The following is a 72,089-nucleotide window of genomic DNA, read 5'->3' as shown; positions in this document are numbered from 1 at the left end:
AGCATCTGTTGTCATCTAAGTTTTTGATGTTAGCCATTCTGACTGGTGTGAGATGAAATCTCAGGGTTGTTTTGATTTGCATTTCCCTGATGGCTAATGATGTCAAACACTTCTTTGGATGCTTCTTAGCCATTCCATATTCCTCGATTGAGAACTTTTTGTTTAGCTCTGTACCCCATTTTTAATAGGGTTGTTTGATTCTCTGGTGTATAGCTTCTTGAGTTCTTTGTATACCTTGGATTTTAACCCTCTATCAGATGTGGGGTTGGTAAAGATATTTTGCCAATTTTGGCTACCATTTTGTTTTCTTGACAGTGTCCTTAGCCTTACAGAAACTTTGCAATCTCATTAAGTCCCATTTGTTGATCTTTGACCTTAGAGCTCGAGCCATTGGTGTTCTGTTCAGGAAATTTTTCCCTGTGCCTATGTGTTCTAAGGTTTTCCCTACTTTATCATCTAATAGTTTCAGTGTATCTGGTTTAATGTGGAGATCTTTGATTCACTTACACTTGAGCTTTGTACAAGGTGATAAGAAAGGGTCTATTTTCATTCTTCTGCATGCTGAGTGCCAGTTGAACCAACACCATTTATTGAAGAGGCTGTCCTTTTTCCATTGAATGTTTACAGCTCCTCTGTCAAAAATCAGGTGACCATATATGTGAGGGATCATTTCTGGATCTTCTATTCTATTCCATTGATCCTTGTGCCTATTTCTGTACCAGTACCATGCAGTTTTCAGCACAATTGCCCTGTAATATAGCTTGAGGTCAGGGATAATGATTCCAGCAGTTGTTTTCTTGTTGTTGAGGATGGATTTTGCTATTCTAGGTTTTTTGTTATTCCAGATGAAATTGCACATTGCTCTTTCCAACTGTATGAAGAATTGGGTTGGAATTTTGATGGGATTGCATTGAATCTGTGTGGGATCATCTTTTTCTTCGAGCTCTTCATAGGGGCTGTGAATAAAGTAAAGAATAGAGCTCCCCATCCACTCTAAGCTCATCTCCAGGCTGGAAAATGAGATGTGTATAACTGCAGAATGTCAGTGTTGTAGAAAGTGAAACAAAATATATTGTGTGTGAGGTGCACAGGACCAGTCGGAATCATAAGAGAAGACTCTGACTAGGTTTCTTCTGAGGGTAATCCTCAATAGAGAAGTCCACATAGACATCTAATGAACCAGTGCAAAGGTCCTCAGACATGAAGATGAAGATGTAGCTAGAGCTCAGAAAACAGGAGTCAATGTGAGAATAAAAGGCTAGAACTATGACAAGGAAACTTCCAGCCTTCCCAAGTTCTGGGGAAGCATCTGAATGCCCCAGCAGAAATAATATAATGTGACTTAAATTCCTAAAGGATCTCTATAGCTGCAGGAGATACTGGGTGGAGCCAGTAGTCACTTTATCTACCTCATTGTTTCCTTGATTTAGAACCCACGTGATGAAGATTCCCAGGGAATTGTGTATGCCCAATTGAAACCTTCCAGCCTTCGAAAGGTAGAGATTAATCTTTTCCCACTATCAGAAACCTTTTCCCTCAGGTTTGTCCCAGCCCCATAAGTTACCAACACTAAATACGTACCTTCTTCCAACTCTGTCCCACTCCAGGATACTGCATCCAAAGAGACCCAGGTTGTAATCTATGCCCAGTTGTGCACCAGGACTCAGGAATAGGACAACAGTTGAGACCAGCAAGTAGCCAACGCAGGAAAAAGACCCAGACCCCACATTTCATGAATGAAAACTAGTGATTTTCTAAGAGTTGTTTCCTGTAACTTTGTTTGATTAATGCTAGACACCCATGAATACTTCATGGATCATCAGAAGCTTCTCAGAATTTTGGGAATATACTTTATTCTTTGTTTGGAGATAACAAATGTTATTTTATCTTATAAATAAAGCCAAAAATTCTTTTCAATAAAGATGTATGAAATGAGAAATGAATTGGGATGTTATGAATTGAATGACAGTGTAACCAGGGCACTGATCAATGAAACTGAAATTTTCAGAACCATGAATAAATGCTAAGTAAAAAAAAATGTCTTCAAAATCGATGACCTCATCTATTATAATGAGAATATAGAATGTTAAAAAAAAAAAAAAAACAATTATCTCAGATGAAGACATAGGACAGGAGAGGGTGATGTAAGAGAAGCCACTGGCACATCTGCCACTAGGAAGAGCGGAGACCCAGACACAAAGGACTGGCAAGAACTGGCTGAGAACGGATTCCGACAAGACAAGGGGCAGAAAGATCTCAGCGGAGCACACGGACAGTGTGCGCCTGCCCAGCTTGATCCAGGGATCCAGAAACCTGGTGGCATTAGGCCCTCTGTTCCCAGTCGGCGGCTTTAGGGTTCTACAACAGGCACTTGGACCATCCGACACCAGAAACTGCGGAGATCCAGGGACACAGGCCAGGTACAAGGGAAAGGCGAGAACCAATCACTGACAACAAGATGGCAAGAGGAAAACAAAAGAACGTACCCCAGGGAAACCAAGACAATCTGGCAACTCTAGAACCCAGCTCTCCCATCAAACAAATAATGGAATGAATGCCAAACACTCCAGAAAAAGAAGACTCAGACTCGAAATCCTACCTCAAGATGATGATAGAGATCCTTAAACAAGAAAGGGGGGGGACATAAAGAATTAGGAGCTTTTAAAGAAGAAACAAGTAAAACACTCAAAAAACTCAAAGAACTAGAAGAAAACAGATCCAAAGAGATGAAGAAATCAAAGAAGGAATTTAAAACAGAAATGGACACAATAAAGAAAAAACTAAAAGAGACAACCCTAGAGGAAGAAATCCTAAAAAAGAAATCAGGAGTCACAGATGTAAGCATTTCCAACAGACTACAAGAGATGGAAGAGAGAATCTTGGGGGCCAACGACAACATTGAAATCATAGACAAAACAGTCAGAGAAGATGCAAAAACCAAAAAGCTCCTCACCCAAAATGTGCAGGATATCCAGGACACAATGAGAAGACCAAACCTAAGGATAATAGAAATAGAAGAGGGCAAAGAAAATCAATTAAGAGGTACAGTAAATATCTTCAACAAAATCCTGAAAGAAAACTTCCCAACCCTTGAAAATGAGAAGACCAAGAGCATAAAAGAAGCCTACATAACTCAAAATAGAGTGGACCAGAAAAGAAATTCTTCCCGACACATAATAGTCAAAACACCAGGTGCCCAAAGTGAAGAAAGAATACTAAAAGCAGTAAGGGGAAAAGGTCATGTAACATATAAAGGCAGACCAATCAGAATCACACCCGATTTCTCAACAGACTATGGAAGCTAGAAGAGCCTGGTCAGACATCATGCAAACCCTAAGAGAGCACAAGTGACAGCCCCAGCTGCTATACCCAGCAAAATTATCAATCACCATAGATGACCAGATGAAGTTATTCCAAGACAAAACTAAATTCACACAATATATGACCACAAACCCAGCACTACAATGAATTATAGGTGGAAAACCCAATACAATAAGGGTAACCACCTCATAGTAAAAACAAGAAAACTTCTAAGCAAGAAAACCAAAAGAAGAAAGACACACAGGCACAATTCAATTTACCAAAGCAACAATAGCAGGAAATAGCAACCACTATTCCTTGATATCTATGAACATAAATCGACTCAACTCCCCAATAAAAAGATATAGGCTATCAGACTGGATACATAAACAAAACTCAGCATTTTGCTGCATACAGGAAACTAATCTCAGAGACAAAGACAGACACTATCTCAGAATAAAAGGATGGGAAAAAACCTTCCAAGCAAATGGCTCAAAGAACCAAGCTGGAGTGGCCATTCTAATATTGAATAAAGAAGATTTCCAAACAAAAGTTATCAAAAAAAATAAGGAAGGACACTTTTTACACATTACAGGGTAAATCTGCCGGGAGGAACTTTCAATCCTTAACATATATGCTCCAAATTAAAAAAAAAAAAAAAAAAAAAACCCATGTTCATTAACGAAACCCTACTACTAATACATTTTACCTCACACAATAATAGTGGGAGACTTTAATACCCCACTCTCACCAATGGACAGATCATGGAAACAAAAACTGAACAAGGACACTGTCAAACTAGCAGAGACTATGAACCAACTGGAATTAATAGATATCTATAGAACATATCATCTTAAAACAAAAGAATACCCCTCTGCTCAGTACCTCACGCCAACTTCTCCAATATTGATCACATAATTGGACACATAAAAAACCTCAATCCATACAAGAAGATTGATATACTCCCATGCATCCTTTCAGATCACCATGGTCTAAGGCTGGTCTTTAATAACAACAAAGACAACAAAAAGCCCATATACACATGGAAACTAAACAATACTCTATTAAACAATAGCAGGGTCAAAAAAGAAATAAAAAAAGAAATTAAGAATTTTCTAGAATTCTATGAAAATGAAAACACGGCATACCCAAACCTATGATGTGCAATGAAAGCAGTACTGAGAGGAAAACTCATAGCTCTGAGTGCTTCCAAAAAGAAACTGGAGAGAGCATGCACTAGCAACCTGACAGCACAGTTGAAAGCTCTAGAACAAAAAGAAGCAGATATACTCAAGAGGAGTAGACGGAAAGAAATAATCAAATTTAGAGCAGAAATAGACCAAATAGAAACAAAAAGAACCATGCAAAGAATCAACAAAACCAAGAGTGGGTTCTTTGAGAAAATTAACAAGATTGATAAACCGTTAGCCAGGCTAACTAGAGGGCAAAGAGAGTGTATACAAATAAACAAAATCAGAACGGAAAGTGGAGAAATAATGACTGAAACTGAGGAAATTCAAGAAATCATCAGATACTACTACAAAAGCCTATACTCAACAAAGCTAGAAAATCTGGAGGAAATGGATGAATTCCTAGATAGATGCAAGATACCAAAGTTAAACCAGGACCAGGCAAACCATCTAAATAATTCCATAACACCTAAAGAAATAGAAGCAGTCATCGAAAGGCTTCCAACCAAAAATGCCCAGGTCCAGATGGGTTCGGTGCAGAGTTTTATCAGACATTTATTGATGACATAATACCAATACTTTCCAAACTATTCCACAAAATAGAGTCAGATGGAACACTACCTAACTCATTTTTTGAAGCTACAGTAACCCTCGTTCCTAAACGACAAGGATAGAGGACTTCAGACCAATCTCACTTATGAACATTGATGCAAAAATACTAAACAAAATCCTTGCAAACTGAATCTAAGAACACATCAAAATGATCATTCACCATGATCAAGTAGGCTTCATCCCTGGCATGCAGGGATGGTTTAATATACTGAAATCCATCAATGTAATCCACCGTATAAACAAACTCAAAGAAAGAATCCATATGGTTATCTCACTAGATGCTGAAAAGCATTTGACAAAATCCAACACCACTTCATGTTAAAAGACTTGGAAAGAACAGGAATCCAAGGTCCATAGCTAAACATAATAAAAGCAATATACAGCAAACCAACAGCCAACATCAAACTTAACAGTGGGAAACTTGAAGCAATCTCACTAAAATCAAGGACTAGACAAGGCTGCCCACTCTCCCCCTACCTATTAAACATAGTACTGAAAGTCCTGGTTGGAGCAATTAGACAGCAAAAGAAAATCAAAGGGATAAAAATTGGAAAAAAAAGAAGTAAAAAAATCACTATTTGCAGATGACATGATAGTGTACTTAAGTGACCCCACAAATTTCACCAGAGAACTCCTACAGCTGATAAACAAGTTCAACAAAGTGCCTTGATATAAAGTTAACTCAAACAAATAAGCAGCCTTCCTATATTCAAAGGACAAACATGTGGAGAAAGAAATTAGGGAAAAGATACCCTTCACAATAGTCACAAAAACTATGAAATACCTTGGTGTGACTCTAACTAAGCAAGTGAAGGACCTGTATGACAAGAACTTCAAACCTCTAAAGAATGAAATCGAGGAAGATCTCAGAAAATGGAAAGATCTCCCATGCTCATGGATTGGAAGGTTCAACATTTTAAAAATGGCCATATTACCAAAAGCAACTGATTCAATGCAATCCCGATCAAAATTTCAACCCAGTTCTTCATTGAGTTGGAAAGAGCAATGTGCAATTTCATTTGGGATAACAAAAGACCTAGAATAGCGAAATCCATCCTCAACAACAAGAAAACATCTGTGGGAATCATTATCCCTGACCTGAAGCTATATTACAAGGCAATTTGCTGAAAACTGCATGGTACTGGTACAGAAATAGGCATGTGGATCAATGGAATAGAATAGATGATCCAGAAATGAGCCCTCACATATATGGTCAGCTGATTTTTGACAATGGAGCTATAAACATTCAATGGAAAAAGGACAGCCTATTCAACAAATGGTGTTGGTCCAACTGGCACTCAGCATGCAGAAGAATGAAAATAGACCCTTTCTTATCTCCTTGTACAAAGCTCAAGTGTAAGTGAATCAAAGATCTCCACATTAAACTAGATACACTGAAACTATTAGATGATAAAGTAGGGAAAACCTTAGAACTCATAGGTACAGGAGAAATTATCCTGAACAGAACACCAATGGCTCGAGCTCTAAGGTCAAAGATCGACATATGGGACTTAATGAGATTGCAAAGTTTCTGTAAGGCTAAAGTCACTGTCAAGAAAGCAAAATGGCAGCCAAAAGAGTGGGAAAAGATCTTTACCAACCCCACATCAGATAGAGGTCTAATTTCCAAGGTATACAAAGAACTCAAAAAGGTAGACACCAGAGAATTAAACAACCCTATTAAAAATGGGGTACAGACTTAAACAAAAAGCTCTCAATCGAGTAATATCGAATGGCTGAGAAACATCTAAGGAAATGTTCAACACCCTTAGCTATCAGGGAAATGCAAATGAAAACAACCTTGAGATTCCATCTCACACCAATCAGATTGGCCAAGATCCAAAACTCAGATGACAACAGATGCTGGTGGGGATGTGGAGAAATAGGAACACTTCTCCACTGTAGGTGGGGTTGTAAACTGATACAACCACTCTGGAAATCAGTCTGGCAGTTCCTCAGAACAATGGACATAGTACTACCTGAAGATCCAGCTATTCCACTTCTGGGCATTTACCTCAGAGATGCTCCAACATACAACAAAGATACATGCACCACAATGTTCATTGCAGCTCTATTTATAATACCCAGAAGCTGGAAAGAACCCAGATGTCCTTCAGTAGATGAATGGATACAAAAATTATGGTATGTTTACACAATGGAGTACTACTCAGATATCAGAAACAATGACTTAATGAAATTTTTAAGAAAATGGCTGTATCTAGAGAATATCATCCTGAGTAAGATAACCCAGTCACAAAAGAACAGACATAATATTCAGTCACTGATAGTGGGATACTAACCCCAGAAAGCTCTGAACATCCCAGAAACAACTCACAGACTTTGTGAAGTTCAACAAAAAAATAAGAATATATTTTAATTAAAATAGAACTGTATCACATCTCCCTTTTCTGCCTACCACCCCTCCCAATTTCTCTCCTATTCCCTCAAATTAATAGCCTTTTTCCTATATTATTGTTACACATACATATGTGTATGTATATGTATCCACAAATACTTAATTACAACCTTAAAAATGTATTCATATACTTTTATTCAAAAATGCTGAAAATTTGTACATTTATCTTTGTTTTTTGAAATTAAGTTAAGAGAGAGAGAGAGAGAGAGAGAGAGAGAGAGAGAGAGAGAAGACACTGGCCCTGGATGATGGCAAGTCATTGCAGACAAACAGAAGAACTGGGATCAATGCCCTACCTAACATATTAAAAAGATTCTGTCTCAAAGTAATAATGACCCACAACTACCACATATGGTCAGGACTAGGTAGACTTGTAAGTATTTTTTAACAACATGATGTTGGTAGAGAGAGCCGTTGTAGTGTATTTAGGCAGAGCTGCAGGGGGAGTGAATGGTTAAATATAATCATATTTTATTGTATAGATGTATGAACTTCTCAAGAATAAAGGTAAAAACATAAATGGGAATCTCAGGTGACTAACTGGAAGCTTGTGATGGAGGAGGATATAAGGAGTCTGTAGAGGTGATCTTCGCTGAGATTCTTAGCAAAGATACATATAGAGACTTAAGCAGCCACCTCCTATAGCCAGGCAGGATCTCTAGATTATCAATCCATCCACAAAACCTTCAACCCAAAATTTACCTTGCCTACAAAATGTGTAGGGATAAAAATGGAGCCTAGCCAACCAATGATTTCCCCAACTTGAGTCCTATCCCATGGGAAAGAACCACCTCCTGACTCTATTAATGATACTCTGCTATTCTTACAGACAGGAACTTGGCATAACTGCGTCCTGAGAGAATTTATTCAGCAGCAGATGGAGGCAGATGTACAGACATACAGCCAAACAAAAGGCAGAGCTAAGGTAGTCTTATGAAAGAGTGTGCGTTAGAAGTAAGCAAGCTGAAGGGGTCAAGTACACTACATGACCTATAGAATCAATTGGTCTGGGACCATGGTGGTTCACAGAACCTGGAGCACCAACTTGGGAACATGCAGTAACTGGACTTACACCCCCTATATATTGGCAGCAAATTTGCAGCTTGGTCTTCGTGTGGTTCCCTTAACAAGCTGAGCAGGTGCTGGCTCAATCACTGCCATTGGATCCCCTTCCCAACCTGGATTGCTTGGTTGGGCCTCAGTGGAAGAGGATATACCTAGTCCTGCTAGGACTAGATGTCCCAGGGTAGGGTGGTACCCAAGGGGGCCTCAAATTCTCTGAGGAAAAGGAAAGGGAGCAATAATGGGGTGGGATTTGTAAGGGTGGGGCAGGTAGAAGAGGGGGGAGGAAGGCTCAGATCAGGATGTAAAGTGAATAAAAAGTAATAAATTATTGGATAAACAGAAGTAGATAAATAAAATAAAAATGTAGATACAGCTTAGTGGCAAAGTTCTTATCTATTACTTGCAAAGCCCTGGACTTCATTCCTAGCAGTGGGATATAGATAACAACAGGGATAGAGAAGGAGGGAGGAAGATGAAAAAGAAGAAGGAAAGAGAGAGGATCAGGGAAAGTGACAGGGACAAGAGGGAGACAGGGAAAGCTAACAAGCTGGTGGTGCTGCTCATATACTCTTGGATGTATGGCCTTCAACTAGAGTATGATCAACTTACCAGGAGTCACATCCTTAAAAAAAACTGACTTTCCCGCTCCCTGCAGTTATTACTTGCCAACAGGATGGAGGCTTCATGCCCATCTCCTGTCTCTGTGCTAGGATTTGGTCTGGCTTGAGATTTTGCATGTTGTCCTAACTACTGCAGTTTCAAAATTGAAGCATCTTGCTATGTTTATAAAACAATATTTTCTTATAATCACCTGCTATCTTTTACATCTTTCTGTCTCCTCTTTTGCAATGATTGCTGAGCTGTGGGTGGAAGGGTGTGACGTTCCCTCCACTAGGACTTGTCAATTTTGAACAGGCTTAGATGTGGGGTCTTGTGAGCCTCTTCCCTCTCCACACTGGCAGGAGCCATGATAATCTTCTTTCTCTTGCTCCTCTTAGTGTGTGAACTTGTCCATTGTGGTCTATCATCTGCTTCCCCAGCTCTGTTTTGAAATACTCAACATCTGTCATCGTTTCTTCATCTCTACGTTCAGTTCTTCCACTCAGCTTTCTGACTTTTGTAGTTTTTTCATCTCACATGCATATTTATTACATATATATTATATAACATATTATATGATATATTAAGAATATATTGTTATATAAAGAATGAACTCACTAATATATATATATATATATATATATATATATATATATATATACACACACAATGACAACAATAATAATCAATGTAAGAAAGGTTTTGATAAAACACAATGGGTTGGAGAGACGAAAGAAAAAAAGGAAACAAGTATAATAAGTACACTTCATATAACTTCCAAAAAAGTTGGAGTTTGAAAATGATTATCAGGTTACAAAATTTAGATATGGAGTCTCCTAAACACTTATCATTTTCCTTGGCCATTACACTGGGACATCTACATGTTAAACATACATAGACATGGGTCAGGCCAGACTCATCATGGATAAGGTTGGTATCGGTTTGGGCAGGTCAGAGATAGAGCACCCTTCCTGATCTGTCATTAAAATAGATCTCCCCAGAGTTATTTCTATTATCTGATAGAACAAGATCAAAAACTTAAAAGACGGCACATGTTGGCAATGATGTCGAGAACGAGGATCACTTCTCCATTGCTAGTGTTGGCAATGATGTCGAGAACGAGGACCACTTCTCCATTGCTAGTGTTGGCAATGATGTCGAGAACGAGGACCACTTCTCCATTGCTAGTGTTGGCAATGATGTCGAGAACGAGGACCACTTCTCCATTGCTAGTGTTGGCAATGATGTCGAGAACGAGGACCACTTCTCTATTGCTAGTGTTGGCAATGATGTTGAGAACGAGGATCACTTCTCTATTGCTAGTGGACTTGCAAATTGTACCAGTATTCTAGAAATCAATCTGGTGGTTTTACAGAAAATTGAAAATAGTTCTATATAAAGACCCAGCTATACCGCTCCTGGCCATATACCCAAAAGATGCTCTACCATATCATAAGGATATATGTTCCACTATGTTCATAGCAGCCTTTTTCATAGTAGCAAAAAAAAACTGGAAGTTAGATGTCCCTAAACTGAAGAAAGAATACGTAAAATATGATCGATTTTATGCAATAAAATAGTAATCAGCTATTGAAAAGGGGACATTATGAATGTTGCAGGTAAATGTATGCAACTAGAAAATGCAATCCTTACTGAGGTACTCTAAACCCAAAAGTATATACATAGTATGTAATTATTAATAAATGGATATTAACCAAAAATCCAGAAAACCCATGATATAACCCTTAGAACCTAAGAAGCAGGAAGGCCCAAGTGAGGAGGCTTCAATAACACATAGAAAGGGAAGCAAATTAATCATGAGAGGCCCAGGGAGGGAAAGACCTGGGTGAGATAAGAGAGAGGGAGGGGAAAAGAGATAGGAGAGAGGCCCAGAGGGCCAGGAGAATGAATGAAAATACACTTCTGCCAGGGGTGTGGGTGGGTGCAGCCTCTAGGAAATCTCAGAGACCTGGAATGAGGGAGCTTTCTAGGACTCAGTGTGGGTGATCTTAACCAAAACGTTCAACAGTGGGGATAGGGAACGTTAGGAGAACACCTCCAGTAGTCAGGACCCCCAGTAGAGGGATAGGAACATCATGCTACCTACAAAACTTTCAACCTCAAATTGCTCCTGTTGAAAGAAAGTACAGGAACAAAAATTGAGCAAAGACTGAAGGAATGATCGACCAGTGACCTGCCCAACTTGGGATCCATCCCATGAGCAGGCACCAATCCCTGACACTATTATGGATGTTATGTTGTGCTTGCAGATTGGAGCCTATCATAGCTGAACTATTAGAGGTTTTACATGCAGCTGATTGAGACAGACTCACAGCCAACATTAGACAGACGTCTGAGACCCATATGTATGAGTCAGGAGAAGGATTGAAGGAATCAAATCAGATGGCCACCCCATAGGGAGACCCACAGTATCAACTAACCTTGACCCCTGGGAGCTCCCAGAGACTGAGCCACCAACCAGAAAGCACACACAGGCTGGCCTGAAGTCCCTGACACATATGTAGCAGAGGGCTGCCTTGTCTGACTACAGTGGGGAAGGATGCGCCTAACTCTGTAGAGAGTTGATGTCCCAAAGTGGGCAGATACACAGGGGACAACCCTCTGAGAAATAAAGGGGAGGGGGGAAGAATTCTGTAAGGGGGAACTGGGAGGGACGCAGCATTTGAAATGTAAATAAATAAATGGTGTCCAGATTAAAATAGAGAATTATCTGCAGACAAATATTAAAAATCTGAGCAGCACTTAAAAAACATTCAACATCCTTAGCCACCAGAGAAAGGTAAGTCAAAATGATTCAGAGATTTCATCTTATACCTGTCAAAGAGATTAAGATTAAAAATACAGAGAACGACTCATAGTGATGAGGATGTGGAGCAAGGAAAACACTCTCACTGCTGGTGGGAAACTTGCACAGCTGCTCTGGAAGTCAGTTTGGCAGTGTTTCATGTTATTACGAATCAATCTTCATCAAGACCCAGCTATACCACTCCTGGACCTATATCCCAAGGATGTTCCACGGTACCGCAAGGATACTTGCTCAACCATGTTCATAGCAGCTTTGTTCATTCATAACAGCCAGGAGCTAGAAACAATCTAGATGTTCTTCAACTAAAGAATACAACAAGAAATTTTTTTACAATGGAGTATTACTCAGCTGTTAAAAACAATGACATCATGAAATTTAAAGGTAAATGGATGGAATTAGAAAAGATCACTGTATGTGAGATAACCCAGACCCAGGAAGAAAAAAACAGTATGTACTCACTTACAAGTGGACCTTAGCCTTGAGGTAATGGGTAATTCTGCTACAATCCATAGGCCCAGAATGCTAAACAAGAAAGGCTCAAGGAAGGATGTATGATGCTCACTGTGAAGGATAAATAGAATAGAAATTGAGGGCAAACAGGGGACTGGTTCCGGTCAGGGTTATGGTTGGTAGCAGAAGGAATCTGGTCAGGGAGCATCAGAGGAGACAGTAATGAAAGACAACTGGAATCAGGGGGCATCTCTGGAACAACCTAGAAAGCCGGTGCAATGGAAACTCCCAGGAATCTATGAGGGTGACCCCAATTAAGACTCCTAGTAATGACAGACCAGTAGTCTGAAGTGGTTATCTTCTAAAACCAGGCAAGTCTTAGTGAAGAGGTTGGGACACTAAGCCAGCCACAAAACCTTCAATGTATAATTTGTTCTGCATACAAGATATGGCACAGTAAAGGTGGCAAATAAATTGTGGGAGTAATGAACCACTGACTGGTCCAACTTGAGGCCTATGCCATGCTCAAGGGAGCCTGCCCTTGGCACTGTTAATAATATTCTGCTGTGCTTGCAGACAGTAGCCTAGTATAACATCCTCAGACAGGTTTCATCCAGTAACTGATGGAAACAGATGCAGAGACACACAGCCAAACACTAATCAGAGCTTGGAGAATGTTACAGAAGATCAGGAGGAGGTATTGTAGGAGCCAGGGGTCAAAGACACCATAAGACAACCAATAGAATCGGCTAACCTTTGTTCATAGGCTACCACAGAGACTGAGCCAACATCCCGTGATTGTTTCCTCCCACTGGGTTGACTGTCTAGCCTTAATAGGAGAGGTGCATGACCTTCCTGCAACTTTAAATAGCATGGCCGGTCAATAAACATGGGAAGCCTTCCCCTTTTCTAAAAAGAAATGCGGGGAAAATGGATTGGGAGGGGAGAACAAAGTAGAAACTGCAGTCAGGATGTAAAACTTAAAAATCAACTAATTTAACAAAATACTGGTGTTACTGGAATAGTGAGACTTGCTTCTCTATATTTTAGGCAACTGTAAATGTTTTTCTAACATTTGTTTTTCTGTTAGTGTGACTTTATTAATTTTAAATGTCAGATTACTACAACCTAGAATAACTTCAAAACAGAGTCTGAAACAGGGTCATGGAGATGAGAGAGTCGGCCTCTGGACATATCTGGGCGTAACAATTAGATTAATTGTGATGAGAAGACATATCCAGTATTGAGGGAAAGGTACAATTCCCTAAGCAAGTTATCCTGAACTGTTCAATAATGAATAATGCTATCTAAGCATAACCATGCATCCTTTGATACCTCCTTTTAAACTTTGGTACAATGTGACCAAATGTCTCTCTCTGGTGACTGTCTCTGGGATTCACACACAACAATGGAGTCAAATAAAAATTTTCTCCATTAAAAATGAAAATAAAAATATTTAAAGGCAAGTGTGGAAGTTAGTACACACCTATATTTCTAGCACTTGGCCCGCAGAAAAAGAAGAAACTCGGCTTGACTGTATTCTGTTCCTTGTAAGTAAGTTCTGGAATAAACAGGACTGAATACAAATGTTGTAAGGGAAAAAAAGGTCTCAGTTGGGAAGCCGCCTCAGCCTAGGGGCAAAAAAAAGGGAGGAAGGAGCTCGCAGACGAGAGGAAAGGCAGCCTTGAGCAAGGAGTGGTGTGGGCACGCGAGCTGCAGCGCCCATCCCCCAACCTGAACGCGGTGCCTTGAGTGTCCAATGAGGCTGCAGCGGTGGAGCAGTGAAACAGCCGCTGCCCTAGCTGCCCTGAAAACCCCACTCCACCCCACCCCACCCCCAGACGCACAGTTTACGTCTCCAGACGGAAATGCCACGGTTCCCCTCCACCTGGACGGCCACCAAGTCGGGCATGTCTGCGGGAACTTGGAGACAGACCTGGAGGTGTTCCTCAGTGCTGTCTAGAATCCCAAGATAGCCAACGTGCAGCAGACCATGCCCATGCTGCCGACTCCTTCAAGCCGCCTGAGCCCAAGTCCCACTAGTGACAGGCCAGTACCGATGCGGGTACTGCCAGAGTTCTGACTCCACAGCGTATTCGAGCACACTCCTCTATAGCCTCCCTGCGGCTGGGGGTGGGGGGCGTCTCTCCTGGGACACTGTAGGCCAGTGACATTGTCTCTGGTCCAGCCTTGCAGCTCAACATCTCCGACAATCTTCCTTTGAGACCACTGCCAGCAGGTTGGGAGATGGTCAGAGATACTTCTTAAATCACAAAGAACAGACTGAAAGACCCTCGTTACGAGGACCTTTATCTGAGGAGACCCCAGGACCCAAGAATCAGCCGAGACCACTGGATGCAAGTCACAAGAGGGTTTTATTGGTCACAGACGTCCGTGGGCGACAGCCTATTCAGAGGACTGGCGCGCCGGACCAAGGGACAGTTTCTTTTTTATAGGGTTTGGGGGACAGAAGCAAGGTACAGAAGCAGAAGCATAGTAACCGGGTTCTAATTGGCTAGTTTAAATGTGGCCAGGGGGTGAGCCCGAAAATATGGCTCCAAGGACACAGCTCCTGGTACTAGCCGGGGTTACGGCTTCCGAGAATAATTGCTTTGGGCTTTTCTAAGTGTGGGAACTATGGCAGAAATATGGCTTTAAGGAGGCAACTCCTAGTACTAGTTGGGCTGCAGCTTCCGAGGATAATTGCTTTGGGCTCATCTAAGTGTGGGGACGGTGGCAGAAATATGGCTCCAAGGACACAACTCCTGGTTCCAGTCGGGGGCTGCAGCTTATCTGAAAGCTGGGCTTGTCTGAGTGTCTCCCTTTCTTTGTCTATTGCAAGCTGGCCGCCCACCGGTATCTTGCTTGGCCACCTGGGACCCTGACCTATCCTGCCCCATGTGTGCACAGCCTTACAGACATGGCATTTACTGTTGCTAAGAGGGGTTTTTCAATAGCTTTGTACTAACTCTTCTGACATACTATATACTCAGCATGTTCAGAATTTGCTGACCTCTAGAATAACTTTACAATCAATCATATTATGCTTTGAAATTCCAAAGTAAGCAACTACTCCAAACTGAATGCACAGAATCAGAGAGAGAGGTGGCAGCCAGGTCTAAGACTATGTGCTAGAGGCTGTAATGTGTTGAAAACAATTACCATGACCACAAAGTATATTGGAACATGTGCATAAAGGTTGCTTGTGTGACTGTGGCTTTGGATGCTGTTTTGAGTAAGTAGGGCCAGGAGTGCAATTTCACCCTTACGGACTCTTGTAAATTAAGATAACAGTTCCTCATCCATTTTTGTTATTGTATATGCTGTGCTCTATGGCATATAGAGAGAATAAATATATACATGTGTGTGTGTGTGTGTGTGTGTGTGTGTGTGTGTGTGTGTGTGTGTACACGAGAGAGAGGGAGAGAGAGAGAGACAGAGAGAGAGAGAGAGAGAGAGAGATCCTTAATTTTTATCATCTAAAAGAATGCAAAGCTGATTCTGGCTCATATGCCTGCATTCATGTCTGTGCACAAGTGTGTTGAATCTTGGAATTACAGAGAGGTATGAGCTGCTATGTAGATGCAAGAAGTTGAAACCTAGTCCTCTGAGGGGGGGGTTCGTTTTTTACCCCCAAAAAACTATTGGAAATTCTCTCAATTTACATTTCAGATGTTATCCTCTTCTCCCAATCCCATCCCTCCCTCCCCCTCTCATTGCCTCCATGAAGGTGCTCCCTCTCCCAACAACCCTCTCCCACCTCAACACCTTGGCAGTCACATACACTGGAAGAACAAGCCTTTACTGTACCAAAGGTCTCTCCTCCCACTTATGTCAGAAAATGCTATCCTCTGCTGTATAAGTACCATGGGTCTCTCTATGTGAACTAATTGGTTGGTGATTTAGTCCCTGGGAGCTCTGGTTGGATTGGTTAGTTGATAATTTTGTTCTTCCCATGGGGTTGCAGATCCTTTCAGCTTCTGCAGACTTTTCTCTAGCTCCTTATTTGGGGTCCTCATGTTCATTCAGTCTGATGGCTGCAAGAATCCTCCTTAGTATCAGTATGGTTCTGGTGGAGCTTCTGAGGAGGCATCCATATCAGGTTCTTGCCAATAAGCACTACTTGGCATCAGAAGTAATGCTGAAAGACCCCCCAGACTGGGGAAGCCCCTCACTCAAGTACCAGGATCCATGAACCCAAGAACTCACTGAGAGCCTATCTTGCTGCAATCAAGCAAGAGGTTTATTGAGGGGAAGGGGGTAGACCAGAGCTCTGGAGATGACACCTATCTCATGCAGGAGATAGAGGAGTCGACACTAAACTCAACTGGGGAGACATATTTATAGGGAAAATTACATAGGCAGTTAGCAACGGGCACATAGCAATTTTTTTTTTCAAATTGGCACACTCTGTCCATTTTGGACATGATTCAACTCTAGGCCACTCTATTTTAGGGCACACTGACTTTCATACTTTGTTTCTTTCAGGACTGCAAGGTCAGCCCAGACCTTATCAAGTCTAGTCGGCCTGGGTTTGAGCCATTTCTTTAAACAAGTTATTTTGTTCTTAGCCTTGAAGTGAAAGGGAATTAAATTCAAGGCCTGATAATCCTGCTGCTGGTTAGTATATTTCAGTCTTTAATAATTAAGACCTTCCACTATCTGGCAGTCTCTGCAATGCTGAATCCACTCTTTAGGAGAAATAATGATTCCTATTGTCTGAATATGATTTGTCTAGGCTATCTCTTATACAAGGAGATAGAATGCGGGAGTGAACAGACAGAGAGGAGTATCTTGTCAGTTGTTAGCTAGGAAATTTAGGGCTTAACTGCTTAACTGCCTCCTCCAGACACCTGGGCACCATCGATTGTGGAGCTCTGGAATTTACAGTCATTAGTGAAGCTGTAACTTATCTTGTATAAACACCGCAATGCCTGGGACTGTGGAACCCCTGAGTGTAATTAATTCTTGTGTAAATGCCAGGTCCTTGAGAAGAGCCTATCCTCTCACAAAGAGGGAATGGAGTGAAGATGTCATTGTGTGGGGCTCAGGCTCCTGACTTCCTGGCTACAGTGAGTGTTGGGCAAGCTTTTCTTCCCAGCCCCCAACTCCCTCCTTATAAAAACCTCCAGCTTTCGAGCCTCTTTGTCGATACATCTATCTCCTGTGTGAGATACATATAGGCCCGGAGCTCTGTCATTAAACTACCTCATGCTCTTGCAACAAGAAGGTCTCTCATGTTTCATTGGGTAACCCCGTGTCCTGAGACTTGAGTGGGGGTCCCCAAAAGGGGGTCCTACAGAAGCATACTTGTCCTCAAGGCAGGGTCAGTGGGGCCAACTTGAAATTTTAACTCTTTCATTCCCCACTTCTTTTAGTGGCTAGTTCTAATCTCAGGACTCAATACCCTGCTCCTCAGCCCTCTTAAAGTTCTTTAATGTATGAAATTGCTGGCAAAGCATTAAAATCTGCACTGCACTAACTCTCTAATGAAAGCTACTAACTTATTTAGGATGCAGGGTCCAAATATCAAAAGTAACAAGAAAATAACTATTGACCCCAAAAGCATAGAAATCAAGTTGATGAGCCAAGGAGAGTGAGAGAACCAGCTTTCAAACCACCCTTGGTTGGCTTCCCTGTCCCTTTGTCTGGTGGACAATCATTTACACATCTTAGACATGGTGTCCTTGATGACACCGGAATGATCAACATAAAAACAACATTTTTCTTTTAGGGCAGCACTCAACCCTCCCTCTTTGAGGAATAGTAAATCCAGTCCCCTGTGGTTTTGCAGGATCACCTCAGATCAGAAAGTGAGTGATTCCTCTAGCTTGCTTACTGACGGCTCTAGGGCCACTAAGTCTTCAGTCATCGCATTCCTCAGGTCCGCAAAGTAATGGTGGGTGGTAACAAGTGCTGCGGCACCATCCCAATTTCTGTCAGCCCAATACCCAATGGTACTGCAGAGTCAGAGCAATTGGATCCCTCCTGATCAGGGGACATAATAATTTGAGGTTTTGATCAGAGTCTCAAGATGCTTAGCCCCTAAATGAGTCAGATGGTGTAGGTGGTCCACATATTCACACCCATCTTTCTGGGGTAGGGTTAGTTTTCCATCTGAGGTGTATCTTCTCTTGTCCTTTGATGGGGCAGGGGATTCTAGTTTGTCCATGTGTTGGTGGTCCTCTTTAGTGTATTCAATATCTGGTTTCATGGCTACTAGGTGGTCCGGGGAGTCCCCTGACATAATTATAACCCCTTGGGCCACTTCCTTGGCTACAGAGTCTGCCATCCTATTGCCTTCACAATTCTATCTTGTCCCCTCTGATGACCTGGGCACTGGACAATGGACACCTTTGTGGGCAGATGGATAGCTTCCAGCAAACTAAGTATTTTTTTTAATGTCTTTTCCTGCAGGGGTCAGTAGCCCATTCTTCTTGTATATGGCCCCATGAACATGTGCAGTGGCAAATGCATACCTGCTGTCAGTATAGATATTTATAGCCTTGCACTCAGCTGTCCGTAGGGCTTGGATAAGGGCTATCAGCTCAGCTTATTGCCGAAGTCCCTTCTGGCAGATGGCTGGCCCATATGATGTTACTTCCATCTACTACTGCTGACCCTGCTACCCGCTCACTTTCGACCACAAAGCTGCTACCATCCACGTACCAGGTTGGGCCTCCTGGCTAGGGTTTATCTTTTAGGTCTCTCCTTGTACCAGTTTTTTCTGCTAGAATTTCTTTGCATCGATGTGCTGGGGCTGAATCTTCAGTCTCCAGTAGCAGAGTGGCAGGGTTTAGGATGGCTGGAGGGGCAAAGGCTATCCTGTCAGTTAACAGCAGGCTCTGGTAATGCATCATCTCGGCGTTCGTCATCCATCAATCAGGGGGCTGCCGCACAACAGTCTCAAGAGAGTGTGGAGCCACTACAGTCACCTGTTGCCCCAAAGTTAACTTATCAGCATCTTTGACAAGCAGGGCTACAGCCGAGATGACCCTAAGGCAATAAAGCCAACCATTTTCAACAGGGTCTAATTTTTTTTTTTTTTTTTTGACAAGTAGGATACCGATCTTTTCCACAGTCCCAAAGTCTGAGTAAGGACCGCTCTAGCCACCCCAGCTCTCTCATCCACATATAAAGTGAAAGATCCACTAAGACTAAGGCAGGGGCTGATAACAGGGCTTTCTTAATTTCATCAAAAGCCTTCTGATGTTCAGGGGCCCAGGAAAATATTTCCCCTTCCTTAGTTAGAAGGTACAAGGGAGTTGTAAGACTGGCAAACCTGGGGATCTATAGTCTACAAAACCCAGCAGTACCCAAGAACTCCCTCACTTGTTGAGGGGTGGTAGGCACAGGGTTCTGAGTGACTATCTTCTTCCTAGCCTCTGTCAGCCACCAGTCTAAGTCTAGAGTCACCTCTTTCCTTTGCTTGTCTTAGGTCTTCTGTTGCCCAGGCTCCCTGTATGTCTATGTCCTGTCTTATCTCTTTCTCCTACAACTGCAGCCAAAATCCTAGTCAAATTTCTCTCTTGTCTACTATCCCTCCAGCTCTCTCTCAATTCTGCCTCCTTTTTTTTTTTTTTTTTTTTTTTTTTTTGGTCTCTCGTTCTCTCTCTCTCTCTCTCTCTCTCTCTCTCTCTCTCTCTCTCTCTCTCTCTCTCTCTCTCTCTCTCTCTCTCTTGTGGTACACTTTCTCTGCCTCTTTAACTAAATCATGTAAAGTATAGTCTTATAGCCCTTCCAGGTGCTGCAGCTTCTTTCTAATATCAGGAGCTGACTGTCCTGTTTTGGTTTTTGTTTTTGTTTTTGTTTTGTTTTGTTTTGTTTTTTTGCCTTAGCCAAATTGGTTGAGCATCTCACAGCCCCTTTGAGACCTGCCACCAGAGCCCGGCGGTAGACTGTCAATTGCTCCCTACCTGCCATCATGTTGAAATCCTAGTCAAGCCGGTTCAGAGAAAAGCCTGTGTCTATCTCATTGGCAAGCTGTGTAGGTTGACCATCAGCCCCTGGCACATGCTTGCGTGCTTCTAGGAGGATTCGCTCCTTCTCCTTTGTGGTGAACAGAATCTGTAAAAGCTGCTGGAAGGCTAGACCCAAAACACTGATAAAGTGTGTGGGAGCTCTCCTTGAGCAGAAATATTGACCCGGGACATGCCTATAGCCACAAAGTTGTCTATTTGGAATCTCAGCTTATATTTAATTAGCAGATTAAAGGACAGGGGTGGGCAACATCACCACTAGCAGCAGCAGCAGTGGCGGTGTTGGGGCCCTCAGGCCACAGGTCCCAGAGACCCTGCCCTGGCCCGTGCTCATGGCCACCACCAAGCAGGAGCAGCCACCGCTCGCCGTGCACCCAGGCCCTGAGCGCCTCACAGCCCCAAACCGAGAACTGCCAGCCGGCTCATCACGCTGCTGCTTCAGACCTGCTGCCCAGGAACGGGAGGGAGGCCAAGAGGAGAGCTGCTGGTGGAGACGCACGCAGATGCGCGTGGCCACTTGGCTTCCTGAGACCGCTGCCCCACCCCGGGCTCTACCTTCTGCACAGCGCAGAGCTATAGCCAGATGCAGGCAGGCAGCTGCTCCTCTACCCCAAGGGTGCTGAGCACCTTCAAGCCCACGCTGAACAGAGCTTGATGCACCCACAGCTCCACTCTAGCCTGCCTTCTCTGCAGGCGCCTTGAACTCATTTAGCACTACTCGGGCCACCATGGCCAGCGTAGCCTCTTGGGGCCACCTCAGCTTGCTGCTGCACCGAGCTGCTTGGGCTGTGCTGGCCTCCTTCTTTCCCACGAACTCCTTCGGGGTTCAATCCCAGTCCTTGCTGGAAGACAATAGCTTTAACATCAGAAATTATAATCAGGTTGAAAGTGCCTTTGGGAGGCCAGCTGATGCAGAAAGTCTGCCACTCAGAGGCACAGAAAATCTGCCACTTCCCTTCTTAACTTCAACTGACATAGTGTGTGTTCTGTCCCTAATTTCAGTCCAGTGATATAGGGTCATGGTAGGGAGGGAAGTCATTACCATCTGTCCTACCCTGTCCTACCATCAAAGTCACAAGTCACACAAAACAGAAACCTAAGACACACAGACAAAGACTAACAGATGCCTGTCTCCACCTAGACAGACTCCAGAAATACAGATGGCCGGGAGAGCTTCCACATTTTCACTGGTACCCAGACGGGAATCTCCCAGGTGTCCCTGGGGTTCCTCCAGACTTCCCAGGATGTCTCCCAGGACTGCAGCCTGTGTTTCTCTGGCCATACAGCTCAGAAGAGCAGATGTGAAACCAAAAGCACTTCTCAGATACAGATCAGAACAGAGACACAGACAGTGGACGTACACTCAGACACACTCAGACACAAATTGAGGAATTCCCCCTTTACCTCCAAGAGGGTCTCAAAGTCTTGGATAGTCGAGAAATCCCGGACAAGCCCCCAACTGAAAAACAACCCCGGACTGGGGAAGCCCCTCACTCAAGTACCAAGATACATGAGGAACCCAAAAACTCACGGAGAGCCTATCTTGCTGCAATCAGGCAAGAGGTTTATTGAGGGGAAGGGGGTAGACCAGAGCTCTGGGGACGACACGTATCTCATGCAGGAGATAGGGGAGTCGACCCTGAACTCAATTGGGAAGACATATTTATAGAAAAAATTACATAGGCAGTTAGCAACGGACGCATAGCAATTTCATTGGTTTTTTTCAAATTGGCACACTCTGTCCATTTTGGACACGATTCAACTCTAGACCACTCTATTTTGGGGCACACTGACCTTCATACTTTGTTTCTCTCAGGACTGCAAGGCCAGCCCAGACCTTATTGAGTCTAGTTGGTCTGGGTTTGGACCATTTCTTTAAACAAGTTATTTTGTTCTTAGCCTTGCAGCATACTTGCCTTCAAAGCAGGGTCAGTGAGGCCATCTTGAAATTTTAACTCTTTCAGTGCTTCAGTTTATTGGACGAATATGGGATGTTTTCCCAGGTGAGGCAGTCTCTGGATGATCTTTTCTCCAATCCCTATTCCTCTATTTGTCCCTTTATTTCCTCCCATGAATGTTTTGTTCTCCCTTCTAAGAAAGACTGAGGTATCCACTTTCTGGCCTTCCTTCTCTTTGAGCTCCATAAGTTTGGAGGAAGGAATCTTGGGTATTCTGAGCTTTTTAGGGTAGTATCCACTTTTAGGTGAGTACATACAGTGAGTGTTCTTTTGTAACTAGGTTACTTCACTCAGGATGATAACTTCAAGTTCCATGATTTTGACTATGAGTTTGATGAAATCATTGTTTTTGATAGCTGAATAGTTCTTCATTGTGTAAATGTACATTTTCTGTATCCATTCCTCTGTTGAAGGACATCTGGGTTCTTTCCAACTTCTGGCTATTATAAATAAGGCTGCTATGAAGATAGTTATGTATGTGTCCTTGTTAGATGTTAGAGCTACTTTTGTGTATATTCCCAGGAGTGGTATAGCTGTGTCCAATTTTCTAAGAAACCACCAGACTGATTTCTAGAGTGGGTGTACCAGTTTACAACCACACCAACAGTGAAGGATTGTTCCTTTTTGTCCACATCCTCACCAGCATTATCTGTCACCTGTTTTTTTATCTTAACCATTCTGACTGGTGTGAGGTGGAATCTTAGGGTTGTTTTGATTTACATTTCCCTGGTGACTAGGGATGTTGAGCATTTCTTTAGGTGCTTATCAACCATTCAAAATTCCATAGTTGAGAAGTCTCTGTGTAGCTATTTACCCCATTTTTAATAAGATTATTTGATTCTCTAGAGTCTAACATTTTTAGTTCTTTGTATATATCTATCAGATATAGGATAGAAAAAGATCGTTTTCCAATCTGTTTGTTGCTGATTTGTTTTTTAGACAGTCCTTTGCCTTACAGAAGGTTTGCAATTTCTTAAATGTCCCATTGTCAATTCTTGATCTTGTAGCATAAGCCATTGGTGTTCTGTTCAGGAGATATTTCCCTGTACCTATGTGTTCTAAGCTCTTCCCTATTTTCTGTTCTATTAGTTTAAGTGTACCTATTTTATGTAGTAGTGTTTGATCCACTTGGACTTGAGCTTTGTACAAGGAGATAATAAAGGGTCTATTTTCATTCTTCTGCATGCTGACTGCCAGTTGAAGCAACACCATTTGTTAAAGAAGCTGTCATTTTTCCATTGAATGTTGTTAGCTCCTTTGTCAAAGATCAAGTGACCATAGTTGTATGGGTTTATTTCTATATCTTTCATTCTATTCCATTGATCTGCCTACCTGTCTCTGTACCAATACCATGCAGTTTTTATCACAGTTGATCTCTAATGCAGCTTGAAGTTAAGGATAGTAATTTCCCCAGAAGTATTTTTTTTATTGTGGAGAATGTGTTTTGCTATCCTGAGTTTTTAATTATTCCAAATGAATTTGCAAATTGCTCTTTCTAACTCTATGAAGAACTGAGTCATGATTTTTATAGAGATTGCATTGAATCTGTAGATTGCTTTTGGCAAGATGGCCATTTTTACTATGTCGATCCTTCCAATCCATGAGCCGGGGAGATCTTTCCATCTTCTGAGATCTTCTTCAATTTCCTTCTTCAGAGACTTGAAGCTCTTCTCATATAGATTCTTCACTTGCATGGTTAGGGTCACACCAAGGTATTTTAAATTCTTTGTGACTATTGTGAAGGATGTCAATTCTCTATTTCTTTCTCAGCCTGCTTGTTTTTTGAGTAGAGGAAGGCTACTGATATGTTTGAGTTAATTTTATATTGAGTTGCTTTGCTGAAGGTATTTATCAGCTGGAAAGTTCTCTGGTGAAATTTTTGGTGTCACTTGAGTATACTATCATATCATCTGCAAATAGTGATATATTAATTTTTTTCCTTTCCAATTTGTATTCCTTTGACTTCTTGCTAGTACTGCCAGTACTGTGTTGCATAAGTAATGAGAGTGTGGGCAGCCTTGTCTAGTTCCTGATTTTAGTGGGCATGCTTCAAGTTTCTCAGCATTTACTTTGATGTTGGCTACTGGTTTCTGTACAATGCTTTTACTATGTTTAAGTATGAGCTTTGAATTCCTGACATTTCAAAGTCTTTTAACATGAAGGGGTGTTGAATTCTGTCAAATACTTTCACAGCATCTAGAGTGATTATTGTGTGTGTTTTTTTTTTTTTTCTTTGAGGCTGTTTAAATAGTGGATGACATTGGTGGATTTATATATATTGAACAATCCTTGCATCCCCGGGATAAAGCCAACTTGATCATGGTGAGTGATCTTTTAGATGTGTTCTTGGATTTTGATTGCAAGAATTTTAGTGAGTAATATTGCATCAATGCTCATGGGAAGAATTGGTCTAAAGTTCTCTTTCTTTGTAGAATCTTTGTGTGGTTTAGGAATGAGGGTAATTGGGGCTACAAAGAATGAGTTAGGTAGCATTCCCTCAATTCTATTTTGTAGAATAGTTTGGAGAGTGTTGTTATTAGGTCTTCTATGAGAGTTTTGCAGGATATAGTAACCTTAGCTGGCATTTGTGTTTTCTTAGGGTATATATGACATCAGTCCAGGATCTTCTAGCTTTCATAGTCTCTGCTGAAATATCTGGTGTCATTTTTATTGATCTGCCTTTATGTGTTAGATGTGCTTTTTCCCGTACTGCATTCAGTATTCTTTGTTTGTTTGTCTGTTTTGAACATTTGTTTTTTGACTTATATGTGTCAGGAAGCATTTTTTTTAGGTTAGGGAACTTTTCTTCTATAATTTTGTTGAAGATATTTACTGGGTCTTTTAGTTGGGAATCTTCACTCTCTTTTATACCTATTATCCTTAGGTTTGGGCTTTCATGGTGTCTTGGATATCCTGGATGTTTTGTATTAGGAGTTTTGGTTTTTTTTTTTGGTTTTTTTTTTTGCATTTTCTCTGACTGTTGTGTCAATGATTTCTATGGTATCTTCTGCTCCTGAGATTCTCTTTTCCATCTCTTGTATTCTGCTATTGATGCTTGCATCTGTGACTCCGAATGTCTTTTCTAGGTTTTCCAACTTCAGGGCTGTCTCCTTTTGTGATTTCTTCATTGTTTCTATTTCTGTTTTCAGTTCTTTCACCTGTTTGTTTGTGCTTTCTTTTAGTTCTTATGTGATTTTTTTGTTTTTGTTTGTTTGTTTGTTTGTTTTGTTTTCTCTTTAAAGGCTCCAACTTGTTTGCCTGTGTTCTCCTGGCTTTCCTGTACTTCTTTAAGTGTGTTATTTATGTGTTTCTCAAGGGTCTCCATCATCATCATGAAGTATAATTTTAAGTCTAAATCTTGCTTTTCTTGTGAGTTGGGATATCTACTATTTGTAGTGGTGGGAGAACTGAGTTCTGATGTTGCCAGGTTGTCTTGGTTTCTGTTTCTTAGATTCTTGCACTTGCCTCTTGCCATCTTGTTTTCAGTGATGCTAGGTGGTCTTGTTGTCTCTGACTGGAACTTGTCTTTCCTGTGGGTCTGTGGGCCCGTGTTCTCCAGAGGAAGCTTGTTCGGCTCTCTGGGTAGGCTGTGAGTTCTGATGGCAGCTCCCAGTCCTGATGCAATGGGCCAGCTCTGACCTTGAAATGCAAGTGTCTTTTTCCAAGCAGCACTGACACCTGCACCCTGAGTGTTCAGTTGGCCTTTCCCGGGATAGATGGTGGGGAGGGAATGTGGACTTGCCCCTGTGCTCAGGAAGTAAAGACACTCCCTGTGCTCTTTCAGGTGTCCAGCAAACTGCTGTTAGGCCACCAGTCCTGATGAAACTGGGCTGGGACTGGCCTTGGGAAGTAAGTGTTTGTTTCCAGGCGCCCCCCCCCCACCTGCACCCTGTGAGTTTCAGGCAGCCTCTCTCTGGGTAGACAGTGGGGTGGAAATGTGGATTCATCCATGTGCTCATGTTTGAGAGCCCTCCTGAGGCTCTTCAGAGTGCACAGCAACCTGTTATCAGGCCACCAGTCCTGACCTGTGTTCAGCTCTCTATGGGCAGGCTGTGAGGTCCGATGACAATGGGCCAGCTCTATCTCTGGGTGCAGCTGGAGGCCCATGGACTCCATAGGGAGAGCACTCCCATGTCTCCCCTGGGTGCTCATTTCCCTGGGTACAGGCTGAGAGTCCTGATCTACTTGTGGCTCTGGGCTGAGATGGAGGCTGGACCAGTGTGGTCCCAGCAGTCAGTGTTCCTAATCAGAGCCATCTCCCCAGCCCCCACGTGCTTTTTAGTTTATTTTTCTCTTTAGTTTTTCCAACTTAATTATATATACCATTTTTTCTGCAGAATGCATTCTTTATTGTTTGTCTACAACCTCATTTAAACCTTCTGATTTCTATATTTTTCCAGTACAGGAACAAAACCCTTATGTTTCCAAACTCTTTCTGATTGTTGTTTTCAGACAGGATCTAACTGGTCTTGACATCAATATATCAACAAAGCTGGCCTTGAACTCACAAATATCAACCTGCCTCTGCCTCAAAAGTGCTAGGATTAAAGGCATGAGCCACCACGCTTAGCCCTTTCTGATTCTTTTTTTGTTTGTTTGTTGTTGTTTGGATGTTTTCTTTACTTACATTTCAAATGTTATCCCCTTTCCCAGTTACCCCTCTGGAAGTCCTCTATCCCATCCCCCTTCCCCTGCCTCTATGAGAGTGTCCCCCACCCACCCACTCACTCCCATCTCCCTGCCCTGGCATTCCCCTACACTGGTATATTGAGCATTCACAGGGCCAAGGACCTCTCCTCTTGTGGATGCCTGATAAGTCTACCCTACACATTGCTGGAATCATGGCCCCTCCATGTGTATTCTTTGGGAGGTGGTTTAGTCTCTGGGAGCTCTGAGAAGGTCTGGTTGATTGATATGCTGTTATTCTTCGCAACCCCGCTTACTTCCTTCAGTAATTTTTTTAACTCCTCCATTGGGGACCCCTTTCTCAGTCCAGTGGTTGATTGGGATCATCCAATGCTATATTTCTCAGGCTCTGGCAGAGCCTCTCAGAAGTCAGGTATACCAGGGACCTGTCAGTTTGCACTTCTTGGCATCCATATTATTGTCTGGGTTTGGTGACAGTATATAGAATGGATCCCCACAGTCTCTGAATGTACCTTCCTTTAGTCTCTGCTCTAAATTTTGTCTCTGTGTTTCCTCTTGTGGATATTTTATTGCCCCTTTTAAGAAGGACTGAAGCATCCCCTCTTTAGACTTCCAACTTCTTGAGCTTCAAGTGGTTTGTGAATTGTATCTTGGGCATTTTGAGCTTTTGGGCTAGTATCCACTTATCAGTGAGTTCATGCCATGCGTATTCTTTTGTGATTGAGTTACCCCACTCAGGATGATAGTTTCTGCTTCATCCATTTTCCTAAGAATTTTATAAAGTCATTGTTTTTAATAGCTGAGTTGTACTCCATTGTGTAAATGTACCACATTTTCTGTATCCATTCTTCTGTTGAAGAATATCTGGGTTCTTTCCAGCTTCTGGCTATTTAAAATAAGGCTGCTATGAACATAATGAAGCATGTGTGCTTGTTATATGTTGGAGCATCTTTTAAGTATATGGTAGAGCTGGGTCCTCAGGTAGTACTATGTCCAATTTTCTGAGTAACCACCAGACTAGTTTTCAGAGTGGTTGTACCAGCTTGCAATCTTACCAACAATGAATGAGTGTTCCTCTTTATCCATATTCTTGCCAGCATCTGCTGTCAATGGCAAAAGAAATAAACCAGTCTCACTGATACCAGTAACATGTATATTCTATACTATATATAATCTGGAGTTTGAGGAAGACATAAGTAAGGTAAGGGTTAGTAGCGATGTAGAATGACAAAATGGAAGGGGTAATTAAAAGTAATGATGAGAGGGGAAAGACCACAAAACTGTAAATGCATGTATGGAAAGTCACACCAAAAGCCTCGTTTACACTATTAATACATGCTAATAAAATTTGGGAAAATATTTTTAAAAATTTTTGAGATTTATAACATAAAAGAAATCTTGGCAGTGGGAAAGATGACTTAGCCATTAAATGCTAAGCTCACAACCAAAAATATAAGAAATCATGAGTTTAAGAAAATAGGATGTGAATTTCTGCCTTGACATAAACACATAACTGTTTGCCAAATAAACCATTTCTTCCCAAGGTGACTTTTCTCTGTAATTTATCACATCAATAGAAATGAAATTAGAACAATGGTTTAGAGACAAAGCCTGAGAATCCACCAGATGGCAAAAATTTTTGAAAAAAAGAAACTAAAGGTCTAGAAATTCTATAAATCCAAATTACAGCAGAAAACTCCCCAAATCTAAACATAGACTTTGAAACAAAAGTTACCTTGAAATCCAAATGGACATAATCAGAGTAGAACACATAATATAGTCAAGATATAAAAAACACAAAACAATGAATATTAAAATCCATATAATGTATGTACCACTCTTGGACATATACCCAAAAGACACTCCAACATATAACAAGGAAATATGCTCTACCATGTTCATCGTACCCGTATTTTTAATAGCCAGAAGCTGGAAAGAACTCAGATGTTCTTCAGCAGAGGAATGGATACAGAAAGTGTGGTACATCTACACAGTGGAGTACTAGTCAGCTATTAAAAACAATGACTTTATGAAATTCCTAGACAAATGGGCAATACTAGAAACTATCATCCTGAGTGAGGTAACCCACTCACAAAGGAACACACATGGTATGCAATCACTGATAAGTGGATACTAGCCCAAAAAGTTCTGAATACCCAAGAAACAACTCACAGACCTTATGACGCTCAAAAAGAAGGAAGGCCAGAAAGTGGATGCCTCAGGCCTTCTTAGAAGGTAGAACAAAGCATTCACAGGAAAAAATATAGGGACAAAAAGATGGTCATGGATTGAAAAAGAGATCACTCAGAGACTGCCTCACCTGGTGATTCACCCCATATGCAGCCACCAAACTCAAGAACTATTGCTGATGCTAAGAAGTGCTCACCAGCAGGATCCAGATATGGATACCCCAATGGAGGCTCTGCCCAAGTCATACAGATACAGTTGGGAGTGCTTGCAGCAAACCATCATACTGAACATGGGGACCCCAATAAAGGAGCTAGAGAAAGGACTGAAGGAGCTGAAAAGTTTTGTAACCCCATGGGAAGGACAATATTATCAACCAACCAAACCTCCACAGCTCCCAGGGACTGAATCATGAACCAGTGGATATGCAGAGACCCCTGGCTCCGGTGCATATGCAGCAGAGGATGGCACTGTCCGTGGGAGGAGAGGCCTTTGGTCCAGTAAAGGCACATTTTCCCAGTGTATGGGGAATGCCAACTCACTGAGGAGTAGAGGGTGGTTGAAAGAGGGAGCATCTTCATGAAAGCGAGTGGAGGGGAGGGGAAATCTAAATTCAGAGAATATTGAATTAAAACAAGGCAAAAGAGCCCCAAAAGAATCCATAACGAAAAAACACCAACTCACTTATAAAAGCAGAAATATCAGAACAATGTCAGTTTTCTCAGCAACTCTAAAAGGCAGAAAAATGTGGGATGATGTATTTCAAGATTTGAAACCGATTAACTCAGCTATATTAGCTATATTATTATTATTATTAACTATATCCAGTAAAATTCTGCCATGAAACTGGTAAGACAGTAAGGGTTCCATATAAATACAAAGGATTGTCATGACCACCACACAAGCCTCTTAGAAGATGACAAAATTAATATCACACACAGAGAAGGAAGAAAGAAGCTATCAGTCACAGAGGTACAGGAAATAATACATTTCATGAGAGGAAGAGATAAACAAGACAGGAAGGGGGAAATGGTGCCCAACACAGGAAAACAGCAAACCCCAACATTAATGAAGCAGAAAGGGAGGAGCAAACAATCTGACCAACAAGTCAGTAAAATGCTCACCTTACAGGTAGGAGAACCTCAGTTCAGTCCTCAAATCCACAAGGAAAGAAAGCCAGGTATGAGCCAGGAAGGGAGCACAGTGGTTAAGAACACCCCTATCAGGATGCTCACAACCACCTATAATTCTAGCTCTAAGAAACCCTATGCCTTCTTCTGGCCTCTTTGGGCATTTGTGTGCACATACCCACACACAGAAACACATAATAAAAAACTTAAATGTTTAAAACATAAGATCCAAATGTGGTAGCATATGCCTATGATAATTGTGCTGGGAGACAGAGATAGGTGGTTATCGAGGGCTCATAGGTCAGCCAACCTTGCATACTTGGCAAGCTCCTGGATATTGAGGTGTATTTTATCAAAAAAATAAGTGGACATATATGCAAATACACATAAATGTAATAAGGGTTGGGTAGATAGTTCAGTGATTTAAATGCTTACTATGTGAGTGTGAAGACAAGAGTTTAGATCCCTGAAAATAACATAAAATGTCAGATGGACATGGACTGCCACTTGTAATTCCAGTCTGGGAATGCAAAGATAAGGAATCCCCACAACAAGTTGGCTAGGAAGATTCATCCTATTGGTGAGCTTTGGGCTTGATTGAGAGACCCTGCTTCCCTTATTTATAAAAGCCAGAAGTGGGAAAGAACACAGAGGAATGGATACAGAAATTGTGGTAAATTTACAATGGCTTCATGAAGTTCCTAGACAAATGGGTGGAACTTGAAGCTATCATCCTGAGTGAGGTAACCCAGTCACAAAAGAGCACTCACAGTATGTACTCACTGACAAACAGATACTAGCCCAAAAAGCTCAGAATACCCAAGAAATACTTTACAGATCTTATGAAGCTCAAAAAGAAGGAAGGCCAGAAAGTGGATGCCTCAGTTATTTTTAGAAGGGAGAATAAAACACTCATGGGAGGAAATAAAGGGACAAATAGAGGAGCAGGTATTGGAGAAAAGATCATCCAGAGACTGCCTCACCTGGAGATACATCCCATATGCAGCCACCCAACCCAAGCACTACTAATGATGCCAAGAAGTGCTTACTGGCAGGAACCTGATAGGGATGCCTCCTCAGAGTCTCTGCCAGAGCCATACTGATACAGAGGAGAATGCTTGTAACTAACCATCAGACTGAACACGGGGACCCCTATGAAGAAACTAGAGAAAGGACTGAAGGAGCTGAAAGGGTCTGCAACACCATAGGAAGAACAAAATGATCAACTAACCAAACCCACCACAGTTCCCAGAGACTAAAACACCAACCAACGAGTTTTCATGGAGAGACCCATGGCCCCAGGTGCATATGCAGCAGAGGATAGCATTCTCTGGTGTCAATGGGAGGAGAGGTCTTTGGTCCAGTGAAGGCTTGTTACCCCAGTGTAGGGGAATGCCAATGTGCTGAGATGGAAGAGGGTGGTTGGGAGTGGGAGCACCTTCATGGAGGCAATGGGAGGGGGAGGGGGATGGAATTGGGGGAAGGGGATAACATTTGAAATGTAAATACAGAGAAGATCCAATAAAAAAGGAGACCCTGCTTCAGTGAATAAGATGAAAGAGCAACCAAGGGTGATCCAAGGCATTTACCTCAGGCTTCTACATCCACTCATGTACATAGATGTGTCTAGATACATATGCAAATATACATATATGCATGCCACACATACACATGAAGATAAAAATAGAGTAATAGCATTTTACTGAGACAAAATAGAAAAATTATTAATATTGTATTAATGTTGTTTTCCAGTTAAACTAGTTATCAAATCCAAACATATGTATGTTGCACATGGGAATGTAAAGATTAAAATCTCCATTTTGGGAAATCCTCAGATATTTTGTTCTCTGAATCTCCCCCATGTCTTCCCTGTATTTGTAGGTTAACACAGAAATGGGTTGCAGACTGAACAGTTGATAGTCAGAGTAACCTTTTAGATCCAAAAAGGGGTTAAATGTGTTATGTGAACCAAACCTTTGCCTGAAGTCCAAGGTCAATGGTAAAGGGAGAACTGTGAATCTTTCTGTTTAAAAAAAAAAAAAATGTGTGAAAGTCCCATGCTGATGGGTGTCACGCCTCAGCCACCACATCCTGAGCATCTCCTCACCCACTGGACTCCGTGCACACACACTGCTCAGCACCGGACTGGCCACTGTTATGCTGCCAATACGCACTGTCCTACTCTGCCTTGGTGAGTCTTTCATTAAAGGGGAGAGAAATCAAGAGCCGGTGTGGAGGGAGACCATATGTCATTGTCACTGTTTTCTAGGGTTATGTCTGAGCCAGAGGATCAACACTGAAAAGCGTAAGTCCTTCCCCCAGAGTCTCAGGGTCATTCTTATGGGTTCATTTTAGAGGTCCATCTGAGAGCCTCCAGAGACAGAAGCAAGCACTCTGCCACAGTAGGATGGCCTTAAGTGGGTGGCTGAGAAAAAAATGGTATAAATAGGTAAATGTTTCACCTGGGATGTCTTCCTCTGGTTTCTTTTCAGAGACTCTCCCAAAACCCATCATCTGGGCCAAACCCAGTATCATGGTCACAAGAGGAAACTCGGTGAACATCTGGTGTCAGGGGGCTCAGAGTGCTTCTGAGTATCAGCTGTACTTTGAAGGAAGTTTTTTTGCCATGGCAAGACCAGAGCCATCTAGATCAAGGTATAAAGTCAAGTTCTTCATTTCACAAATGACTTCACATACTGCAGGGAGCTACACCTGCTTCTATCAGAGTGGAGAGCTCTGGTCAGAATCAAGCAATCACCTGAAACTGATAGTAACTGGTAAGTGTTTTGGTTTTTAGACATAATATCACCTTGACATGACCACTGGGAGTGCCTTGTATATGAATACTGAAACCTATCTAAGCCCCACTCTGACACACCCTGGGTTCTTAGTAGGAGCAGTAGACTGCAAATTTCCAGGCAATTCTAGTGTTTTGAGTGCTAGGGACCAAACTCAGAGACATAAGTGGAGATGCAGAAGTTGTGATCTATGTGTCTTAATCTCAATAGATTGTGGACCCATGTGAGACAAGCAAAAGTATAGGAAACAGAAGGAGCCCATATTCCAAAGAGTGATATCTGATCATAAGGATAGGGAAACAGATTAAGAAGTTGGGGTGTGATAATGCTTTATATATACCAGTCCTGCTTTTCTCACAGGTTTGTATGACACACCCAACCTCTGGGTTCATCCAGGGCATGAAGTAACCTTGGGGGAGAATGTTACCTTCTCTTGCCAGCTAAAGACTGCAACAAGCAAATTTTTTCTGCTCAAGGAGAGAGGATCCAACCATGTCCAGCATAAATATGGGAACAACCAAGCAGAGTTCCCCATGGGCCCGGCAACAAGGGCTCACAGAGGAACATACAGATGCTTTGGCTCTTACAACAACTATGTATGGTCTTTTCCCAGTAAGCCAGTGACACTACTCATCACAGGTAAAGACAATCTTACCCGTATCTTAATCACAATCCTAAGGAATGCCCCTAATAGTAATAAAAAGGGTAGCAAAATTCTCTACTTCTTAGAGATCCAAATGGGCATTTGGAACACCAAAGGGGCAGAGGGACAAAGAAAGATGAAGGAATAGAGGATAGAAGAGGAATCCAAAACTTCTCACTTTTTAATAGTATTCTCCATTTCTAGGAGGCGTTGAAAGTACCAGCCTTGCGAGTACAGATCCTACTTCTCTTGGTGAGTCATTTCTAATTTCACCAAAATGGAGCTGTGGAATTGGCTGTTGGTTTAGTGCTTTCCACACAAGTTTGAAAACCCAGGTTCGATCCACAGTATTCATATACAGCCCAGACATGGTACCTTATTCCTGTAATCTTAGTTCTATGGGGGAAGGGAGGGAGGGAGGGAGGAAGGGAGGAAAGGAGAGAGGGAGGGAGGGAGGGAGGGAGAAGAGAAAGGGGGGATTCCTGGGGCTCAACAGCAAGCTAGTCTAGTTGAATTTCTAGGTTTATTGAAAGATCCTGTCTCACAAACTAAGGTAGAAATGATTTTATCTCTGACCTACATACATACACACACACACACACACACACACACACACACACAGCATGGAAAAGATCAAAGCTTTCTCACAACTCTAAAAATGTGATATTTACTCAGAACATTCATTAGTGCACAGCACCTACTGCATTCATTCAGCCAAACACCCTGGCATTAGTGAAGCTTATACCCCAACAATAAGAAACAAACCAAGAGTCAAGTCAGGACCAATAAATGGGTTCTCTACCACACACAGAGAAAGCAGTGATGGAAGAAAGTATTTTAAATTGATCACGAGGAAAGATCCAATGTGAAAAATGGTTTCCCAGAGTAGTAAGTCTCTAAGATAAAGGCAACTGGAAAAATTACCCGGAAGTACAGAGGGAGAGAGATTCATGGCCATGTGGAGATAGCCTCAGGCAGGAAGATGATTTGGGTGAAATAGAACAGTGGGGAGGCCAATGGGTTTGAAAATACTTGTGTAGGCTAATTTCATTTCATTTTTTAACTCTGTTAAATATTTGAGAATTGCCTACAACCTTCCAGTCTTATTCAAATCATCGTAAATTCACCCCCTCCTGACTCAACTTTTATGTCTTTTCTTAAATTCATCAAATAAATGTGTGTTCTGCATAGCTCTTGAGTATGTAGCCTTCCAGCATGGTCAACCTACCAAGGGGCAGCCCCCTAGCAGAAAACAAATGCCAAAGATTCACACAGGGCTGGAACTTTGAGCCTATATCCTCTCTCCATGTTGAATATGGATGTGTCTTGAGCTTGTACAGGTCTTATGAATGCTAACATAACAGCTGTGGATTTGCATGAGCAGCTGTTCTGTTGTGGTCACAAGACATTGGCTCCTTGTTGTCATGCACCACCTCTGGCTCTTACAAACTTTCAACCTCTTCTCATATAATAATCCCTGGTTCTTAGGAGGAAGGGTGTGATAAAGCCTCTTTAGGACAGGGAATAACACAGACTCTTATTCTCTGACCTCTGTATTAGTTACCTTCTTTTCTAGTGATAATTTCTGTTGCTCCAATAAAACACCCTGGCCAAAAGCAACTCTGAAAATGAAAAGACTTAGTTAGCTTCTGCTTCTAAGTCTCATGCCATCGTGGTGAAGAAATCAAGAGAAGAGCTCAAGTGGCTACTTATACCACAGCCACAGTCAAACACAGAGAGAAACAAATACATTTATGATGCCTGCTTCAACTCTGATCAGGTTTTCTCCTGCCCTACATTATTCATACACTCCTGCCCAGGAAATGGTGACATCCACAAAGGGCTGGGTCTTCATCCACCAATTATCAATGCAATCCTGCACAGATGTAGTCATAGGCCAACCTGAACTAAATAATTTCTCACTTGACCTCTCTTTTCAGGAAATTCTAGATTGTGGCAAATTGACATTTAAAACTACTGTCCATCACAGCGGTGATGATGGGATTGGGGGAAGTTTACATCAGTAAAGAAAATATGTGAATTTGTCTTCATTGATGAGAAAGAAATTGCATTGGATATTGAAAAATGAGGCTTTCCTAGAGGAGCTGTCTGGCAATGCAGACACCTGTATTAATTATCACTGTAGATAAATTCACACTTGAGTTCATCTATTTCTTTACCATTCTACTGTATAAAAGCCCTAAAACCTGGAATTTACCAGATAAAACCCCTAAAGCCTGATATTCTGGGTGGGGTCCAACCTGGGAATGCCATAGCATGCAATATAAAAGAAGAGAGGTTTCTATGGAAGAATTGACCACCATCCTCTGTTGATCACTTTTTTTCATTCCATAGCCTCAGATTATTGGGAATTTGACCTTTCAACCAAAGAATCAGGATTACAGAAAGGTAAGTAAAAGTCTAAAACCATATTCTCTGAGAAAGGTAAAGGGAAAAGCAAGACGGTCAAAGAAAAGGGAGGATGGGGTGGGTGTAACCTCTATCAGCAACTCAACCTGTCTTCTGAATCCAGACTCTAACTTCTGGGATCACATAACCCAGAATCTCATTCGGATTGGTCTGGCATGCATAATTCTGGTGGCCCTAGTATGGCTTCTGACCGAAGACTGGCTCAGCAAAAGGAACGATCATGAGGAGGCCAACAGATTAGCAAGCTGGGAATTCAGGAGAAGACGATAATGCAGCATTACCATGAAGAGGATTAAAGAGGAAACTGAAGGCAACTCCTGGGCCCATGTGAGCTGTATGTTGCCCACTGGATGAAGAAAGAGGTCTTTACAAGAGTGAAGGGGTATGAGTGTTGCTAAAGGATGTGGTGAGACACCTCTAAGTCTCTACTGCAGACAAGTTCTCACTGTCTCTGTTAAGCTTTATGTACTTTAACACATATTTACTGCAAGTTATACTTTCAACTACTCTGTTTTTTCCTAGAAATAAATACATCCCAATGTGATGGCCATGAGAATATTTTCTTTCTACTTTGGGTCATATCATTGGGTTTTTTTTTCTAATTTTATTTGTTTATTTTATGTACATGGGTGTTTTTCAGGCATGTATGTCTGTGTACCAAATGTGTAGCTGGTGTCAGATCCCCAAGGACTCGGGTTAAGATGACTGTGAACCAGCCAACCATTGGACTGAGCACAGGGATCCCAATGGAGGAGTTAGAGAAAGGACTGAAAGAGCAGAGGGTGTTTGCAACCCCATAGGAAAAACAACAATATCAACCAACCAGAACCTCCAGAGCTCCCAGGGACTAAACCACCAACCAAACAGTACACATGGAGGGACCCGTGGCTCCAGTCACACATGTAACAGAGGATGGCATTGTCTGGCATCAATAAAAGGAGAGGCCCTTGGTCCTGAGAAGGCTCGATTATCCCAGTGTAGGGAAATTCCAGGGTGGTGAAGTGGGAGGGGGTAGGTGGGAGGGGAGCATCCTCATAGAAGCAGGGGGAGGGGGGTAGGATAGGGATTTCCAGAGGGGAAATCAGGAAAGGGGATAACATTTGAAATATAAATACATAAAATATCCAATAAAAAAGAGGAAAAAAGAGGACTGTGCTACCATGGATGTTGGGAATTGAACTTAAGTTGTCTGGAGGAGCAACAAGTGCTCTTAACTACTAATCATATCTCCAGCTCCATCCTCAATGTTTTATAGTGTGTGTGTGTGTGTGTGTGTGTGTGTGTGTGTGTGTGTGTGTATGCACACATATGTACATATATGCAACATCACTCAAATGAAGGTCAGAGTACACCTTTGTGAAGTTAATTTTCTATTTCCACTTTCTAACAATTGTTTTTTAAGAACATAATTATATCTCCTCCCTTCATTTTCCTCCCTTCAATTATTCCCCATCCCTCTCCTTTCTCCCTTTCAACAACAATGCTGATAAGTACACATACACTGTCCTGGCTAGTATTACATAAAGTTAACACATGTTGCTGGTTATGGTCATATCTAACACTTTGTCCACTCCGTGAATCACTTCTCTAGTTTCTCATTGCTTATCTTCAAATGGTTATGATAATGTTATGTTTTCTGTCAGGTGCCATCTAGAAAAGGCTAAGGCTATCAGGTAGACTTCCTGGAGGGGGCCTACCTTATTTCACGGCCTCAGATAAGTGAGCTCAGAGAGGCAAGATCCCAAACAAACATCACCTCAGGATTGCTTCTTGCAGCCAATATGCTTTCTTTTCCCTATCGCTATCACATAGCCTAACAATTCCTGAACATAAGCCTACACTATTGGCCAGATTTCCTGAAGAATAACATAAAAATGCACTTTCATAAATCGGTGCTATTTCAGATGAATTAATGATTTTGTAGAGTTCCTCATTTGATTCAATTAATCTTAGGAAGAACATTTTGAGAGACAGTTTTAGTTGTTTGCTAGAAGATATAATAAAGTTAAAATGAAGATTAGAATGTGCCCATTCCTCATAATAGTAAGTAAAGGCTGAACTATAAGAAATAAGTGAGCATTCGCTGCGCGCTCTCCGGCTAGGGAGGATGTTGGGGTCATCGCTCCCCGATGCCCTGGCCCTCTCGCTCTTGCTGGTCTCTGGCTTGCTCCTCCCAAGGCCAGGTGCTGCTCAGAGCTGCTCAGAACGAACCAAGAACTGTCAGTGAAGAGGTCATTATTCGAGAGAGCCTCCTTCCTGTCACCCTGAAGTGTAAGCTCACCTCCAGCTCTCACACCCTTATATACAGCTAATGGACAAGGAATGGGGTAGAACTCACTGTCGCCGGAAGTAATGGCAGCAACGTGGGATACAGGGTCAATAAGCCAAGAGCTGAGGGTTCAGGCGAGTAGCACTGTGTTTATCTTTCCATCAGCGCTCCTAAAGCGAAAGCCACCACTGAAGTGAAAGCTGCTTCTGACATCACTGGACATAAACGGAGTGAAAACAAGAATGAGGGGCAGGATGCTATGTTGCACTGCAAGTCAGTTGGCTACCCCCACCCAGACTGGATATGGTGCAAGAAGAATGGTGTGTTAGAGATTTCCAGCAGCTCTGGGTCACTTCTTCATCATCAACAAGGAGAATGACACTAAATTGGATATTGTGAATCTTCAAATCACAGAAGATCCTGGACAGTATGAATGTAATGCCACCAACTCCATTGGCTCTGCCTCCGTTTCCACTGTCCCCAGGGTATGGAGCTACCTTGTCCCACTTTGGCCTCTCTTAGGAATTCTGGTTGAAATCCTCAACATTGTTGTGTATGAGAAGAAGAAGGGGCCAGATGAGGTTCCTGATGAAAAGGAAACAGCCAGGCCCATAAAAACCAACTCTACCAACAATCGCAAAAATAAAATCTTGCGCCAGAGAAACACAAATTAAGTACTGCTTTTAATCTCTTTGGGTTCCTGAAAAAAGATGAGAAAATGACCTGCTGAGTTTTCTGCTTGGAACTCTTTGGTCTCTCCCTCTCAAGTGAGCAACACAATGGTCACCTAAAGCATGCCTTCTTTAGCCTCTCCTATAAATGACCTAACCAGGTACATTTTAAACAATGCTTCAGTGTAGAAGGTGTAAACTATTTGGGGCTTGGTGTGTTGTGAATGTTGCTTTTCTCTCCCTTTATTATAATATTTAAATAGAAGTGGAAAGGTCCTCTGAGGATCCAATCATGCATGCGCCATTTTTTACTTATGCAGCTGTTAAAATGGCAAAGCTCTAAATGCACTGCTGCCATCTAGTGATCATTTTGTAAAGTACAGCAAAACCTACAGATATATACTATATATCTTGGGGGGGGGAGAAATTCAAAATAAAGTCATGATTGTTTCGTTTTAAGCTGCTAACACTCATTCCTCATTATTTGTTGTCAGATGAGGAAGCTGCAGTTCTGCTACAAAAAGATAAGAGTATAAGCTCAAGTCTGTCATTCTAAGGGCTTACCCTATAACTTTAAGAACCTGGAGCAGTCCACTGAACGGCTGAGATTAATTGCAGTATACATGTACGATTGCTCTTTGTATTTTTTTTCTCAGTTTATTCAATTAGCAGAAGCTTAGCAAAGGTAGCAAGACAAAAAGGTTAAACACACATATTCAAGTCAAGTACTGCTAAACTCAGTAGAGCTTAGAAATTTATAAATATTATTTATTAAGCATTTCTCATTCAAACATATGTTGATACTTGTCTAAAATTTTGAGAAGCCTGATATTGAGCAGAGTTTAAAAAGACATAAGTAATTACACAGACCTCTCTAAGACTGTTTATGTTAGCCCCAGACTAGCTTTATAAACTAAAGATTTTATTTATTTTTTTAATTTTATTTTTAAAAAAACAAAGATAAAAGAACAAATTTTAAGCATTTTTGCATAAATGTATACAAATACATTTTTGTCAGTGCTTGGCTTTTTTTTTTAAGGTATGACACTCTGCATTAAGGTCTTACTGGTTACAATGAGCAAAAAGTACATGTAAAACAGGATGTAACCTGGAATTAGTCAACGTGTTCTTGGTGTGTAACGATTGAGTATAATGTTTTTTTTCTTGAACTTCACACAGTCTGTGGGTTGTTTCTGGGGTAGGCCAAGCTTTCTGGGGTTAGTATCCCATTATCAGTGACTGCATATTATGTCTGTTCTTTTGTGACTGGCTTATCTCACTCAGGATGATATTCTCTAGATGCAACCATTTTCTTAAGAATTTGGTTAAGTCATTGTTTCTGATGGCTGAGTAGTACTCCATTGTGTAAATGTACCACGATTTTTGTATCCATTCATCTACTGAAGGACATCTGGGTTCTTTCCAGATTCTGGCTATTATAAACAGAGCTGCTATGAACATTGTGGTGCATGTATCTTTGTTATATATTGGATTGTCTCTGGGGTATATGCCCAGAAGTGGAATAGCTGGATCTTCAGGTAGTACTATGTCCAATTTTCTGAGGAACTGCCAGACTGATTTCCAGAGTGGTTGTATCAGTTTACAACCCCACCAGCAGTGGAGAAGTGTTCCTATTCCTCCACAGCTTCGCCAGCATCTGCTGTCATCTGAGTTTTGGATCTTGGCCAATCTGACTGGTGTGAGGTGGAATCTCAGGGTTGTTTTGATTTGCATTTCCCTGATGGCCAAGGATGTCGAGCACTTCCTTAGATGTTTCTCAGCCATTCCATATTCCTCTATTGAGAACGTTTTGTTTAGCTCTATACCCCATTTTTTAATAGGGCTGTTTGATTCTCTGGTGTCTAGCTTTTTGAGTTCTTTGTATACCTTGGATATTAGGCCTCTATCTGATGTGGAGTTGGTAAAGATCTTTTCCCATTGTGTTGGCTGAAGTTTTGTTTTCTTGACAATGTTTTTAGCCTTACAGAAACTTTGCAATCTCATTAAGTCTCATTTGTTAATCTTTGACCTTAGAGCTTGAGCCATTGGTGTTTTGTTCAGAATATTTTCTCCTGTGTCTATGTGTTCTAAGGTTTTCCCTACTTTCTCATCTAATAGCTTCAGTGTATATGGTTTAATGTGGAGATCTTTGATTCACTTACACTTGAGCTTTGTACAAGGAGATAAGAAAGGATCTATTTTCATTCTTCTGCATGCTGAGTGCCAGTTGGACCAGCACCATTTGTTGAATATGTTGTCCTTTTTCCATTGAATGTTTACAGCTCCTTTGTCAAAAATCAAGTGACCATATACATGAGGGCTTATTTCTGGATCTTCTATTCTATTCCATTGATCCACATGCCTATTTCTGTACCAGTACCATGCAGTTTTCAGCACAATTGTCTTGTGATATAGCTTGAGGTCAGGTATAGTTATTCCCGCATATGCTTTCTTGTTGTTGAGGATGGATTTTGCTATTCTAAGTCTTTTGTTATTCCAAATGAAATTGCACATTGATCTTTCCAACTCAGTGAAGAACTGGGTTGGAATTTTGATGGGCATTGCATTGAATCTGTAGATTGCTTTTGGTAAAATTGCCATTTTTAGAATGTTGATCCTTCCAATCCATGAGCATGGGAGATCTTTCCATTTTCTGAGATCTTCCTCAATTTCCTTCTTTAGAGGTTTGAAGTTCTTGTCATACAGGTCCTTCACTTGCTTAGTTAAAGTCACACCAAGGTATTTCATAGTTTTTGTGACTATTGTGAAGGGTATCTTTTCCCTAATTTCTTTCTCCACATGTTTTTCCTTTAAATATAGGAAGGCTACTGATTTGTTAGAATTAATTTTGTATCCAGCCACTTTGCTGAACTTGTTTATCAGCTATAGGAGTACTCTGGTGGAATTTTTGGGGTCACTTAAGTACACTATCATGTCATCTGCAAAGAGTGATGTTTTTACTTCTTCCTTTCCTATTTGTATACTTTTGATTTCCTTTTGCTGTCTAATTGCTCCAGCAAGGACTTCCAGTACTATGTTGAATAGGTAGGGGGAGGGTGGGCAGCCTTGTCGAGTCCCTGATTTTAGTGGGATTGCTTCAAGTTACTCACTGTTAAGTTTGATGTTGGCTGTTGGTTTGCTGTATATTCCGTTTATTATGTTTAGGTATGGACCTTGGATTCCTGTTCTTTCCAAGACTTTTAGCATGAAGAAGTGTTGAATTTTGTCAAATGCTTTCTCAGCATCTAGTAAGATGACCATGTGATTTTGTTCTTTGAGTTTGTTTATATGGTGGATTACATTGATGGATTTCCTTATATTAAACCATCCCTGCATCCCAGGGATGAAGCCTACTTGGTCATGGTGAATGATCATTTTGATGTGTTCTTGGATTCGGTTTGCAAGGATTTTTTTGAGTATTTTTGCATCAATGTTTATAAGTGAGATTGGTCTGAAGTACTCTTTCCTTGTAGGGTCTTTGTGTAGTTTAGAAACAAGGCTTATTGTAGCCTCAAAAAAATGAGTTAGGTAGTATTCCATCTGATTCTATCTTGTGAAATAGTTTGGAGAGTATTGGTATTATTTCAGCAATAAATGTCTGATAAAATTCTGCACTGAGCCCATCTGGACCTGGGCTTTTTTTTTTTTTTTTTTTTTTTTTTTTGGTTGGGAGGCTTTTGATGACTGCCTCTATTTCCTTAGGTGTTATGGGATTATTTAGATGGTTTATCTGGTCTTGGTTTAACTTTAGGATCTTATGTATGTCTAGGAATTCATCCATTTCCTCCAAATTTTGCAGCTTTGTGGAGTATAGGCTTTTGTATTAGGATCTGATGATTTCTTGAATTTCCTCAGTTTCAGTTGTTATTTCTCCACTTTCCTTTCTGATTTTGTTAATTTGGATACTCTCTCTTTGCCCTCTAGTTAGTCTGGCTAAGGGTTTATCAATCCTATTAATTTTCTCAAAGAATCAGCTCTTGGTTTTGTTGATTTTTTCAATGGTTCTTTTTCGTTTCTATTTGGTCTATTTCTGCCCTAAGTTTGATTATTTCTTGCCGTCTACTCCTCTTGGGTGTTTCTGCTTTCTTCTGTTCCAGAGCTTTCAATTGTGCTGTCAGGTTGCTAGTGTAGGCTCTCTCTAGTTTCTTAATGGAAGCAAAAAGAGCTGAGTTTTCCTCTCAGTACTGCTTTCATTTCATCACATAGGTTTGGGTATGTCCTGTTTTCATTTTCATTGAATTCTAGAAAATCCTTGATTTCTTTATTTATTTCTTCTTTGACCCTGCTATTGATTAACAGAGCGTTGTTTAGTTTTTATGTGCATGTGGGCTTTGTTGTTGTCTTTGTTGTTAAAGATCAGCCTTAGACCATGGTGATCTGAGAGGATGCATGGGAGTATTTCAATCTTCTTATAACCCTTGAGGCTCATTCTGTGTCCAATTATGTGGTCAATTTTTGAGAAGGTGCCGTGAGGTGCTGAGAACAAGGTGTATTTTTTTATTTTAGGATGATATGTTCTGTAGATATCTATTAATTCCACTTGGTGCATAGTCTCTGCTAGTTTCACTGTGGCCTTGTTCAGTTTCTGTTTCCATGATCTGTCCATTGGTGAGAGTGGGGTATTAAAGTCTCCCACTATTATGGTGTGGGGTGAGATGTATTTTTTGAGCTTTAGTAGGGTTTCTTTTATGAATGTGGGTGCTTTTGTATTTGGAGCATATATGTTAAAGATTGAGAGTTCCTCCTGACAGATTTCCCCTGTAATGAGTAAAAAGTGTCCTTCCTTATTTTTCTTTTTTTTTTTTTTTTTTTTTTTTTTTTTTTTTTTTTTTTTTGATAACTTTTGTTTGGAAATTTACTTTACTCAATATTAGAATAGCCACTTCAGCTTGCTTCTTGGGGCTGTTTGCTTGGAAGTTTTTTTCCTGCCCTTTTACTCTGAGATAGTGTGTCTTTGTCTCTGAGATGAGTTTCCTGTATGCAGCAAAATGCTGGATTTTGTTTATGTATCCAATCTGATAGCCTATGTCTCTTTATTGGAGAATTGAGTCCATTTATATTAACAGATATTGAGGAATAGTGGTTGCTGTTTCCTGCTATCTTTGCTTTTAGAGGTAGAATTATGTCTGTGTGTCTTTCTTCTTTTAGTTTTCTTGCTTAGTTATTTTCTTGTTTTTTTCTAGGATGTAGTTTCTCTCCTTGTTTTGGGTTTTCCATCTATTATTCTTTGTAGGGCTGGATTTGTGGTCAGATATTGTGTAAATTTAGATTTGTCTTGAATATCTTCATCTCTCCATCGATGGTGATTGATAGTTTTGCTGGGTATAGCAGCTTGGGCTGGTACTTGTGCTCTCTTAAAGAGTGCATGATGTCTGTCCAGGCTCTTCTAGCTTTCATAGTCTCTGTTGAGAAATCGGGTGTGATTCTGATTGGTCCGCCTTTATATGTTACCTGACCTTTTTCCCTTACTACTTTTAGTATTCTTTCTTTGCTTTGGGCACTTGGTGTTTTGACTATTATGTGTCGGGAGGTATTTCTTTTCTGGTCCAACCTATTTGGAGTTCTGAAGGCTTCTTTTATGCTCGTGGTCATCTCATTCTTAAGGGTAGGGAAGTTTTCTTCTATGATTTTGTTGAAGATATTTACTGTGCCTCTTAGTTGATATTCTTCTCCCTCTTCTATTCCTATTATCCTCAAGTTTGGTCCTCTCATTGTGTCCTGGATCTCCTGAACATTTTGGGTTAGGAGCTTTTTGGTTTTTGCATCTTCTCTGACTGTTTCGTCTATGTTTACAATGTTGTCTTTGGTCCCCGAGATTGTCTCTTCCATCTCTTGTAGTCTATTGGAAATGCTTGCATCTGTGACTCCTGATTTCTTTTTTAGGTGTTCTACCTCTAGGGTTATCTCTTTTAGTGTTTTGTTTTTTTTTGTTTTTTTGTGTGTGTGTGTGTGTGTGTGTGTGTGTGTGTGTGTGTGTGTGTCAATTTCTGTTTTGAATTCCTTCTTTCATTCCTTCATCTCTTTGGTTCTGTTTTCCTCTAGTTCTTTGAGTTCTTTGAGTGTTTTTCTTGTTTCCTCTTTAAAAGCTTCTGATTCCTTTTGCTTTTCCTCCCGTTCTTGTTTAAAGATCTCTATCATCATCTTGAGGTATGATTTTAGGTCTGCGTCTTTTTTTTCTGCAGTGTTTGGCATTCCGCTGTTTGCTGTGATGGGAGAGCTGGGTACTGGTGTTGCCAGGTTGTCTTGGTTTCCTTGGAATATGCTCTTTTGCTTTCCTCTTGCCATCTTGTTGTCAGTGATATGTTCTTGCCTTTCCCTTGTACCTGGTCTGTGTCCCTAGATCTTTACTGGTCCAGGTGGCGGATGGTCTGAGCCCTGTTCTACGCCCCAAAACTGCCAGGAACAGAGGTCCCAATGCTGGGTTCTTGCTCCCTGGATCAGGCAGGGCAGGGGCATGATTTCCGTGCCCACATGGCAGAGATTTCTCTGCTCCCTGGCTACTCCGATCAACTTCTCACCAGGCCTGTACCTTTGGGGCCCCTATCCACTTTTAAATTCTCAACTCCCATATATTCAGCTTGAAGAAGCTTAACATGAGTCATCACCTGTTTTTCTGGACTTTGGGGGGGGGTAAAAGTGGGTATTGTAAGGTTATTTTTATAAAGAATTTAGAAATGGTCATAATGATACAGGGAAGAATTAGCCAGATTTGATTATACAGTCATAATCCTATTTTGGTAACTAAGCTAAAGTCATATCTTCATTGGTAAGAATCCTTCTAATGGATACAAAGTTAAAGTTATAATCTTTATAGTACTAAAGCTGATTTGACACAGATTTAAAGTTTAAACATTGGTTAAACAATCTAGTTGAGGGCTAGATAACAAGCTCATGGTTGAGTCATTAAATGGTACCTTTTTTAAAAGATGATTTCAATTTAAGATGGCCAAGAGTAGTCAAGGCTAAACAATTCAGAGATGCTGTATGTAGATAGATAATCTTCAAAGGCATCAGAAGTCAACACAATATGATATTTATAGACATTTTTAAAATTAAAAATCATTTAACTAGAGACCTGTCTGCTCCTGACTACGACCCTTCTTAGATTCTAAGAAGAAATTGAGCATCAGTGGAGTTGCTCCAGTTGTGGGGAGACAACCACTTGGCAAGAATTGCCTCATCCATCTACAGGCAATACTGTCCAGAAAGGGACACTTTTGCAGAACAGTCTTTGTTCTGTTTGCCAAGCCAAAATTATCAGCCCTTCAGATTTCTGCATTAAAAGGTCTGTCAGATATGATCCTGGACCAGAAGGCTGAAGACTGATGCTCCAAAGTTTTGAGAGAGGTTGGACTGTCCTAGTGATCAGCAGCAGTCTCTATATATTGTCTAGTTTTGGAAGCTGTGTTTTTTGCTTCTCATTATCAGGTAATATTAGTCACTCTGAGGTTGCTGAAGTTGTTGAAGACTGGTAGCCTCTTAGCCAGACCAGGTGTTTGGCATTAAGAAAGTTAATATAGATCTCAAAGGGTGATTTTCAAATAACATACAATCTAAAACCGAGCTATAAGTCGGATATAGAATTATAGTCTTTCAAAATAGATAAAAGGGTGCTATACTTAATAGACAAAATTGATAGGCTAGATGTTAAGGCTGTCTTATGCTTTATAAATCGTAAAACAGTAACAGTTATATTCATCTTATTGCTGAAAAAAAAACTTTTTAACTGGACAAAAAGGAGGAAATGTAGATTGTCCTGAAGCTGTTGTATTTTAATGTTAATTGCACTCCCCAAGAAAGGCTGTTTAGTCACGTAACTTCTACCGAACCTTCTCATTTTAATTAGTAAAATAAATGAAAGCCAGTGACTAGGTGGGGTGAGGGAAGTAGAGAGGGCTGAGAGCTCTGAGGAGGTCAGAGGACAGAGGGTGAAGGTCATCGTGGCAATATGGAGTTTCCCAAGGACCAGCTAGACCCAGGTGATATTAATTGGCATTAAATAGCTATGAACATTAAGGATTTTATAGGCCTAGCATCTTATATGAAGGGCAGTTTGTATCTTTGTCTATTTGATGTAATCTTGTTGTGTAGAGGGTTTGTGGATTGAGAGTTGAACATATAAACCTGTATGAAACTCTTTAAAAAAAAAAAAAAAAAAAGAAGAGTGTTATGGGTTTGGTGCCTGCCCATGGGATGGTGGGCCTGTCACGGGTTGGCCTTTTTTTCAGTCTCTGCTCCATTTTTTCCCTGAATTTCTTTTAGACGGAAACAATTCTGAGTCAAAATTCTTGAAGGTGGCTTGATGCTGCCATGCCCACTAGTGGCCCTGTCTAACTACTGGAGGTGGTCTCTTTAGGTTCCATCTCCCTACTGTTGGGCATTTCAACTAAGATCACCCCATTGAGTCCAGGAAGCCTCTCACATCCCAGGTCTCTGGGACTTTCTAGATGTTCCCTGACACCCATACTTCCATTCATTCTCCTGGCCTCTAGACTTTATTTCTGTTTCCCTAGTAAGATTGCTTATGCTTAGAGGAAGAGGGAGAAAGACAGGGACAGGGACAAAGAGAGAGAGACAGAAAGAGAGAGCCAACATTCAGAGCACATAGACTAGAAGACAGAAAAATAATTCAGTCTTCATCTTCCCTGAGCTCTAAACAAGGTAAACCACTATCTATAACAACCCTATGACCAGGAAACTCTTAGCAGCCCTATTGGGCAATTTCCTTGTGGTTTTTGTAGTTATATTCTTCTTGGGTTGTCATTCAACATAAGCTTGAAAAACCCCTTCTAACCAGGAAAGGTGCTCCAGAGCATCAGTTAAGCCCTTCCTGGCATCACTCTTGACTGGGATATCAGCTGTTGGGATGTTCTCTACTGCTATATTACCACCCCCACCCTGTGGTCCATGAATCCTAGTGACTGGATTTGAACCAGCAGTAGTAACTGGAACACAGTGTAAGGCCACAAACCATGCTCTGTATACCCAGGTGTGTGATATTCACCTATTTGTCTAGATTCTCTTGTCAATAAAAAGAGGGGAAATCATACAATCCATAAGGACTGGGACATGAGGTAAAACAAGCTATGAGATAAGTTGCAACTGCTGTGAATATTATCCGTGGAAAATGAAGTTTTTCCTTTCCTGAGAGAAGTATCTGGAAGGGAAAGTGTATGACTTGAATATTTGAAACTCAATTTTTACTTTAAAAAAATAAGCTAATGCCCAAAATGAAAGGAAATTTCACGTAAGTTCAATGTTTGTAATTTTTGGAAGCAATTGGCAGTCTACATAATGTGCTGATACCTTGATTTAATTTGGTTACATAGTTACAGTGTAGCTCTAAGAGAAAGACTCTTCATTATCTTTAGTACATTTTAGCTGTGGAACAAATTTCTACATGTCTTTCCAAAACATTAAATGTTAAGATACAATTATTTTCAACATACAATTGAAGATAATAAAAATCTGTCACTTGCCTATAATCATGGAACCGAAGAGAGTGAAGCAAGAGGACTGAAAGTTTGAGATCCACATAGTGAGACCCAGTCTCACAGATAATATATGAAGCTGAGTTTAGTGGTGCATACCTTTGACCCAAGAACTTGGGAAGCAGAAGCAGGTAGATCTCTTGAGTTCAAGGCTAGCCTGGTCTACATAATGAGTTTGGAGTTCGTCGTGGATACATAGATAAACCCTGTCTCAAAACTATATATACATAGATATTCATAAATTTATGACAGCACAATTAGCAATACATGTATGCACATGGGTATGGGACTATCCTTGAGGCATGGGCAACATACCAGTGGTCACAATACCAAAGAAAAAGTGATTTCCCCTCCCCAAGCTAGCATTGATGGCTGATATCTCTTCAGCTAAGGGTGGAACTAAAAGGGGAACATGAATTTGGGATAGAAATCTGCTGATTTAACAGTAGGAATTAGTAAGAGAGGATGTGAATAAGATATATTATATATCTGTATGAAAATTTTAGAAGAATAAAAATTAATTTGAGACAGAATATCACTGTGTAGTTCTGGCTGACCTGGAACATATTGTATAGACCATACTCGCCTGTACTCCACAGAGATCTGCCTGCCTCCACCTCATGAATGCTAATATTAAAGGCATAAATGATCAAAACTTATGTGGGAGAGAATGAAACTTGGTGAACCTAGGCAATGCAGACCATGCTTTTGTACTCACCAAGGGAATGAGAACACAAAATGGCCAAAGAGTACGTACATTGTGACTTTGAACAGTGAGGAAGTAAACCATTTCATTCTTACAACAGGAAATAAAACTCAAAAGTCTGTCTTTGGGAAGTTCATCTAAGGACAAGCTTGGGCAGAAACCATCAGATTTCTTATATTAGCCAGTTGGTTTCTGCTAGCTTTTTGTAAGCTTATTTTAATGTTCTACTATCTCTTTCAATTAGTTCTCTTACCTTGGCTCACTATATGCTTACTGAACTCATTCACAATGCAAGAACTGCTATCATATCTACATCATTCTCTGGACCATTCAGAACATCCTGTTCTTATTTCTTCCACAGACTGGGATCTTGTTCTACCACTGCTCAGAAATGGGATGGCTTCTTGAAAGCCCTGCAAGCCAATCAATCTCTGATATGTCTGGATCTTACAGACAACAATCTCTCGGATGAGGGTGCTAAGATGTACAACTTGCTAAGAAGCAACCAAAGTGCATATTTTAGAGTGTATTGTAAGCATCATAAGTAGGTATCTTTTCCTATGAAATATCACTTTGAACACTGAGCTATCAACAGGGGAGACATGAATGACTCCACACTTACCAGGCAACCCATATTGTTGTGAAATCTACTTAAATATAACATAAATCTGACAAAACTCCACTAGTCAATGCAGATAGCAAAAATTTATTGTAATCAAGCTGCTACTTGTCCTGGCCCTCAGAACAGTCAACGGGAACCCAGGATCACCTAGGAGACAATGGGGGAACAAGAGAAGGGAAGAAGGCCAGCAAGTCAAGTGGTCTGATCAAGCTGACAAATTTTTATTTTTTCACATGCTAGTTTTATATAGGTAGAGGAAAAAAAATAAGGCGTGGGAAAGTAAGGCATGGAACTAAGGGAACTTTCCAGCTAAAGGATTTTTCACAATTTTGTGGAAAATTACTTGAGGAGGGGACATCCTAGGTTCAGGAGGGAATGTTCTGCCAAGCAGGATTCGTTGGTGGGTGACTGTTCTACTTGACTAGCTACCTGACCAAAAATATTTTCTGGGAAAAGGTCTTTATTGTGGGAGACAAAAACCTGTCTGAGATCTATGTAAAATGGAATTACTCGGGCTAAAGAAGTTTCTTAATTCTGTCAGCTCCCAGCAGCTACTGATTCATCAGTGCCACAGAACAGACTCAAATGCTAAACTGTGGCCCTGAAGAGAAATTGCACAACATATTTAAAGGATGAAACCACAGAGCAAAGGGGGAGAGGGGTGGACTGTAACATTGTCCAATCATATTTTGGCACAAGAGGTTGAGCAATAGAGTTTTTAACAATCAAGTTAGGAATATGTTCTTGGGTTTGGGAACATGAACTTAGTTTGACCCTGCCAGCAAGATGGAGACATTGCCTTTGAGCTATCTGGACTCAAACAACTGTTTCCTTAAAATAGAAGCCATTCAGCTATTGGGAAGTCCCCAGCTATCCTAAGACCTGGGACCTTGATTAGTTTCTCCCTATGATTAAGAAGATTCTGAAAATGAAATGGTACTATTTTGGAATAAGGTGGCTTTTATTGTACCATGATAATTGTTGTTTAAATTAAATATAATCTGTAACATTTATTGAATATCTTATTAAATTCAATGATCAAATTGTGTTTAATACCAAAGGGCAGTAAGTCAATAAAATAAAAAGATGATACTTTGTCTTTAAAAAAATCTACTGGATCATGGGTCACTCCTCAGAGACACATCCCTGAAGAAAACTTGACTCTTCCGACCCCAGAAACCACCTGCCAATAGCTTCTCAGCATGAGCCCCTTCCTCATCTGCACTGTATTTTTGCTGGCTTGGTATTGGGAGGTCTTAGATTGCTTTCCTAAGTATAAATCCCTCATGTCACCATGACTGTGTGATGAAAATTAACAAGAGCTTGAATTTATCTTCTGTAAACAGCTGGAAATGTCCTCTCCTGTCTTAATAGATATATATGATTGTTTGTTTGTTTAGTTAGTTAGTTAGTTAGTTTGGCTTGCTTTGGTGTTTTTGTTTTAAGTGGAATTTTTAAGAGTTTTACACATGTATATCATGCATACTTGCATTCTCACCCCCACCTTCTAGTCTACCCTCTACAAATCTCTCTCATTTATACCTATTCATCTTACTTTATGACCCATCAAGACAACCAGGGCCATGCGTGAGACTGTGGGTTTATAGCTATGTGTCAAAGCCTGATGGTCTCATCAGAGACACAGCTGAGGATAGTAATTGTCCTCCTCCTAAAGTCTATTCACAGACAACAGTTGAGTTGGGCGGGGTCCTGTGAGCCTCTCCCCTTCCTAGACATTTTGCATGAGTGAAATCCCATCACTCAGGAAGATGTGGCAGGAAAATTGAGGGTTCACTGCCTGACTTGACTAAATAGTAAGATGGATGTGGGGTTGTTTACAGAAGCAGAAATGAGTCAAAGATAGTCATATTATCAAAAGCCCACCCCAGCATGAAAAATGGCTCAAGAAACTGGAAACCTGAAGCACACTGCAAACCTGTAGGTAAAACAGCAGATTGGAGAATGTCTCTTCCAGGCAGCTCTGCTAGTCTAAAGATGTCACTAGCAGTCCTTACTGCTTATATATGCATAGTTAGGGAAGGGGCTAGTGTATCTGTCAGTCTGTGGGGGAGATTACTAAAGCTATTGGACTTTACTTCTGAGCTTAAGAACCTTCCCTTTAGGATAAAATATTCACCTCCCTTTAGAGCAATGGTTCTCGATCTTTCTGATGTGGTGGCCATTCAATACACTTTATGTGGTGACGCCCGACCATAAAATTATTTTTGTTGCTACTGCACAGCGGTAATTTTCCTCTTGCTATGAATCATAGTGTAATTATCTGTATTTCCCAGTGGTTTTAGGCAACCCCTGAAAAGCATCATTTGATTCCACCCATGGGCTTTTGACCCACTGCCTTAAGCCTTCCAGTGTTTCACTTCGGTTTAGCATCCTGTGTCTTAATGAGCTTTTCTCAAAGACAGGATGTTTTGTCTTGGCATAAATTCCTACGCAACACCAGTCAGCCCTAACATCTCTGTGCAGTGTCTCATTTGTGCCTTCTAGAAAATAGGATGAGGTGTATCTGCTGCGAATATAACTGTCATGGTAAAAACGCCTGCCAAGCTCAATGCTTGTCACATGAAGTTTATTCAACGACGTGGACTAAAAACTTAGCCCATGTCCTGAGATAAGCTTGGTATTCCACATATGTGACCCTACATACATGTCCTTGTATATGCACACCACTTGACCACTTCTGCAGCCTCTCCTCTCTGACTCCTGCACACTAGGAAAGCATTATCCCATGTTAAACAAATCCATTTTCCTGTTTCCCTAGAGTTAATTGAGATCTTTGTTCAAAATGAGATGGATCTCTCTTCCCTACTCAAAACCTTCCATATAAGCTACGCTCTTGAGCAGATTATTTTCTCACTTTGCTATTCTCTACCCTTTCTTCTTTCATAGTCCTGTCTATTCTGAAATCTTGTAATCTTCTTCCAGTTATACAGATTTTGCACCTATACCTATTCAAACATAGCAACATCTAGGTGCATTTGTCGACCTCACACAGGTCTGCATTCTTACCTCTTTGTTTTGTCTGTGGGTTTTATTCTCAAACTTTACTTTTCACTATAATTCACATTTTAATAATTGTGCAGTATTCCATCATTTACACAACCATACTTTATTGTTGAGCACAATTTCCAGTTATTGGTTATTATAGATAACATTCCAGTGAAGATGGCTTAATTACTTTTTATTGGATATTCTCTGTATTTACATTTTAAATGTTATCTTCTTCCCCCCATCCTGCTCCCATTCCCCACCCCCTCCACTTGCTTCCATGAAGGTGCTCCCTCTCCCAATCACCCTCTCCACCTCAGTGATTAGGCATTCCCTTACACTGGGAAAATGTGCCTTCACTGGACCAAAGGTCTCTTCTTCCATTGGTGCCAGACAATGCTATTCTCTGCTTCATAGGCAACTGGAGCTATGAGTCTCTTCATGAGTGCTCAATGGTTGATATCTTAGTCCATGGAAGTTCTGGAGGATTTGGTTGGTTGATAATGTTGTTCTTCCCATGAGGCTGCAAACCCTTTCAGCTCCTTCAGTCCTTTCTCTAGCTCTTTAATTGAGGTTTCCATGTTTAGTCTGATGGTTAGCTGCAAGCATTCTCAGCTGTACCTGTATGACTCTGGCAGAGCCTCCGAGGAGGCAACTATATCTGGTTCCTGTCGGTTAGCACTTCTTGGCATCAGCAATAGTGTTTGGGTTTGATGGCTGCATATGGGATGGATCCTCAGGTGAGGCAGTCTCTGAATGATCTTTTCTTCAATCCCTGATCCTCTATTTGACCTTGTATTTCCTCTCATGGGTGGTTTACACTCAAACTTTATTTAAATTTTTAGTATACTTAGCTATTTCATGGAGAAACGAGAGCTAGAGCATTCCAAAACATGAGTGTGTTCTCTCCTTATACCATGTGAGTACCAAGGATAAAATTCAGGTCATCAGACTTAACCTTCACCAATACATCTCACCACACACAATATGTTATCAATTTTTTCCATGTATTTCAAGTTAGCATCAAATTCTCTATGTATCAGAAGATGACTTTTGACTCTAGATCCTCCCAAAATCTGGGACCACCGGCATACACCACCATGCCCAGTCTTATATGGGCACTGTGGTTGCATGCATCACATATATGTATATATAAGCTGCTCAGCGTGATACTATTTCACATAATACCTGTAAGCCAACACCAAGCCTTTGTGTGAGCCCTTTCCCTGTCTGGAGATCTGCTGTTCTTCTCTGCATTCTGTCACCCACAGTCCTAAACCTGGCACCCCCAGATAGTCCTTCCTTCCCTAAACTTTCCTTGTACATGTCATATACTATGCACTACACTATTTTTGTTTTCCTTGAGGGAGGAAACTTCTGTTGCTAATTGTTGAACCCTTACACCCAACTATATACCTGTCATACAGGATGATACCCATAACATTGGTTGAATTAATTATCTTCTTCTTAAATTCATAAATTTTTATTATATGAAGTTCTCACATATGTATATCATGTATTTTGATCCATCCCTCAACTACCCCCATGTCTTTCCTAGAACTGCCTAATCCATCTTCCTCCCAACTTTGTGTTCATTTATTGTTGTTGTTAGTAGTATTAACCAATCCACTTAGTCTAGTGAATACCAATCATATGCACATAGATATGGGGACATAGGCAACCTACCACGTCTTTATCTCCAGAGTGACTCTCCCTCTGTCAACTGAGTAAGGGGTGGAGCCTCTAGACGCCCTCTGTCATCAATGCTAAAATTTTGCCTGGCTTGATTTGTACAAGTCTCATTCAGATAACTACAGTGGCTGTGAGTTCACATGTGCAACAGTCATGACATGTCCATAAGATAGTGTTTCACATCACTTCTTTCCATGTTCCAGCTCTTAGTCTATCTGCCCCTCAGAAAACAGGATGTTTTCCTGAGCCTTAAAGGAGAGAGGTTGATGAAGATGACATTCTATGACTGAGCACTTCACCTGTTATTCTTAGCATTGTGATCAGTTATAAGATTCTTCATTAACCACACTTGGCTGTGAAAAGTTTCTCTGACTAAACTTGAAAACAACACAGAGGCTGTTATAAATATAACTTCAGTTTGACAGTGTAACCATCTAGGGAAACGGCATCCGGTTCCCCACTAGAAAACTCTCAATCCTGTTTATAGTACCATGTAACCATCTTTGTACCAGCTTCAAATCCAAGCAGAAACTTGTTGGTAGCCCCAATAACTGCCATGCCCCTATTGTAAAAGCAAGCACAACTTACCTAAAATGTGAGTGTTAGAGTATACAGGATCCAGTACTGGATAAGACTTAATGAGTGAAGTTCTGTGTTTTGTCTGCAAAGCTGTGTGGATGCTCCATCACTCTAACAAACTGAAAAGACTTCTCTGAGACTCTCAGAAGCAACAGTGAGTGCTCTAGACCTGCTCAGAACACCATGGGAACTGATGCAGTAAAAACATTCTGTGGAGCCTTGAAACTTCAGATCTGTCCCTCCAAACACTCAGGTGTGATATTACTATTTCCTGTTTCATAGTGTTTCATACATGAAGGTTTGGGTAGTGGCGAGACATGCAATGGTCCAGAATGGTTCACTGTTGACAACAATCACTGGCAATGAGCTTCATTCATTGGCATTTAGTCAGCAAATAATATTTTAATTTTTCAAGAGGGTTTCTCTGTATAGCCCTGGAGCTTACTTTGTAGACCCGGCCTACCTCAGAAATCTGCCTGCCTCTGCCTACTGAATGCTGAAATTAAAGGTATGTACCAATACATCCAGTGGTCACTGAACTATATTAACCTTCTCCTTCTGTTGCACTGGTGTTTAAACAAAGTCGTAGAGTGAATGCATAGGAAACCAAGAAGCCACAATTGTTAGACACTGTCTATTATGGAAAACAAACCACAAGTCTAACATGGTGTCTAAAAAAAAGTAGGAGCCTGGTGTGATGGTTCAGGCCTGTTTTCTAGACCTTGGAAAGCTGAGACTGGATTGCCATACATGGACTTACATGGTGAATCTCCAACATTCATAAACTATGACATGAGATGCCCTCTCAAAATAACACAAGTATTGGCTTGGAAACATAGATTACTTAATAAAGTACCTGCTACTCGTACATGAGAACCTTAGAACACACATAAGTGTATAAAAGTATGAGTTTGTAATCCCAGCTTTGGGGAGGCAGAAATTAAGCATAATCTTCAAAACTTAGTACACAGGTTACTCTATCCAATCGATAGATGTCCATGGTTATGAACATCTGGTCAACCCCTGTGCTGAAAGCCATGTTATTTCTAGGCCAATGGCAGTGGTGGTAGTGGCCTTTGCACTGCTCTGATTCTGTGTTGTAGGAGTTTCTTCCGACTGTGCCAATCCTCTGCCAGAAGCCCCACCAAGAATATTAAAATCATGGCACCAAGGCATATCCGAACCAAATTCCCCTTGGCATAGTGCTGGTGAGAAAAACCTGAAGAAAAGAAGTTGGCAACAGATGTTAAAAGGCTCATGTCTACATTCCACTCCATATAGATTTGAGATTCTATCCTCCATCAGTTAAGATGATCATCCCCACCATCACCAACAAGGGTCAGAACAGAATAGTCCAGTCCTCTACGCTCTCATACGATCTCTCCTCTGATACAATCAGTACCTTGCTATATTACTGATTTATAAAAGAAGATAACTGTAGGAGAGTGAGGAAAATGAAGAATGTCCTTATTTGACTATTTGGATAATTTAAACCTTCACTGAATTTTCTGGACCAATTCCGAGCCTCCAAATGTTAATAGTCTGCTTTCCTTAATGTTTAATGCACCAGGCTCCAAAATTATAGATCTCCAGATTACATGTACAAGTAAAATTGTCTGCATGAAAAGATAGGAGGTGGATATGGACAAGACAGACCACTTACCAAATGGAGGGCTTGACCCCTCTGAAGAGGCAGTGATATTCATAGGCTTTTCTAAAATAAAAACAACCAAAAAATGGGGGGGTGTAAACAAATAGAATCATCCTATTTCTGCTGGAGACTGGCACCTGTGCTCACATCCCTGTGAAGCCAAAGTCCATGGCCTTTAAGAACATAATCCATAGAGTCAGGCTACCCAGATGTGACTGCCCAGTGTAGCACTTACATAAGAAAAACCTCTGGAAAGTACCACATCTGTGAGTCATGTTCCCTTCTGTCCAGTGGAGTTGGTATTACCATACAATGGGCTGACTTATAAATAATAAAACATATTTAGCATTGCTAATCTGGAAATCTAAAATATGAAATACTACAAAAATTTGATATTTCTGAGCACTAACAGGATGCCACAAGTGGAAAAAAATCCACACTTGACCTTCATAAAACATGTTTCAATCAGGCCTCGGGTAATTTGGGAAGAATGTGAAGAGGAAAGCATATGATTAAAATATATTGTGTATAAAAATTTAAATAAAAAATAAAATATAAAATAATGGTTTGGCCATGTATATAAAATATGGAAGGGGCTAGTGTTCATCTCTAACCCCAGCAAGTAGAAAGCAGAGGCCAGTGACTGTTCTGATTCTGGGGACACTTGGCCTACATAGCAAGTTGAAGTCAGCCACGGTTACACAGTGGGAACCTGTCACAAAAAGAATTATATGAATAGGAACCAGAAAGATAAATTCGTTGGTAAAGTGCTTAACTAGCGTGCACCAAGCCCTAAGTTTGATCTTCAGCACAATATAAACTGAATATGGTGGCAAAAGCCTATAATTCCAGTGTACAAGAGGTGCAAACAAGAAGGACAAACGTTCAAGGTTATCCTATGCTGTAAAATGGGATTGAGACCAGCCAGGGCTACAAGAAATTATGACTCAATGAAAAATGACTACAGACATATTTTGCTGGTAGAAAAGAGAAACCCACTTCTGTGCCCCCTTTTTGGTTATTTTATTTACTTACATTTTGGATGTTATCCCCCTTCCCAGTTTCCCCTTCACAAACTTCCTACCCCCTCCCCCTGCCTCTATTAGGGTGTTCACCCACCCACTCCCATCTCAGTGCCACAGCATTAACCTACACTGGGTCATTGAGCCTCCACAGGTTCTTGTGCCCCTTTTATACTGAGCTTTAAATGTCTGCTTACTCACCAGTTGTAGATATTTTGTTTGTGGGTAAGATGGAATGTCTGCTGGAGGCTTCTAAGAGTTTCAAACAGAAGTGTTATAAGGAAATAGAATAATGACAGTTTATCCCAAGTGCCCCCACTCTCCAGACCCCTTCTGAGACAACCTGCATTCTCTAAAGGTCTTTTATCTGGCATATTTCATGGTTAATAAATTCAAAAAAACCTGCATTTAGTGCCCAGTGACCTCAAATAATTGTGCCATTTTTCAACTGATAGACATTTAAGATGTTTCTACCACTTTGGGGCTAGAATAAATAAAGCTGTTATAAACATTCACACACAAGAACCTATATGAACAAAAGTGTAGGAGTTTAAATGGAAACGCCACCCATAGGCCTGTATATTTGAATGTCTGTTCCCACGTTGGTAAAAGTGTTTGGGAAGGATTAGGAGGTGTGGCCTTGTTGAAGAAGGTCTCCCTCTCCCTCTCTCTCTTTTTCTCTCAGGTGAGTGTGTGTGTGTGTCACTTACTCACCCTCTCTCTTGCTCTCTCACTCACTCTCACTCTTTGCTCTCGTGCTCTTTGCCACATGCTGTGGATTACAAGCTCTTGCTTACAGCTACAGTGCCATGCCTGCCTATCTGCTACCATGCTCTACACCATGATAGTCATAAACTCACCCTCTGAAACTGTAAGTCTCAGTAAACTTTATCACAGCAATAAAGAAGTAACTAAGATAGTATGTTTTCAATTTTCTTTTTCTTTTAAGGTTTTATTTTTGTTTAGTACTAGCACAAGAGTTTCAGAATCACTGGGTCATATGATAACTCTGTCTAACTTCTGAGAGAATACAAGACTAGTTTCCAAGTCATATGTAGTAGATGCAATGCAGAAAACTCTGGGGTTACTTTAATAGGCATTGCCCCCATAGACTCATGTGTTTGAATGTTTATCCCATAAAGAGTGGTACTATTAGGAGCCTTGGCCTTATTGAAGTAGCTGTGGCCTTGGTGAAGGAAGTGTGTCATTATGGGGCAGGCTTTGAGGTCTCCTATACTGAAGCTATACCTGGTATGGCACACAATCTCCTGCTGCTGCCCATGGATCAAGATGTAGAACTCTCAGGCTCCTTCTTCAGCACCATGTCTGCCAACATGCCACCATGTTTTACACCAGAGCAATAATAATCTCAACCTCTGAAACTGTAAGCCAGCCTCAATTAAATGTTTCCCTTTATAAGAGTTGTCATGGTCGTGGTGTTTCTTCACAGCAATAAAACCTAAACTAAGATAGGCTCTAAATCTTTCCAATGCTTTTCCTGATTGATTACTTTTTTGAGTGGTCATTGGCTTTTTAGTTTGTTGGTTGGTTGGTTGGTTGGTTGGTTGGTTGGTTGGTTGGTTGGTTGGCTGGCTGGCTAACTGGCTGGCTGGCTGGCTGGCTGGCTGGCTGGCTGGCTGGCTGGCTGGCTGGCTGGCTGGTTGGTTGGCAGGCTGGCTGGCTGGCTGGCTGACTGGCTGGCTGGCTGGCTGGCTGGTTGGCTGGCTTGTATTTGTGTAGTTATAACCATCTTAATAAATGCATGGTATGTGAATTGTATCTCAGTTTTAAACAAGTGTCATGGAAGAACCATCTATTAGTATGTACTTTAGGACTCTCCTTTCCTCCTAAGTACAATGTCTTCACGTGAAACTATCTATTGATTTCACCAAAATGTTTCTTGAAACTATTAAGCCATATACTATTTGAGGAGAGGGACTATATTTTCAGGCACATTCATAGTATAACTTCATTCCAAGACACTAGAATCTACTGAACTCACCTGTCATGGGAGATGGTACCTCTGTGGGTACTTGGCTAGGAGTGGCAGAGGGTCCTGAAAAACCAGAAAGGAGAGAAGTCAATACTCTGGGTTAACTAAGGATTCTAAAAAAATAATGAAACATTTCTGTGACTTGATTTTCTCATAAAGCACGTGAATATGAAGAAGCTCTCATTGCTGACTGGCTGGGACACTCTCTGGCAAACTCTATAACTACACTCTTTTTCTCCTGGACTCTTCTGTCCAATACCCTCACTTGTCATTTGTCACTTTCCTGGTGCTTGTTCCCAGGAATTAGATGTGGGGATGAGAACCATGGAAAAGTTTTGGAAATGCATCAGAAATCACAGATACAAAGGGGTATGCGGTGGGAGGTGAAATAAGGATGTAAGATGGTATACAGTATTCTGAGTTTTGAGTAGAAGAGTGTATTATAGTCCTTTTATTATTAAATAATGATATATAATTATATCTATTATATTGTATATTATATAATTATATTTTATTATTTATAAAATAAATTTTATTCATTCATTTTTTGGTACTTGGAATTGAACCTGTGTGCCTTACGCATACTGAGTATATGCCCTACCACTGAGATACATTTTATTCATTATTTTAAATAATTCCTACAATTCATAACATTTCAGACTTTCAGTTTTTAAATAATGTTTTCTAGTTTCTATTCTATAAGAAAATCAAAATTGAAAAGTCAGAATGTAGACTGAAGATGTAACTCAGCTGGGATAGCGCTTGCTTAGTGTGCACCCTGGGGCCCATCCCTGCCACGTAAACCACGTAGTAGCTCAAGCTCGTAGTCCCAGTAATCAGAAGTTCAAGGTTATCTTCCTTGGTATGAACATAATAAATTCAAACCAGCCTGAAATACATAAAACCCTGATTTTAAACATAAAATTTTAAAAACAGAAAAATAAAATAACGTGAAGACAAAAAGCAAAAGGAATTAACCCAGCAATTCATGAGCCCAAAATAATGGTTGTTGTATCATATATTTATTTATTTCTCATTTAATCTTCTGAGAACTTTACATACAGGTACTGTACTTACATCATTTCTAACCCATAATTTCCCCCTTTCCAATTCACCCATGTTTCCCCTACTCCACCTCAGATTTGTGACTTCTTTATTACTGTTGTGCATATGAAGAATATAAGCTGATTCCATTCAGTCCTTCTTAGAAGGGAAAACAAAACAGGGGAGGAAATTCAAGGTCAAATAGAAGAGCAGGGATTCAAGAAAAGATCTAAAGAGACTGTCTCACCTGCAGAACCACCCCACATGCAACCACCAAGCACTATTGCTGATGACAAGAAGTCTTTACTGGCAGGAAACAGACATGGATGTCTCCTCAGAGGCTCTCCCAGAGTCATATAGATACAGAAGAGGATGCTTGCAGCTAAACATCAGACTTAACACGGGGACCCCAATGAAAGAGCTAGAGAAAAGACTAAAAAAGCTGAAAGGTTTTCAACCTCATGGGAAGAACAACATCATCAATAGCCAAGGCACTGAGGTGGAAAGGGTGACTGGGAGAGGGAGCACCTTCATGGAAGCCAGTTGAGGGGGAGAAGGGATAGGAGTGGAGGGAAAGGTATAATATTTGAAATGTAAATACAGAGAATATTCAATAAAATTGAAAAACAATCAACTAATTCCATTTAATTTTTTCAGATATACAAGTGTTTATGACTTTTCATCTGAGGCTGAATAGTCTATCAGGGAGCTTGTTCCTAGGGAAGACTAATTCTCCCTCTCTCAACAGCTCTTCATCTAGGGGTGGGGCCTTGTGAGATTTCACCAAGTTGCCAATGTCCAGTAGAGTTGTCATTATGCAGGTCTTGTTTTGGCAACCATAACATTGAGATTTAATGGGCACAACTTCCCTGTCATATGCTGGTCTCTTGTTCTCTTTAATATGTTTATATTCCTTTTTCTTAGTGAACTAATCATTTTTATTTAGACTGATATTTCTATAAATTTATAGGCAGTAAAGCTGTTAAAGCACAAAATCTAAGAATTAGTTGAGGTTCAGAGGATCAAAGAAGAAAAACCTTCAAATCTTACTTTGCAGGTATCTATACTATTATAGTTTTACAATAAGTGTCATAGTTCTTGTCTATCAACTTGTCTGGACTGAAAAATGCCTAAGAAAGTAGGAATGCACACCTCTAGCTGAGTCTATGAGAGCATCTCCAGAAACATCAAAAAGAACATGATCAATGGATTAACCCTCTGATGAATTCAAATTTTGGCTATACTATCAGGTGGGGGTGGGTGAAGATGGTATAGCATGACTGGGGATGAAGTCACTAAGCATGTCTGTCACCGTCTTCTCCAACCAGCAGAAAAGGAGCGACAACACAGCGTTCTTCTCAAAGCGGTTTATTCAGGAACCTTACAGCATGCTAGTGAAAATCTTTCTCTGTCCCCTCTGTCTCTCTTTCTGTTTCCCTTTTAGTTTCTCTTTCTTTTTCTCTCCACCCCCAAGCGCAGTCCTATTATCCTGATCTCAAGTCATGGGTGCACCTGCGCAGCTCGCACGGAGGGAGTGGCTAATCTGGGGGGGGGGGTGGCCGGAGGAAGTCAGGTGCTAGTCACAAGACTAGGCCGGATCCCAAGCATCGTCTTGGGACTGCCGCCACACCCGCTCTCCACACGTCTTTGAAGAGCATACCTTGACTTAGTCCCTACCTATGATCACTCTTCTTCCTGGCTGCCATGAGTTCAGTGACCTTACTCCATGTTTTGTTTTGTTTTGGTTTTTTGGTTTTTGGTTTTTGGGTGTTTTTTGGTTTTTTTTTTTTTTTGTTTTGTTTTGTTTTGTTTTGTTTTTTTGCCTTCAAGTTCTTCTGCCTCACCATGATCCCAGGATCATAGAAGCAGACTACTATGAATGGAAGCTTCTGGAAGTGTAAATCAAATAAATCCTTCCTCCTTCGCATTGTTTCTCAGGCAACTTTACACAATGACAAAATGAAAAAGGCTGGATGAATCCGAGGCTTTCTCAGAGGCTCTGATTAAAGTACAAAAAGAAGGCTGGTTCTTTATCCTTGATCAAGACTTGGGGCCGGGGCCTTGAAGGAATCAGGGTTTCAGTTCCCCAAAACTTAAATTTTTGCCCTGAAGAAACTGGAGATTCCAGTCACAAAGCTTCACTGTAATGCTCTTGATGGTACTCTGTTTCCCTTTTACAGCTTTGCTTGATTAGCCTCCTACGGACTTCATCCCACTGTATAATAATTTCTGCTCACTTTACTCCACTTTTTCCCTGAAAATAGTTTATAATGTATTGTATGTGCTTCCTAATAAGCTTTCTTGACAAAAGTCATAGCATATGCAGGACCTCCCAATCCCAAAGTTTCTTATCTTCTCTATCTTTGATCCTCTTTATCCTCTGACTACTTGGTCCACTCTCTTTCAGAACTTTGTTACTGAAGAATGACTTGCTGGTCCAGGTCAACTAAAAGTTAATTGACCAAAAGTTTTCTAAAGGAATATAGGATCAAAAGACATTCTGCTAGTAAAATCTTGACTATGTATTTTGTTTTATTCAATTTTTTATAAGCCACAGATCTTTGTAACTTTTTTGTTGTTCTTCCTTAATTGTTTATTTTATTATACTGAATTATTAGGCCATTTTGTATGTATGTATACACATATATTCATATATATATATGAAAATGCATATTTATGTGTACATCTGTATGCATATATGTATGTGTATTCATACATACATATATGTATATGAAGTGCTTTGAACAGGTTCTTTCTGCTCTGCCTCCCTCCTGTTGCACCCCTTAGAGCAGTTGTTCTCAACCTTCCTAATGCTAAGACCCTTTAATACAGTTCCTCATATTGTGGTAATCTCCAACCATAAAATTATTTTGTTGCTACTTCATAATTGTAATTTTGCTACTGTTATTAATTATAATGTAAATATGTTGAGGATTGAGAGTTCCTCCTGATAAATTTTCCCTGTAATGAGTAAAACATGTCCTTATCTTTGTTGATAACTTTTGGTTGAAAATCTACTTTATTCGATTTTAGAATGGTACTCCAGCTTGTTTCTTGGGGCCATTTGCTTGGAAGGTTTTTTTCCCAAACTTTTACACTGAGATAGTGTCTGTCTTTGTCTCTGAGATGAATTTCCTGTATGCAGGAAAATTCTGGATTCTGTTTATATATCCAGTCTGATAGCCTATGTCTCTTTATTGGAGAATTGAGTCCATTTATGTTAACAGATATTAAGGAATAGTGGTTACTGTTTCCTGCTATTTTTGCTTTTAGAGGTAGAATTATGTCTGTGTGTCCTTCTTCTTTTGGTTTTCTTGCTTAATTGTTTTCTTGTTTTTGCTAGGATGTAGTTTCCCTTCTGGTATTGAATTTTCCACCTATAATACTTTGTAGTGCTGGATTTGTGGTCAGATGTTATATAAATTTAGTTTTGTCCTGGAATATATTGGTCTCTCCATCTATAGTGATTGATAGTTTTGCTGGGTATAGCAGCTTTGGCTGGCACTTGTGCTCTCTCCGGGTCTGCATGATGTCTGTCCAGGATCTTCTAGCTTTCATAGTCTCTTTTGAGAAGTCGGGTGTAATTCTGATTGGTCTGCCTTTACATGTTACATGACCTTTTTCCTTTACCGCTTTTAGTATTCTATTTTTGTTTTGAACACTTGGCATTTTGACAATTATGTGTCAGGAAGAATTTCTTTTCAGGTCCAATTTATTTCAAGTTCTGTAGGCTTCTTTTTGCTCATGTTCATCTCATTCTTAAGAGTAGGAAAGTTTCTTCCACGATTTTCCTGAAGATATTTACTGTGCCTTTTAGTTGATATTCTTCACCCTCTTCTATTCCTATTATCCTTACGTTTGGTCTTCTCATTGTGTCCTGGATCTCCTGGACATTTTGGGTTAGGAGCTTTTTGGCTTTTGCATCTTCTCTGACTATTTTGTCTATGTTTCCAATGTTGTCTTCAGCCCCTGAGATTCTCTCTTCCATCTTGTAGTCTGTTGGAAATGCTTGCATCTGTGACTCCTTATTTCTTTTTTCGGTTTTCCACCTCCACAGCTGTCTCTTTTAGTGTTTTCTTTATTGTTTCTATTTCCATTTTTAATTCCTTCATCTCTTTGGTTCTGTTTTTCTCTAGTTCTTTGATTTCTTTGAGTGTTTTTCGTGTTTCCTTTTTAAAAGCTTCTATTTGTTTATGATTGTCCTCCCATTCTTATCTAAGTGAGTTTTTCATGCTCTTCTCAAAGATCTCTATCATCACCTTGAGGTATGATTGCAGGTCTGAGTCTTCTTTTTCTGGAGTGTTTGGCATTCCACTGCCTGCTATGATGGGAGAGCTGGGTTCTGATGTTGCCAGGTTGTCTTGGTTTCCATTTCTTACATTCTTTCACTTTCCTCTTGCCATCTTGTTGTCTGTGATTATATGTGGTCTCGTTGTCAGTGATTGGTACCTGTCTCTTCCATGTACCTGAGGGTCCGTGGTTTCAGGAAGAAAACTGATTCTGAGTGTTTGGCTTTTGGTGGGCAAGCAATGAGTTCTGTTATCAGTGACTCAGCTCTGTCTTTGTGGGCTCAGATATGGGAGCTCTTGTGAGACTGTTCTGGTAGCTCAGCCCTGTGCCCACAGGTCCTGAGTATTACTGGCAGGGACCTGGCTCTTTCTCTAGACCACTATGGACCCTTTTCCCAGTAGCACAGTACTTTCTGCTCTCTCAGGACTCCCGATGTGCTCTCCCTGGGCCTATGTGTCAGACTCCTCTCTGGTCCAGGTGTAAGAGGGTCTGTAGAGTTGAACTTCAAGCACTGCCTTTCCCGGGCAAACCCTGGCTCCCACTGACAAGGGCTTGTGCCTTACTGTGGGCCTGTATGTCTAGACTTTGAGTCAGGTCTTTTCGGACAAATCCCAAGTCCCTCTGCCAGAGTTCTGGCTTCTCTGAAGCAAAGGGCCATGTTTTTTGCGTGCTCGGCCTAGACCTCTCTGTGCTTTGACTACTCATGGCACAGGCTCACCAAGCCTGTGTCCCTGGATCTCCGCTGTTCCAGGTGGCAAATGGCCTGAGCATTTGGTCCATGCACAAGGGCTTTCCGGGAGAATACCAAGTCCCTATTCCAGGGTTCCTGCTCCCCTGAACGAAACGGAGGGCCACGCTTTCTGTACACTCAGCCCAGACACTTCTCTGTGCCCTGGCCACTCATGGAGCAGTCTCACCAGGCCTGTGTCCCTGGATCTCTGCTGTTCCAGGTGACAAATTTCTTGAGCGTTTGGTCTTCACGTAAGGGCCTTCCAGGCCTGTTTATTCATTTTTAATCATCTGAGAGGCTAAAAATGTTTTTTTTAATTCATTGCTTTGGTTAGTTTTATAACTTGGCTTTGTGATTGAAACTGAAGTAATTGACAGTTTTATTTTCTAGAAAGTGAGACCTTTTACAGACTTGAGACTTCACAATGTTAAGATAATAAATTTGTGTTATTATGAGCCAAAAAGAGTCTGTGGTGATTTGTTAGAGCAGCTATAGGGCACTCACACACTTCCAATGCTGATTGGTGTCAGAGGCTCTCCTTGCCCACACCTCTGACACCCTTGAAATTTCCACATATGCCAAAGGAAAGAATATTGAATCTGGACCCACTTACCAGTAACCACAAGTACTAGAGGGTCACTAGGGGCTGACCACAGGTATGGAGACGAGCTGGAAAAGCTGTAACACCGGTAAGTCCCACTGTGAGCAGCAGTCACTGTGACGATGGGGAAATTGGCCCGGTACCACCTCTCAGGTCTCTTATAAGGCCCAGTGTCCCCCTCTTTGTATAGGACAAATTCATCAAAACCATATTGGCTTTGACACTTCAGAACCACGTCCCTGCCTGGAGAGACTGCTGAGCTGGGATAAGCGGAGAGTGAGGGCTTAGAGTAAACACCTGGGAAGAAAGAAAACTGTTAGACAGGAAACAGGCTGGCGAGATGAAGCATTTCTGTGCTTGCAGAAGACTTAAAATATACAGCAGTCAATCTCAGGCCTAATCATGAGAGTCAGGCAAATGTTTTCTAAGGTTCAAGAAACATTGAAGAAGAAGGAGCAGAAAAAAAAGCTTAAAAGCATGAAGAAGGTACAAAAGGACATCTTCAGTGCACGGCACAGGCATTGTAAGCATCTCACGGAAGCTATGGTTACCTATACTAGGGCTTCTATGAAAAATTGCTGGCAGTCGATAGCTGCTGAAGGAAGGAAAATCTTTTTCTATGATGTCCCCTCACATCTACGCATAGATTGGCATCACTAACTAGACATAGTGAGGCTTTGATTTTTTTTTTTTTTAAGATCATGAAGTTAAGAAAATGCGTTAAGAGGGATGGCAGGGGAGTTGGAGGTAGGAAATAGGCAAAGGTGAGGTTATATTTCATTGTTTGCATGCAGAAAACTCTCCAAGAATAAATTTTAAGGCTTTTCTTTTGTATTGCAGTAAACATTATTTGTCTTGATAATGACTGTCTGAAAGACATCACCCATGAGTTCAGTAAGCAATACCAATAATTCATTTGTCCCATTCTAACTCCAACACCCAGGGATTTACTGTCTATCACCCACCACGTACTCCCCAAGTCCAGAACTGGAGCCCCGGCATCCGTAAAAGCCATAAGACCCACAGCACTCCATCCCTCCCCTGTTCAGTTAGTTACCTGTAGCAATTAGCTCGAGCTGGTCACTTGGGAGAGACCAGCTACTCCCATTCTGATACGAGCAACGGTAACGTCCAGCATTATTTCCTTCCATGGTTTGAATGAAGAGAAAGTCTTGATCTTCATACTTCCCCGATTTCAGCTTCTCCAGACGATATAAATCCACATCTGGAGGCCCGCGGCACCTCAGAGTGACTGACTGACCCAGGGGCACTAGGGAACTAGGCTGAGCCTGGAGGGAAGGCTTAGGGAGTGGGCCTTGGAAGGAAATCAGACTCTAGGTTAGCTTCAATGGAAACAGGTCTCTTTTGAGCCCTGGCACACCCTCCAATCTCTCACTGGAATGCTGGAGAGGCTCGGGTGCTAGGGAACTGTACTCACCACTCTGTGCTTGGACCATCTGTAGTATACACAGCCCTGAGGAAAAGAACCAGAGGCTAGAGACTCCCTTGAATGGACACCTATACACACGCATTACTTCATATCATAATTATCTTCCATTTTAATTGATTTATGCAACCCAGGATGGCCTCAGACTTGCTCTACGACAAGAGATGAACCTGAACTTCTGATAGAATTGCCTCCATCCCACAAGTGCTGAGAGTCCAGTCATACACCACCACACTGAGTTTTGTGGGGGGCTGGGAACGGAATGCAGGGCTTCATCAATGCTAGTCAAGTCATTCCACTGATCTATGTTCCCAGAACATAAAATTATTTTACTACTTCAAAAGACACTGATGCACAACTGAAATTCAACTGCAAGAGGCAAAGCTGCAAAATTCCATCCACAGGAGGAATAGTCAGCATGAAGCCGTCCCAGTGAGCTTTCCTGGCATTTGCAAGCTACTGAAAGGAGACTCCTTTGTTCATTACTTTATTTACGAACATTACATCCCAATCACACCCCCTCCCTCCTCTCCTCCAAGCCCCACATTTACAGGTCAGTTCCACCCATTACTTCCCTTCTCAGAGAATGAGACGTCCCCTTGGGTACCACCTCACCCTGGCACACCAAGTTGCATCAGGACTAAGCACAGCTTCTCCTATTGAGGCCCAACTAGTCAGTTCAGCTAGGGGAGGGGAATACAGTGGGAGGCAACCAAGTCAAAGGCAGCCCCTGCCCCAGTTCTTAGGGGACCTACATGATGACCAAGATACACAACTGCTACAATCGTGCAGGGGCAGCCTAGGTCCAGCCCCTGCATGCTTTTGGGTTTATGGTTCAGTCTCTGTGAGCCCTCATGGACCCACATTAGTGAACACTGTAGGTCTTCTTGTGGTCTCCCTGGCTGCTCCAGCTCACTTGATTCTATCCCCCGACTCACACAACTCCGATGTTCTGCCTGATGTTTGGCTGTGGGTCTCTGCATCTGTTTCCATCCGATGCTGGAGAAAGTGAGAGTCCACTTTCTTTTAGTGTGTGCCATGATCTAGTGGAAGCTCACATACCCAAGAGTATATAGGCTGCACAAACTGTACTTGATAGCCTTAAAATAGTTTTTATAGAACACAAATTGGGTGAATAGAGGAAAGGGAAATATTTGGAGCAAAGGTATATGTAATCTAAATACATCCCACAAAAATCTCAAAGAAGCCTTTTTTTCTTTTTCTTTTTTCTCTTTTTTTCTATTTTATTTTTTGAAAGTTAAAGGACTGGTGTAGCATAAAATATCTAGAAAAAGCAAAGCCATAGAAGCCAGAAGCAGCCCATTGATATGGGGTGATGGGGTGGGACAGTGGGGAAGTAAGATCATTTAATAAGTGCACAGTTTCTTTAGGGGTGGAAACAACGTCATCAAAGCAGACTGAAGGACTGAAAATGAAGTTTTAATTGATTTTGTAGGATAGCATTCAAAATAATGGGTTTCAGCTGACATCTTAATACATATGTCATTATAGCGTGTCCTTCATTACTCTCCACAGCTCCCTATTAGTTCTTCTTTAACTGATCTCTTCCTTCAATACTGCTCTCTTTCAATTTCTTAATGTGTAAATTCCATTGCGCTTTCTGTTTACCACACCCCTTAAGATCTCTTTCTACTCTCTCTCAACCCTCTTTCTGGCCTCAGGACCTACAAACACATGACCTACAATTACATGAAGCAGGTTGACCTAATGCTGCTTGTATTTTAATAATAATATGGGCCCTATGGCTGTTTTTCACCAAGTCCCCACAAAAAAAACAACAAAAATAAAAAACAAAACAAAACAACAACAACAACACTGAGTGACTTTGCCACAGTTGAGTGTGACCGGTGAATAAATATGCAAACAGCCAATAGCTGAGGAGCAGAGAAATAAGTGGGGTTGAGTTTTGGCAGGCTTAGAGAAAGAAGAAAGAAGCCACCACAGAAGAAAAGATGTAAGAGGGAGAGAGAAAGCCACCATGGGGTAGAAATAAAGAAAATGAAAAAAAAAAGGCCATGTGGGGTGACCAGTTGGAGCTAAGAGCAGCCCGGATGAAACATAGTAAATAATAAGTAATAATTTGGGGTTGTCAGCAGGGAAATGGATTCTAACAGCATGAAGAGTAGACAGTTACCCAGCTGTTTAAGGCATATTAAAATATAAAAGCTGTGTGTGTGTGTGTGTGTGTGTGTGTGTGTGTGTGTGTGTGTCTTTCATCCAGAAGCATAAATGGTATAAGGTGGGTAGAAATCCCATGTTGGGTTTTGTTAATAATTTGACAGAACATAGGTAAACAGATAGAAACCTGTAAAGAGAAAACACAAAACTCCCTTAAAGAATTACATGGCCCTTCCAGTCTGAATTTGTGCCCAATGCAGACTCTGAGCCTCCGGGCACTGGCTCTGCACCAACACCCAGAGAAGCCTGTCACCCAGGTGCTCTAACACTCCCAGGATCACAGGTGAGAAGGACACAAAATCTATCCCAACAGCCAGAGTAACCTAGTCCGCCAAGATACAGGGATGCAGGAACCCCCACCCAGCCAATAGTGCAGGTCCCTTCCAGTCTAAACTTGTACCCTGATCAGACCCTAGGCACTGGATCCTCTCCCATTCCCACAACACCCAGAGGAAACCTGTCACCCAGGTGCTCAAACATATCCAAAAGCACAATATCACAGGAACACAGAATCACTGGTGCACTAACAGGCCCAGGAGCACAGGATCACAGAGGAAGCTAGATTCCCAGGAAATCAGACACCCAAGAGCACTGGAGCTCTGACACTCAAGGTCAGAACTGAGGACACAACATCATCTCCAACACCCAGTATAACTGGAACCCACACAGCAACCAGTGAAACACAAAGCCCCACCTACCCAGAGGCATGAGTTTCTTGCAGCTTATATCTGTGCCCAGACAAACTCGGGGTTCTGCCCTTCCTTCAACCACTCCGGCAACACTCAGAGAAAGCTTGAATCCCAGGAGCTCTGACACACTCAGGAAACCAGAATCACAAAAATACCTGGACTCTGAGGAGTTCTGTCAAGACCAGGATCACAAGAATGTCAGGCTCCAGTTAAAGACAGCTAGGACAGGTAGAACTAGAGATAACAAGATGACATGAGGCAAGCACAAGAACATAAGTAACAGAAACCAAGGCTACTTGGCATCATCACAACCCAGTTCTCCCACTACAGCAGTTCAGGATACCACATCACACCTGAAAAGCAAGATTCTGACTTAAAATCATACATAATGATGATGATAGAGTATGTTAATAACTTCCTTAAAGAAATACAGAAGAACACAACCGAACAGGTGAAGAAATTGAATAAAACCAGCAGGATCTAAAAATAGAAATAGAAACATTAAAGAAATCACAAAAAAGACAGCCCTGGAGGTGGAATACCTAGGGCAGAGATCAGGAGTTATGGGTGCAAGCATCTTCAACAGAATATAAGAGATAGAAGAGAGAATCTCAGGTGCAGAAGATACAGTAGAAAACATTAAAACAACAGTCAAAAAATGCAAAAAGCTCCTAACCCAAAACATCCAGAAAATACAGGACACAATTAGAAGACCAAATCTAAGGATAATAAGTGTAGATGAAAACAAAGACTCCCAACTAAAAGGCATAGTAAATATCTTCAACAAAATTATAGAAGAGAAACTTCCATAACCTTCCATCCCATATATTCAGGCATAGTTCAATATATGAAAATCCATCAATGTAATCCACCATACAAACAAACTCAAAGAAAAAAAAACCACATGATCATCTCACTAGATGCTGAGAAAGCATTTGACAAAATTCAATACCCCTTCATGTTTAAAGTTCTGGAAAAATCAGGAATCCAAAGCCCATACCTAAACATAGCAAAAGCAATATACAGAAAACCAGTAGCCAATATCAAACTAAATGGTAAACAACTTAAAGAAATCCCACTAAAATCAGGGACTTGACAAGGCTACCCACTCTTCCCCTGCCTATTCAATATAGTACTGGAAGTCCTGACCAGAGC

The 72,089-nt window shown here is 41.1% G+C and overlaps 3 protein-coding genes and 1 pseudogene across 5 annotated transcripts in view; 3 read left to right on the top strand and 1 right to left on the bottom strand.

The window, feature by feature from the left end:
- The window catches only part of LOC308439991 (leukocyte immunoglobulin-like receptor subfamily B member 4A), a gene marked incomplete at both ends in the record, with an annotated part of 5,670 nt that extends 3,997 nt beyond the window's left edge, over nt 1–1,673 (top strand). Inside the window, 2 exons of the mRNA XM_080941920.1 lie at nt 1,431–1,496; nt 1,608–1,673. Coding sequence (XP_080798046.1) covers nt 1,431–1,496; nt 1,608–1,673 — 132 coding nt within the window. The remainder of the gene's footprint in view (nt 1–1,430; nt 1,497–1,607) is intronic.
- Nucleotides 1,674–32,518: 30,845 nt separating this feature from the next.
- On the top strand, nt 32,519–36,502 carry LOC308440064 (natural cytotoxicity triggering receptor 1; the record flags this gene model as incomplete). Of its 2 annotated transcripts, XM_080942000.1 has the most annotated exons (7): nt 32,519–32,552; nt 32,631–32,666; nt 32,854–33,138; nt 33,520–33,798; nt 34,007–34,054; nt 36,158–36,211; nt 36,336–36,502. In XM_080942000.1, the coding sequence occupies 7 exons, from the start codon at nt 32,519–32,521 to the stop codon at nt 36,500–36,502; spliced, it is 903 nt and encodes a 300-aa protein (XP_080798126.1). The 2 variants fall into 2 exon arrangements, with proteins under 2 accessions (XP_080798126.1, XP_080798127.1); XM_080942001.1 differs by lacking the exon at nt 32,631–32,666.
- Nucleotides 36,503–38,339: 1,837 nt separating this feature from the next.
- On the top strand, nt 38,340–39,175 carry LOC308439698 (neuroplastin-like; annotated as a pseudogene). Its single transcript has one exon. The product of its transcript is annotated as a neuroplastin-like (transcript).
- A 17,139-nt stretch (nt 39,176–56,314) lies between these two features.
- GP6 (glycoprotein VI platelet) lies at nt 56,315–68,056 on the bottom strand (the record flags this gene model as incomplete). Its single annotated transcript, XM_080941919.1, has 7 exons — nt 56,315–56,487; nt 56,932–56,982; nt 58,143–58,193; nt 59,944–59,997; nt 66,612–66,896; nt 67,657–67,914; nt 68,038–68,056. 7 exons carry the CDS (start codon nt 68,054–68,056, stop codon nt 56,315–56,317), a joined length of 891 nt encoding a protein of 296 aa, XP_080798045.1.
- Between the last annotated feature and the right edge of the window lie 4,033 nt (nt 68,057–72,089).

The sequence above is a fragment of the Micromys minutus genome, assembly GCF_963924665.1.
Source record: "Micromys minutus genome assembly, chromosome: 30".
Lineage (NCBI taxonomy): Eukaryota > Metazoa > Chordata > Mammalia > Rodentia > Muridae > Micromys > Micromys minutus.
This window is presented reverse-complemented; position numbering and strand designations above follow the sequence as displayed.